General features: G+C 33.9%; 2 protein-coding genes and 1 pseudogene across 2 annotated transcripts; all 3 read right to left on the reverse strand.

Moving 5' to 3' along the window:
- Positions 1 to 12,633: 12,633 nt before the first annotated feature.
- On the reverse strand, positions 12,634 to 15,835 carry LOC100521774 (olfactory receptor 2L5-like; annotated as a pseudogene).
- Positions 15,836 to 21,480: 5,645 nt separating this feature from the next.
- LOC100521607 (olfactory receptor 2L3-like) lies at positions 21,481 to 22,419 on the reverse strand. The gene has a single exon (XM_003123586.1). It carries the CDS (start codon positions 22,417 to 22,419, stop codon positions 21,481 to 21,483), a length of 939 nt encoding a protein of 312 aa, XP_003123634.1.
- A 30,819-nt stretch (positions 22,420 to 53,238) lies between these two features.
- LOC100521433 (olfactory receptor 2L3-like) lies at positions 53,239 to 54,177 on the reverse strand. Its single transcript, XM_003123585.1, has one exon. It carries the CDS (start codon positions 54,175 to 54,177, stop codon positions 53,239 to 53,241), a length of 939 nt encoding a protein of 312 aa, XP_003123633.1.
- Positions 54,178 to 72,089: the final 17,912 nt, after the last annotated feature.

The raw sequence follows: 72,089 nt of genomic DNA on the forward strand, positions 1-72,089 counted from the left end.
CCACTGCGCCACGACCGGAACTCCTTGGCTACTGTTAATAAGGCCTAGTCCATTAATAATACACTGAGTGGCCTATAAATGAAATCTCTACCAGACCTGGGAATAAACTTTCCTAGCACTGTAGGACCCAATGGACATATGAGGCCCCCCAAATTATGGTCAAATTTATTACTATGAAGGGCCTCTGCCAGCTGGAAATTGGCACTTGTCATCTTCCACTAAAATGAATAAATCATTGGACTGACTTTCAATACTCACTGAAATGATTTCGGAGTAGAGATCAGAAATGAGGCACTCTGTATTCTGGGAAAAAGCAGCAGAACAGACCTCCAGAGAGTTATATATTTTCAGGTAAGGATTTTTTTTTATTATTACTCAATGAATTTATTACATATATAGTTGTACAATGATTATCACAATCCAATTTTATACGATTTCCATCCCAACCCACAGCACATCCCCCCACTCCCCAAACTGTCTCCTTTGGAAACCATAAGTTTTTCAAAGTCTGTGAGTCAGTATCTGTTCTACAAAGAAGTTCTTTCTCTCCTTTTTTCAGATTCCACATGTCAGTGAAAGCATTTGATGTTGGTGTCTCATTGTATGGCTGACTTCACTTAACATGATAATTTCTAGGTCCATCCATGTTGCTAAAAATGCTGGTATTTTGTTCCTTTTAATGGATGAGTAATATTCCCTTGTCTATATGTACCATGTCTTCTTGATCCAATCCTCTGTCAATGGACATTTACGTTGTTTCCATGTCTTGGCTATAGCAAATAGTGCTGCAATGAACATTACAGTACCTGTATCTTTTCAAGTCATGGTTTTTCTCTGGATAGATGCCCAGGAGTGGGATTGCTGGATCAAATGATAGTTCAATTTTTAGTTTTCTGAAGCATCTCCATAATGTTTTCCACAGCGGTTGCACCAATTTACAGTCCCACCAACAGTGTAATAGGGTTCTTTTGTCTTCACACCCTCTCCAGCACTTATCGTGTGTAGACTTTTTGATGATGGCCATTCTGGCTGGTGTAAGATGGTACCTCAAAGTGGTTTTGATTTGCATGTCTCTAATAGTGAATGATGAACATATTTTCCTGTGTTTTTTGGCCATCCATATGTCTTCTTTGGAGAACTGTCTGTTTAGATCTACTGCCCATTTTTTGATGGGGTTGTTTTTTTGTTTTTGAGCTATATGAGGTGTTTATAAATTTTGGAGATTAACCCCTTGTCATGCAATTCATTTGCAAATATTTTCTCCCTTTCATGTGTTGTCTTTTTGTTTTATTTAGGGTTTCCTTTGCTGTGCAGAAACTTTTAAGTTTACTTAAGTCCCATATATTTTTGTCTATATTGTCATTAGTCTAGGAGGGGGATCTGAGAAGATACTGCTATGGTTTATGTCAGAGGGTGTATGGCCTGTTTTGCTCAAAGAGTTTTATAGTATCCAGTCTTATATTTAGGTCTTTTATCCATTTTGAGTTTGTTTTTGTGTATGGTGTTCGGGAGTGTTCTAATTTCATTCTTTTCCATGTGGCTGTCCAGTTTTCCCAGCGCCACTTACTTATTGAAGGGACTGTCTTTTCTCCATTGTATATTCTTCTTCCTTTGTCATAGATTAGTTGACTGTAGGTCTGTGGGTTTAATTCTGGACTTTCTATCCTGTTTCACTGATCTATATTTCTGTCTTTGTGCCAGTACCAAATAGCTTCGATGACTGTTGCTTTGTAGTATAGTCTGAAGTCCCAGAGACTGATTCCTCCAGCTCCATCTGTTTTTTTTTTCAGGATGCCTTTAGCTATTCTGGGTCTTCTGTGCTTCCAAACAAACTTTAAAATATTTTGTTTGAGTTCTGTGAAAAATGTCCTTGGTAATTTGATAGGGATTGCATTGAATCTGTAGATTGCCTTGGGTAGTATAGTCATTTTGATAATACTGACTCTCCTGATCCAAGAGCATGGTATGTCTTTCCATCTATTTGTGTCATCTTCTATTTCTTTCATCAGCAGCTTATAGTTTTCAGAGTACAGGTTTTTTGTTTCTTGTGGTAGGTTTACTCCTAGGTATTTTATTCTTTTGGATGCAATGGTAAATGGGATTGCTTCCCTAATATCTGTTTTTGATCTTCCATTGGTAATATATAGAAATGTGGTCTATTTATGTGTATTAATTTAGTATCCTATGACTTTGCCGAATTCATTGATGAGCTCTAAGAGTTTGCTGGTAGAGTCTTTAGGATTCTCAGGTATAGTATCATGTCTTCTGCAATTAGTGATAGTTTTACTACTTCCTTTCCAATTTGGATTCCTTTTATCTATTTTACTTCTCTGATTGCTATGGCTAGGACTTCCAAAATTATGTTGAATAGTAGTGGTGAAAGCAGACATCCTTGTCTTGTTCCTGATCTCAGTGGGAATTCTTTCAGCTTTTCACCATTCAGAATGATGTTAGCTGTGGGTTTGTCATATATGGCCTTGATTATGTTGAGGCAAGTTCTGTGCCTACTTTCTGAAGGGTATTTATCAGAAATGGGTGTTGGATTTTGTCAAAGGCGTTTTCTGTGTCTATTGAGACGATCACATGGTTTTTATTCTTCAGTTTGTTAATGTGATGTATCATGCTTCCTGATTTGTGGATATTGAAGAACCCTTGCATCCCTGGGATAAATCCCACTTGATCATGATGTGCAATCCTTTTAATGTATTGCTGGTTTCAGTGTGCTAGTATTTTATTGAGGATTTTTGCATCTATGTTCATCAGTGAAATTGGCCTGTGATTTTCTTTTTTTGTTGTATCTTTGTCTGGTTTTGGTATCAGGGTGATGGTGGCCTCATCAAATAAGTTTAGCAATGTCCCCTCCTCTGCAATTTTTTGGAATAGTTTCAGAAAGATAGGTATTAGCTCTTCTCTAAACGTTTGATAGAATTCACCTGTGAAGCCATCTGGTCCTGGACTTTTGTTTGTTGGAAGTTTTTTAATCACAGTTTCAATTTCAGTGCTTGTGATTGGTCCATTTGTCTTTTCTATTTCATTTTGGTTTAGTCTTGGAAGACTGTACTTTTCTAAGAATTTGTCCATTTCTTCCAGGTTTTCCATTTTATTGGCTTATAGTTGCATATAGTAGTCTCTTATGATCCTTTGTATTTCTGTGATGTCCGTTGTTACTCCTCATTTTTCATTTCTAATTTTATTGATTTGAGTCCTCTCTCTTTTTTGCTTGATAAATCTGGCTAATGGTTTATCAATTTTGTTGATCTTTCCAAAGAACCAGCTTTTCATTTCATTGATCTTTTCTATGGTTTTCTTCATTTCTGTTTCATTGATTTCTACTCTGATCTTTGTGATTTCTTTCCTTCTACTGACTTTAGGTCTCATCTGTTCTTGTCTCTTGAGCTGCTTTAGATGTAAAGTTAGCTTGTTCCTTTGAGTTTTTTCTTGTTTCCTGAGGTGTGCTTGTATTGTCATAAACTTTCCTCTTAGAATGGCTTTTGCTGCATACCATAAGTTTTAGAGTATCATATCTTTGTTGTCATTTGCTGCTAGGTATTTTTTAATTTCCTCCTTGATTTCTTCAGTGATCCATTGGTTGTTTAGTAGCATGTTGTTGAGTGTCCACGTGTTCGTGTTTTTTGCAGTTATTTTCCTGTTGTTGATTTCTAGTCATATAGTGTTGTGGTCGGAAAAGATACTCGATATGATTTCAATTTTCCTAGAGTTACTGAAGTTTGATTTGTAGCCCAGGATGTGATCAATCTTAGAGAATATTCCATGTGCACTTGAGAAGAATGTGTATTCTGTTGCTTTTGGATAGAATGTCCTAAAAATATCTATTAAGTCCATCTGGTTTAATGCATCATTCAGGTCCTGTGTTTCCTTATTGATTTTCTGTCTGGATGATCTGTCCATGGCTGTGAGTGGGGTGTTAAAGTCCCCCACTATGATTGTGTTATTGTCAATTTGTCCTTTTAAGGTTGTTAGCAGTTGCCTTATATATTGTGGTGAACCTATGTTGGGTGCATAGACATTTAAAATTTTTATATCTTCTTCTTGGGTTGATCCTTTGATCATTATATAGTGATCTTCCTTGTCCCTTAAAATATTCTTCATGTCGCTAGAAGTGAAACGGTTCTCTTGAAGTCAGCATATATATGGGTCTTAATTTTGTGTCCATTCAGCCAGTCCATATCTTTTGATTGGGGCGATTAGTCCATTAACATTTAAGGTAATTATTGATAAGTATATTCTTATTGCTGTTTTATTAATTGCTTTGGATTTGTTTTTGTTGCTTTTTTTCTTCCCTTCTTTTCTTGTTCTCTCCTCTTTTGGTTTGATGACTATATTTAGTATAGTATTTGAGTTGATTTTTCTTATTTGTTTGTGTGTCAATTATAGATTTTTGATTTGCAGTTATCCTGAAGTTTTGATATGAGTCTCTATATATATGACATTGTTTTAAATTGTTGGTCTCCAGTGTGCTGCATTTGTACCCTCATCTTCTCATGATTTCTGATTTTGGTGGCATAGTTGTGCATGGATGATTTTGTATGTTTACTCTATATATACTTTTACTGGTGAGCCTTGTTATTTGTTGTATTTTTGTTTCTGGTTGCAGCCTTTTCTTTTCTGCCTAGAGAAGTTCCTTTAGTGTTTGTTGTAAAGCTGGTTTCATGTTGCTGAATTCTCTTAGCTTTTGCTTATCTGTGAAGCTTTTGATTTCTTCTTCAAATCTGAATGACAGCCTTGCTGGGTAAAGTAATCTTGGTTGGAGGTTTTTTTCTTTCATCACGTTGAGTATATCATGCCACTCCCTTCTGGTCTACAGAGTTTCTGCTGAAAAATATGCCAATAACCTTATCAGGGTTCCCTTGTATGTTATTTGTTTCTTTTCCATAGCTGCTTTCAATATTTTCTCTTTGTATTTAATTGTTCAATTTGATTAATATGTGTCTCAGGGTATCCTTCCTTGGGTTTATTTTATCTGTTACTCGTTGTGCTTCTTGGCTTTGAGTGAGTGGTTCCTTTCCCACGTTAGGGAAGTTTTTAGCTATTATCTCTTCAAATATTTTCTTCTGTCCCTTTCTCTTCCTTTTCTCCTTCTGGTACCCCTATAATACAGATGTTGGGGTGTTTAACATTGTCCCAGATTTCTCTGAGACTCTCTTCATTTGTTTTCAATCTTTTTTTCTCTTTTCTATTCCTCCTCCATAATTCTCTAATCTGTCCTACACCTTGCTTATTTGTTCTTCTGCCTCCTCCATTCTGCTGTTGGCTGCTTCTAATGAATTTTTTATTTCAGTTATTGTATTTTGCATCTCTTCTTGCTTAAGTTTTATATCTTGTATCTCTTTGGTCAGTGTTTCCTGTAAGTTATCCATCTTTGCTTCCAATTTATTTCCAATGTCTTGCATCATCTTCAGCATCAGCATTCTAAAGTCTTTTCCCTGGGGGCTGAGAATCTCCTAATCACTTAGCTGTTTTTCTGTTTTTTTTTTTTTTTTTTTTTCTCCCTTATCTGAGTTATAATTCTCTGTCTTTTCATTTTTATATGTTTTTTGTGTGGTGATCTTTTTGCAGACAATAGAGTTGGTGCTGCCAATATAAGTGAAAGTAAAAGTGGAGTCTGAGTATCTGAAATCTGCAAACAGACAGTCCTTCTCGGCTCTGGACTTCTGGATCACGATGCCAATATCCTTCTGAATTTGCTCTTGCCTTGAACACATTCCCATTAAATAAATCCCTGGAAAAGAAGAAGCCACTATTTCCACCCCACCCCACTCCCTTCACAAGCTTCTAGATTTGTAAATATTCAGTTAAAAATGAAACCTCTGGCTGAGGCAGGGGCTGAAGGCAAAATGGTTTCATAAGTCGGTAAGGATTTTTATAAAAGAAAATTCTTACATCATCTCATCAAAAAATAAAATAAAATAAAATCGTTAATGTGATATCTTCTTGGCCATTGAGAAGATAAATACCTTTCGAAGTAAAAATAGAGTAGCCATGTCAGACTCAGATGCCACCAGTCATCCTCTGGGGGGTTGGGTCAGGATGTTCCCCATAGGCTAAAAAAAGTTATTTTAGTTTAACTTGGGGTCAAGTTTCCCGGAGATAGCTCATTAAGTATTATCTAAGCTATAGGCAATATTTCTTGAGTGATTAAATTGTGGCAAAAGCAATAGAATACAGAAGTAAAAGCAAAAGTTACAAATCTATTATGGAATCAGATTTGTTATTCCTTATTACAATGCTAATTTTGCTGAGGTGGCATAGTTAATAGACATTTCCAGCACTGTGAAAGTTATCTCTTTAGGGATGGCTTGGGAGATAGAGGCAATGATATTGTCATTCTTGCTAATTTCTGAGGTGGGGGTGAAGGAAGGGCTTTATGTTTAGTTTAAGCAGGAAGTCTTGATATAGTGACTTGAGCACAGGCAGTTATGTCAGCTAGTTATCTTCCTTATCTTTTTTATTTGGATTTCTCCAGTTGGTGTGCAGTTTCTAGAGTCTGAAGAAGACTTTTAAATGGGGATTATAGGCTCAAGGTTTAGTCCTAAATTTGTCGTCTGATTAGTAATAAAAACCTGACATAATCCCAACCAACGAGATTCAAGAGCAGACTTTTTTCTTAAAGATTACAAATCAGAAGGGTAGGAGAAATTTGGAAATGTTAGTTCAGAGAGTTGCAGTCAGGTATTTGTGGAAACTAGCATTCAGGATCTAGTCTGGTTACAGTTATATAACAAACATTAAGAGATTTAACGGGACTAGAATCTAATGTCTACAAATACACTAATGATCATTTTTCCCTTTACTTTTACTCCCACTTTTTTTTACAAATATAAATATAGTAAAACTTTTTTTCGCATTAAACTTATTTATATAAGTGCATCAAGGATGATGATTGTCCATATGAAGTCTTTTCAAAATTGCTTTTTTGGAATCTTTTATTAAAAGTAGTAGTTTGATTATTCCAAAGACGTTTTTTGGCTACATAAAGTCAATATTAGTTACTCAAGTTGTCTGATCATATCTGAGTCTACATAAATGGCATTCCAGTCAAAATCTTGATTATATAGACAACTGTTCCAATTGTGTACCATTAAAATAACAGATTCATATTGAACTTATGCAAATAACTAATCATATTTACATGCAAAAAATACTCAAGAATTTCTAGTTCCTGAGGGATTAGGTTGGAAGAAAAATTATCTTTGTTTTCAAAGATATACTTTGTAAATCACAGATGGCATAGGAGAAAAAGATTTATTAAATTTCAAAAACAAGTTTTCAAGGAATTATCAATGCTTCAAATAAAACATTTTTAAAAAATTGCAAACCTCCTTCTAGTTTTTTCAGTTCCAGATAATTAATATTTTGTCTGCTTGACTCCAGTTTTATCATTAGTTTTTCATGAATATCCTTGAAGATAGAGCAGTTTTGCAAGGACACTTTTCCAAAGCCTCTGAGTAAAAAAAATAAAATAAAATAACTCTTTCTTAATGACAAATAAAATTTCTATTGCTAAAGATCTGATTAGTATTTATTTGATAAGAAAATGTATTTCTATGATATGTAACATTTTAAGATTATAATTGCAGTTATAACTGAAAACATCATACCACACATACTTATAAAAATTTCATTTAATTTCTGTAAGATGTAAATTACATCTATAAAAACACAGCAATGAAGGTTTAGTATTGCAGAACGATGTAGATGGTCCCCTGGGATGAAAATAGCTGGAACTTACCTAGCTGAGTAATTAGAGCTTGTTTCATTTGATACATTAAGGAGGAAATTAACAGCAGGAGCTGAGCTCTGCTGGAGTAAATCTGTCACTCCTGGGGTCAAGAAGACTTACCTGATTACTCATGTGCAGGATGGCTCCTCAAGTATCAAATGGGAGGGGACACCAGATCACATTATGTTTTATTAGCCTCCCATAAACACCCAAGTTGAAATCCATCTTTGCTGAATATATGCACATGCGTGTCAGGGAAGGCCCTAGGTCCAATCGGGTGTGAAAAACAATAAAATAAAATAAAGGAACATAATTGGCTAAAGGAGAGCAAAAATCTGGAAGAACTGACCCTATATAAATAATTTAAATCACCACTTTGACATGTTCCCCACTAGCAGGCTAGTCCACACCCCTTTCTGTGTGTGCTGTTTTGCTTTTAAGCTGCTCCTCTGTGTGCTCTCCCACAAGTTCTGACCTTATAATGAACTCTCTGACTCTTTTATAGGTCTGTCTATTTGTAAATTTCTTTTTACAGTATAGACAAGATCTAAGAGTTTTGTTTCCAGCCACTATCCCTGAAGGGTCTAGCAAATAGGATTCCTGGTTTTCACTCAGGCTTCTCAGGATCAAATCTTTAGCCTAGAATTAAGATCTTGCTTTAAGCCACCTTCCTGAGATCAATAATACTTATGTGGAAGTTACAAGGCCAGCAATCCAACCCACACCACAGCAGTGATGCCAAGCTGCTTTTTGGTATCAATGCTGGATCCTTACCCACTATATCACAAGATAAATCCAAATCATATATGTATGTGTATAAATTTTTTAGGGCTGCACACAGGCATATGGAGGTTCCTAAGCTAGGGGTCAAATCAGCTATAGCCACTGGCCTAGGCCACAGCCACAGCAACACTGAATCCAAGCTGTGTCTGTGACCTACACCACAGCTCAAGGCAATGTTGGGTTCTTAACACACTGAGCAAGTCCAGGGACTGAACCCCTAGGTCCTTGATACTATTTGGGTTCATTAACTGCTGAGCCATGATGGGAATTCGCCAATAGTACTTCTTATTCAAAAACTTTTCCAATGTAATTTAATATATCAAATAAGCATAATTAAAGTTTAACATATCTATTTTTATAAGGTGAGAGAAAAATATTTTGAGATTTTTTTTGAGGATTTTGAGGATCTTATGGAAAACTCTAAATTTATTTAAGGTCAAAAATATTTATTTAGATTTGATATTGGGAATTTTGGAAAAAATAACATTTTTTAAAACACTTGGTCAAAAAGAATTATAGGTCACTAGATATATAAAAAAAAGAACATCTATCAGACCATTAAGACAAAGATTTTTCAGGCAAATAGAGAATGCTAAATATTTGTTTTTTTTTTTTAAACAACTTCTATATTTTATACAGAAGACTCTGTTGTCTTAAATAATCAAAAACTTCATGAATATAATAGAGGAAATTAATTTCATGTAACTTCTTTGTTTTTTAGGCAGATTACTTAAAAAGCAAAGAAAAAAAATTGGAATTTCTTAATTAAGGAAAGATCATAAAATGTTATATTGGGACCAACAATAAATCAATGTCTCCTGATTCTCTCTGTTAGTCACTACTTGAAATGGGTAGAGTATGGAATGAGCATCCTTCCTCAATGTCCTCTAGGCAGCAGGAACAAGCATCAATTATTCTGACCTACCCATGTGTACACATTTATTAGTGTTCAGGGCATGGTAAGACACTATAAGGAATGATAAAATGGTTCCCAGGAGAGAGAAGGAACTGTGTCTGGCAGGAGGAATGACACATGTTTGAATCGGGATATGACTTACCTTTCCATCCATAGCCCTCCCTACGTCATCTACAAAATTATTAAATATTATACCTGAGTGTCAGATCAGGCAATGTTAGAAAGCTTGTGTAGTGAGCTTTTTCAGTAAATTATTAGACCATAAGAGTGCACAAATGACTATTACAAAAAAATATTTCAGGGAATTATCATTTATCAAAAGCAAACATTTTATAAATATAAGAATCGTTTCAACATTGCAAAGCAAATATCTAAAGGCTTATAAAGAGAAATAATACTCGAAGATTGTTAAAATTTTAAATTAGCAAAAAAAAGCCACTAATGGAAAAGACATTCTTCATGCAAAGTTTTAGAAAACAAATATTATTTAAACAATATTTTGCATTGTAATTGAATCTATGGTGATAGAATAGAGGAGTAGGCATTTGAAACATAAAGTCTCTTCTGTTTTTTTTTTTTGTTTGTTGTTTTTTTGTCTTTTTAAGGCCTCACCATGGCATGTGGAAGTTTCCAGACTAGGGATCCAATTGGAGCTATAGCTGACTGGCTACACCAGAGCCACAGCCGCACAGGATCCAAGCTGCACATGCAACATACACCACAGCTCATGACAATGCCGGATCCTCGGCCCACTGAGCGAGGCCAGGGATCAAACCTGCATCCTCATGGATGCTAGTTGGGTTCATTAACCACTGAGCCATGATGGGAAGTTCTGTTTTCTTATATAAAGTTCAAAAATTACCACACATTTCAGAGGAATCCTTAAAATGCCAGTGATTAAATTTATATTTAAATTGAAACTTATCAGAAATGGATTTGTATGAATTGAGGGTTTGAAATGAACTCCCAAGATAAATCTTTTTTAGAAAAATTTCTCCTTGAGAATCATCAGATCTACATGTACTAAAAATTATATTTTGATATAATTTATCAGAAATTCAGCCTAAGCTTTTCACACCTATAAACCCTCTTAGGAACTTCAGTAACATAAGCAGAATAATATTTTTATTGAAGTATAGTTGATTTACAATGTTGTATTAGTTTCAAGTGTACTGCAAGATGATTCAGTTATATATAAATATATATAAACTTTTTCAGATTATTTTATCATATAGGTTATTACAAAATATTGAGCAAGTTTCTGAATTCTATACAATAGTTCCTTGTTATTTACCTATCTTATATATAGTAATGCATATATATAATGCTATAAAATTTAAAAAATCAAAAATTAATTTCTGGTGTTTATCAGAAGTGACTGAAAATATTTTTACCTCATTAATATAAAATCTCCAAAGTATAAATTTTGATACAAAGCAATTTGGAGAAAATTGAGCCCTATAGATCATATAATCAATAAAGATATCACATAATGAAGTACAGTTTTTATTATGTACAACTTTCTGACACAAAATACTTTTTGTAATTTGTATTGCCTTTCATAACTAATGAATTAATTTTCAGGAAAAAAACTATATTGGAGCACCAAAAAAGGAAATTTTATCTGCTTTTAAAGAAAAAAACCTTTTATTTTCAATTTTTGCTGTACTCTACAAATAATGTAGAATATAAACCTTTTCTTCACTGCCATGCTTGAGAAGTAAAGAGCATTTCTGCACTTATCATTGATAGGTAGTGATAATAATTTACCCATCCGTTGAACTGATGGATTTTTATTAAATGTAGTAGTGAGACTTGCTTAGGAAAATGACTAAGCCATAATGATAAATGGATATACCTGGTTCATACAAGTTAATTTTCCCCAAATTAGTTCAGCAGAAATATGGAATGCAGTGAGTGGAGAATAAAATCTCATTTGAGAGACATTATCCAATACAAGAGTTTTTTTGGCTACTTAGAAGGTCAACTGTATATATTCTGAGTATGGGCAATGCTTGCAAGAATGTCCTTAGAATTCCTACTGTAGTGCAGGGGGTTAATGATCTGGGTTGTCTCTGTGGAGCACCAGTCGGGTATGGTGGGTCGAAGTTCCATATGCCATGGGGTGGCTGAGGAAAAAAATGTCCTTGATATTTCTAATTTCCACTAGTTAGACTAAACATTGACAAAGTAGTCCTATAATTAACTTCACAAATTTCTTGATCTGTGTAGACAGCTCATGTCCTAAGTGTTAATTCCCAGGTATATCTGATATTGAATTACTTCCAGAGGATGCACCATCCTAAAAAGAAATATAAACCTATCATTTCCTTTCACGGTGGTATAAAAATTCAAAATCCTTGATGAAGCCTAGATAAATCTCTGAAATGAAATTTCCCTATATAGAAAGCACAAATAACTGTTATTAGTAATTATTGTTCTACTATGAGAATAACAGAATTCTTCTGGTTTTTAATTTGATCTCAATATTCAGAAAACATGTTTAGACCTATTGGAAAATATATTGAAAACAGTAGAAAAGTTAGGCTGAATGGAAACATTAGATAGTTTCCATTTCATTACTATGTTATATAGGAACTTTTTCCTTGACAACTTTTTAGCAAGAAATAAAAGCATTTTATATTGATGGGGAAAAAGAACACTACAAAGAAAAATAACAATAGAGTTCCCATCATGGCTCAGTGGTTAATGAACCCAAGTAGTATCCATGAGGACGTGGGTTTGATCTCTGACCTTGCTCAGTGCATTAAGGATCCAGCATTGCTGTGACCTGTGGTGTGCATTAACAGATGTGGCTTAGATCCCACATTACTGTGGCTCTGGCATAGGATGGCAGCTACAACTCTGATTCCACACCTAGCCTGGGAACCTCCATATGCCACAGATGCAGGTGTAAAAATACTAAAGACAAAAAAAAAAAAAAAAGAAAAGAAAAGTAACAATGTTATGCATTATTATTCATTTACATCTAGATAGATAGAGAGATAGGAAGAGATATAGAAGTTATATCATATATATTTAAGAATGATAATTTCATCCAGATAAAATGAATTATTTTCTTCTCCTTTGTATTAATTGTAGTCCTTGCATTTAAAGATAAGATAATATTTCAATTACTGAATGACAATGAATGCATTTATATCCAATTCTGGTACTCATACAAAAACTTTGTCTACATTTGAACAGAGTATATTCTCTGTATTACTCTTCTCAAGGACCCTGTTACCTCCTTATTTCTCAGCCCTTATTGACAATCTGGTTGAGCATTGGGGTCAAGATGGTATAGAATACAGCCAGAGCCTTATCTTCTGTTGGAAATCATAGGGATCTTGGACATAGACAAGTGTAAACAAAGGGTGCATAGTAGAAAGTCACCACAGTGAGATGGGTGCTGCAGGTGGAGTAGGCCTTCTTCCTCTCTTCTTGCTGAGTTTGTGTGATAGCAAGGAGAATATGAAAATAGGAACAAGAAATAGTACTGAAAGGTAACAAGAGGAAGATATATCCAGGTGTCCTTGCAGACCAGAGTCAACATGGCTGGGGGACATCACAGAAGAATGATTGATGGCCCTGGATCAGCAAAAAGGGATATGGAGGGCATATGTGGTCTGGGAACAGGAGTTGATAGAGCCCATTATCCAAGATCCCATTATCATAGATATACACACTCTTCTGATTATTCTAATGGGGTTGTGAAGAGGAAAGCAAATGGCCATGTAATGATCATAAGACAGAAGCCAAGAGCAATACTTCTGTACCTCTATAGTCATTAAGAAGAAACTCTGAGCCCCACACACAATGAAAGAGATAGACTTGTTTCCAAACAGAAAGTTGGAGGCCATTTTTGGGACAACAGTGCAAATGTAGGTCAGGTCCATGAGGGATAGCTGACTAAGCAAAAAATACATGGTTGTGTGAAGATGGATGTCCAGAAGGATGAGAAGAATCACAGGGAGTTTGCCAAATAGAGTCATTAGGAAAATGAGAAAAATGAGAATAAAAAGAAAAGCCAATTCTTAAAGGAGGGAATTACACCAATAAGATAAAATCAGTTGATATTTGAATCTATATTTCCATGTGGCATTCATATGAATATTCCTAAAGGCAGACAAAAGAATAAGTCAGTTAGGTTTAAAATAATAAGCTAGTTTAAAGTATTATTTTTATTAGACTTGGTATGATTTTAAGCCTTTCAACTCTTAAATGCAGAACTGGTTTATTGTTTTTAGAAAAAAATGAAATTTAGTTTTTGAGCCAAGATTTAAAACCTTGAGTTTTTTCCCAAGAAATTTTACAGTTATAATAATATTTTAAGATAAATATTTTATAGGATAAATATGTATTTATTTAAGATATATGTATTTTTAAGATAATATTTTATAGGATAAATATACATTGCTGTACAACAAAAACTCACATAATATCAAAATCAAATACCACATTCAAAATATTTCATAGGACATCAATTTAAATGCACACATTAAAGAATTCTATTATGTGTACATGTTTATTACACAAAATAAGCTTCTTTATTAATGAATAACTTCTTTCATTTTTAAGCCCTGTTTGATACTAAAATGATTGCAACCTATCAGGTCAGGTTGAGAATCTATTTTTCTTTCTTAGCTTTCTTTGCTCAGAAATGTCAAAACAAGCTTCCTTAGAATTAGGTATTAATCTGGTTCACCTTTTGTGAAATCTAAAACAAATCCTGGAGTTCCTGCTGTGGCACTGTGGGTTAAAAATCCAAGGGCAGTGGCTCAGGTGGTTGTGGAGGTGCAGGCTAAATTCCCAGCCCAGTGCAGTGGGTTAAAATATCTGGCATTGCTGCAGCTATGGTGTAGGTAGCAGCTGTGGCTCAGGTTCAACCCTAGCCCAGGAACTTCCATATGCTACTGGTGCAGCCATAAGTATATACATAATAAAAATAATGATTTATGGCCACCGGTGCAGCCATAAATATATACATAATAAAAATAATAATTTATGGCTACCAGTACAGCCATAAATATATACACAACACAAAATTTATTCATAATAAAATAAATGAATCTTTATTGTCAAATATCATTTACAAGACTTTACTCTCTTCTGCCTCTACATGAGTTTCTGAAAATGTAGTTAAAATAGAGCCTTTGCCTGTATATCTAAACACTGAGCTTCTCACAGCTTTGATAATTCTATACAGCTTTCCCAAATAGCACAAGTTTTATGTCTTTGCTTCTCTAACACTTACATAATATACATTGGTTTCTGGTGTTTTGTTTTAAACATTTAATTTTTACACTTTAGTCTCTTTTCCAATCCTTGAATAGGGTGTAAATCTAAATACATATATTTATAATCTCTCTCTGCTAAAGCCCAACTATCATGATGATACAAAAATATATAAGTAGTAAATTAAAACAGAGCAGAAAGCATAAGATATAGTAAGAGATGAAATAGTTTAAGAGCCTTTGAAGGAAGAAATTTGGAAAGAGGAATGATCAGTGATTTAAATAGAAAAGAGAAAATGGCACCCAGGAATTTTTTCATGGATGTGGGAAGAGAAATTCTCCAGAGACAGTTAAGTGAATAATCTCTGCAAAATATGTAGCGTTTTAGTTTTAAATATATATATATATGTATATATATATACACACACACACACATATATATAATATATATATATGTGTATATATATATATAGTATATATATATACACACATTTCTTTTTGCTTTGTATCACCACATCCTCAGCATGTGGAATTTCCCAGGCTAGGAGTCAAATCAGAGCTGCAGCTGTTGGCCTACATCACCACTGCATCAACCTGGTATATGAGCCACATAGGCAACCTATACCACAGCTCAAAGCAATGCCAGATCCTTAACACTCTGTGCATGGACAGGGATTGAACCTGTGTCCTCATGGATACTTGTCAGATTAGTTTCCATGGACCCATGATGGGAGCTCCCCTTTCTCCTTCTTAATTGACAGTCTCATATTGGATGTATGTAAAAAGTGGTGGTAAAGGGAAGATGTGGATTTCTTCTGCCATGTAACTTCATTGAAATACACCATGTCTATAGTCATATAGGCTCAAAAACACGCTCTAAAGAAATAGAGTGAGGTTCAGGGGGCTACCACCTTCACTAGGCAACAGCAACCCTCTGCGCCAACTCATGGTTTTTATTTACTATTTTCTACTTTAAACAGATTAGAAACAAGATAAGCTAAGACAGTCATTTGTAAGCACATAAAATAATGATAAATGTTTTAGCCCTCCCATGCCAAAATTTGTTGTTTGCTTCAAGCCATCTATGGCCTCTTCCAAAAATCCCCCAAGGCTCCAGTCCTGAGAATGTCAGAGCTGATAGTTTTCCATCAGCATCATCAATACTTCAGCAATCTTGTTTTCAAGATGCCATTCTTTGAAGTTGTTCTCATTTGTTTTGCCTCAAGGGCCATGAGAGATTCACAAGACTTTGTAAAGTATAGACTGATCTTCTACAGCCACTCTATGGCACCAGTCTTTTCTTTCCATTCTTTGTCATGTCACACATTCATGCCTCCAACAGTCCATGTTGCTGCAAATGGCATCATTCTTTTTTATGGCTGAGTAGTATTCCATTGTGTATATATACCACCTCTTCCTAATCCAATCATCTGTCGATGGACATTTGGGTTGTTTCTATGTCTTGGCTATTGTGAATAGTGCTGCAATGAACATGAGGGTGAATGTGTCTTTTTTAAGGAAACTTTTGTTCAGATATATGCCCAAGAGTGGGATTGCTGGGTCATATGGTAGTTCTATGCATAGATTTCTAAGATACCTCCATACTGTTCCCCATAGTGGCTGTACCAACTTACTTCCCACCAACAGTGCAGGAGATTCCCTTTTTCCATACTCCGTCCAGCACTTAATTAAAGGTTGGAACATGGGACTCAAGGTCTCAGGGACCAAGAGTTCTGCTTCAAGAAACCACACTGGTTTTATTGTGTTCTTTAGGATTATGTCAAGTGAGGAAGGGGCTGTAGGTACAGCATATAGGTTTTTTTTAAATTATTTTAAAAGTTCTTTTATTATTTTAAAGTTACATAGCTGGTAGATGGTTAAGCTTTTATTCTGACCTTTAGGCATTTAACAATCATTAGCACTGAGGAAGCTTGGTGTCACCTATCTCTGCATAGCATCTGGAGAATCATCATTGTGTTTCTGAAAATGGCATGTCTATCTGTGGCAGCCCAGTGTGCCTAGGTTTGCACCTAGGTTCTCCTTGCTGATGCATATTCTGCTAACGACCACTCATAAACCCCTTGGGGCCATGAGGTTCCTCTTTTTTATTTTAACAGGACATATCATGCTGTGCAAATGGCATGCCTAGATCAATGTATTATATCCTCATTCAGCTGACCACATGAATAACTTATGCCTTTTGGTCTTTGTTCTTAAGCTTAAGTCATTTACCAGCCCTGCAGCTGTTTTTCATGCAGGAATATGGGGTAAAGTAAAGCAGGACAAGATAGAGTTTTCAGCATAGAAAATAGGAACAAAGAGGCTAAGAAAATATTGTAGAAACATGTCTCCCAACACCAAACTGCCAAAGCATTAATAGAATCAGTAACTATGTGATTATATAGTGTGGTTGCTTGAAATCATCTCTACTCCTAAGGAATAAAATTATGTTACTGCTACTGTTTTCAAAGCATTCTCTACTTTTTGCAATCTTTCCTATTTCCAGAGGACACATCACAAGTTGTGGATACAATGAATCTCCCCTTCTTTAATAAACACTATTTATCTAACTTCTTATTTTTTTATAAATGTCTTGATGCAATCAGTGCCAAATAAATTATTCTCATAATTAAAGTATCATGTAAATTCATATAAATATTTATTATAAGATTTATCATAAAATATTACAGGTATCTTAAAATATATCTCAGAATATGGTATAGTCAATGGAAGAAACCAAAGTAGCAGTTGCCAGGAGGAGAGAAAAGGGGGAATAATAAAATATTAGAGAAGTAAGAAGTACAAACTATTAGATGTACAAAACCTATTTCAGACAAACCTGAAACATATAAATATTAATAGTACAGAAACTAGAATTTAAAAATTATAACATTATACAATAACACATCAGATTTCTAAAAAGTTTCATATAATTTCTGAAATACATACCATATATATGTATATATACACAAACACAACATAGAATATGTTCATTATTAACTATTGGCAATTATTAGCATGAAATTAAGCACTTCAAATTAGCCTAATTAGTTTATCATCTCTCCTTTTTAAAAGTGAGAGTAAAAAATCTTTTGAAATATTACAGGGTCCTTGTGTGAAATAATAAAATTTAATTTAGGCAAAATATCATATTTAGCATTGATTTTGGGAAGTTTATACAAAATATTAATATATTTTATAACAATCAAATAAAATTATAGGTCACTGAAAAAATACTTAGCTGTCAATGTACTCATAATGACAAATACTTTGCAGGCAAGTACTGGCTGTTAAATATTTATTTAAAAAACCAAAATATTAAAATATGCTACTTAAGCCTTTTAATACATAATTCATTTTTCTTAGGTAATCATAGACATGATGAAAACAACACAGGAAAGTAATTTATCATAACACAAAATCCTAGTTTTTTTAGACAGTTTACTTAAAAAGGAAGAAAAAAACTAATTTCTTGTTAAAAACAGACTGATAATCTAATAAAATATGATATGTTAGAGACAATAATGATTTCTGTCTCCTGATTTTCTCTATTTTCACTGTATGAATTGGATAAGGAGTCTGGAATGGACATGCCTCCTCAATTCCACATTTCCCTAGGTTACCAATGATAACACCTGACTAAAACAGCAGATATTACCGTCATTTTCCTGGCTTTGTACCATGCGCTTCCCTTTGCATTATTTCATTTTACCCTTTTCAGAGCATTTTACCTTTATTGGATGTATATGCTTACATAGGCTTTTACATTCAGAACAAATCCTTGCTGGGTTCAATGCACTGTTGTTGCCTTCTTGAAATTCTTAATAATTGTGTCTCTGAATACACATGTGAGCACAGAAGTTATACTGGGTGGCAGCATTACCATGTGGTTTTGGTCCAAGAGCAGGACTTGTACATGATGGCTCAGTTAGCATGCAAGTAGAGCAGTTTGCCTGGCTACCCCATGTTCACACACACTTTAGAGTTCAGGACACTGGACCCAAATGGAGTGTCCACACTGGGAACTGTGCCCAGACTGGTGGTGGCGATGACCAGGGTAGCGGTAGTTTCAATCATGGTGGAGTGGCCATTGCCTAGGAGAGAGGAGCTTTGCCTGGCAGGAGAAATGGCTCCTGGTAGAGGTGGCAGTTGACTTACATTTTCAACCCAAATCTGCAACTAGGTCACCTACAAATCTATTAAATATCTCACTTGAGTGTCAGAACGGGAGATGTTATAATGCTTAGGCAAGTGAGCATTTCAGTAAATCATTACATTTTTTTTGTAATATTATAAGAAATATTATTTTTAATACTGCTAAACAAACATTTGTTGCTGTAAAGCATATCAGAGTACCATTAACATTCACCAAATTGTACTCAAAAAATGGTTTTAAAAACATTTGAAGTTTTGAATAGCAAACATCTACAAGCTCAGAAATAAAATAATATTTAAAATTAATTTGAAGGAGTTCCCGTTATGGCACAGTGGTTAACGAATCCAACTAGGAACCATGAGGTTGCGGGTTTGATCCCTGGCCTTTCTCACTGGGTTAAGGATCTGGCGTTGCCATGAGCTATGGTGTAGGTCACGGACGTGATTCGAATCACCCGTTGCTGCGGCTCTGGCCTAGGTCGGCGGCTACAGCTCCAATTCAACCCCTAGCCTGGGAACCCCCATATGGCGCGGGTGCGGCCCTAGAAAAGGCAAAAAAAGACAAAAAAAAATTAATTTGAAAGACTAGTGATGAAAATTAATATTCTTTTCATGTAAAGTTTCAAAAATATTTATTTATTTATTCATTGTCTTTTGTCTTTTTAGGGCTGCAACTGTAGCATATGGAGTTTCCCAGGCTAGGGGTCCAATCAGAGCTTATGCCACAGTCACAGGAATGCCAGATCCAACCCACATCTGCAACCTACACCACAGCTCACAGCAATGCTGGATCCTTAACCCACTGAGCAAGGCCAGGGATTGAACCTGCAACCTCATGGTTCCCAGTCAGATTTGCTTCCACTGTGCCACGATGGGAATTTCTCAAAAATATTTTTCAAAATAAAATTTAATATCAACCCACCTTATAATTGAAAATTTAGTGATCAAATTGTAGACAGGTATTTGGAATGTAAAGCCACCTCTGGTCCTTTTACAAAGTTCAAAAATCACCAAAAATTTGAGAAGAATCATTAAAATGCCATTAACTAAATTTATATTTAAGATTAAATTCATATTTATATGAAATGGACTTGGATGGATCTATGTTTTGAAGTTAAGTTATAAGATAAATCTTTTAAGAAAACCATTCTCCTTGATAATTACCAGTTCACCATGTACTAAAATTTATATTTTGATATAATTAATCAGAAAATCTGCCTAACGTTTTTACAACCCATAAACACTCCTAATCACTATAGTAACATAAGCAGAAAGTTCCTTCTAAAGTTAAAAAAATTAAAAACTGTCTAATATTAATTTCAACCTAACATTTATTGCCAGTGGCTGCACTGATAGAGAATAAAACTCTTCAAACTATAAATTTTCATGAAAATAAATTTGGAGAAAAGTGGGCCCACAAACCTCATACTCAATGAAGAAATCACATAATAAAATATAACTAAGTATACATATAACTATGAAACAAAGTATTATTTATAATATTTATTGCATTTTATAACCAATAATTTTGAAAAAAAAGAATGGCATATATTTCTGATTTCTCAAGATAGGGCTTTATATTTTCATTTATGCTGTGCCCTGCAAATTATGTGCAATATGATCCTTCTCCTCCATGCCACAACTAGAAGTAAAGATAATTCTACACTGATCACTGATGGACAGTGATAACACTTCAACCAAGAAGTTCACTTGACCTGATGGTTTAATGGAAATTTTGAAGGGACTTGTTCAGATAAGTGATGAAACCATCATATGAATAGCTGAAATTTGTTCATAAAAGTTAACTTTCCTCAGGCAGTTTCACTAGAAATAAAATATGTAGTGACTGGGGAATATAATCTCATTTCAGAGCATTATGTAATACAAGAGTTTAGTGATTACTTAGGAGGTAAAATGATATATGCTGAGTGCTGAAGATGACTGCAAGAATGTTGGGAGTAGATCCATTTGTTGTATTATTAACCACACAATTCCCCTCATCTGTGTTGGCATCTCCAAGTCCTTTATATTGATCCTTTGGTATAGCTAATATTAAAAGACTTCCCTAAATATACCACACTAAAAGAAAACCTAAATTTGTCACATTCCATACAGAGCAGAATAAGAAATACAAAATCCCTGGTGAAGTCTCAGTTAAACTTCTGAAATAAAATCTCCCTATATGGGAAAAAAAAAGAAGACTGTTACTGCTCGTAATAGGTTGATTATGAAAGAACAAATGTTTGTTGACATTTAAATTGATTCAGACATTGAAAAAACATGTTTTAGACATATTGGAAAATAGGTAGAAAATAGTAGGATTGTGATGCTGAATGGCAAATTCATTTAAAGAGTTTCCATTGTGTTACATGACAAAGAATCATTTTTGTTGACAATATATCAGCAATGAGAGAAAGAACTTGAAATTGATGGAGAAAATCACCAATAAAAATAATATGTTATTAAAAATTTATGTATGTTATATATATATGTATACATGCATATATATTATAAGAAAATTTTGTCAAAATATTATTTTCTTCAATTCTAGATTAATTTTACTTCTTGCATTTAATGATATATTTTTAATTACTATACTCTGATGAAGGATTTATATATGACTGTTTCTACTCATGAAAAACCTTTGTCTACATTTTCACAGAGCAGATTCTTTGAGTTACTCTTCTCAGGGCCCCCATCACTTCCTTGTTTCTCAGGCTATAGATAAGAGGATTGAGAATTGGTGTCAGAATAGTATAGAAAACAGCCAGAGCCTTGTCCTCTGTTGGAGCACGAAGAAATTTTGGGCGTAGATAAGTATAAGCAAAGGGTGCATAGTAGAAAGTCACCACAGTGAGGTGGGTGCTGCAGGTGGAGTAGGCCTTCTTCTTCCCTTCATCTGATCGCATGTGATAGACAGCAAGGAGAACACGGCCATAGGAACATGCAATACCAATGAAAGGCAACAAAAGAAAGAGGATGGTGCTCACAAACACTGTGTACTCATGGATCCAGGTGTCCATGCAGGCCAAAGTCAACATGGCTGGGACATCACAGAAGAAATGATTGATGGCCCTGGATCGGCAATAAGGGATGTGGAGGATATATATAGTGTGGGCACAGGAGTTGATAGAGCCCATTATCCAAGATCCCATTATCATCAACACACACACTCTTCTGCTGATTCTGATGGGATAATGAAGAGGAAAGCAAATGGCCACATAACGATCATAAGCCATTGCAGCCAAGATCAGTGCTTCTGCACCTCCTAAAGTCAAGAAGAAGAAGCTCTGAACCCCACACCCAATGAAGGAGATAGACTTGTTTCCAATAAGATAGTTGTAGGCCATTTTGGGAACAATAGTGGAGATGTAATTCAGGTCCATGAAGGAGAGTTGACTGAGTAGAAAATACATGGGTGTGTGGAGTTGGGTGTCAAGGATGATAAGAAGAATCATGGAGAGGTTGCCAAACAGAGTCATTAGGAAAATGAGAACAATGAGAATAAAAAGAAAGAAACCAATTCTTTCAGGGGGTAACAACCCTAATAAGATGAAATCAGTTGATGTTTGATTATATTTTTCCATGTGGAATTCATATAAGTTTCCTAAATGCAAACACATGAATAAGTAATTCAAGTTTAAAACAATAAGTTGTTTTTAAGTTTCATTTTAGTATGACTGCATATTACTTAAAATTTTCCAGTTCTTAAATGAAGATTTACACTTACCAATGTTAGATAATTTGAAAAAGACATCGCTTTTTGATCCAGAGATTAAAATTTGAAAATGCAAACATTTTGTCCAAAGTGTTTTCCAAGAAATCTTTAAAGTTACAGAAAAAAATCTGACAGCATTATGATAAGTATGTTTTACTACCCTACACAAACACAAATAACCTCACAGATAGATTTGATACTTACATATAATTCATAGGAAATCATGCAAATGCCTACATTATAGAATTCTACTGTGAAAAAAATGTGTATTGCCATTAATTTATGATTTTTCTTTCATATTCAAGGCCTAAGGATTATCTCAAAGTCTGCAGTAGCCTTTCAGCTCATGTTGTGAACTTATTTTACTTCCTTGAGGTTTATTTGCTCAGAAATGTCAAAATAAGCATCTTTGAATTCAGATAATGTTATTTGTTCTATCTGTTGTGAAATAGAGGCTGAATTCTATTGTCAAGTACCACTTACATAAATGTATTTTCTTCTGCATCCGCATTGGGCTAAGCTGACCTTTGTCTGACTATCTATAAACCACATCCTTGTTTCTTTGATAAATCCATGCACGCTCTCTTAAATAGCATATGTTTTATGTTTCTATGCTTTTCTAACACTTACATGATATATTTTGCTTTATGGCACTTTGTCTACTCATTAATTTTACCTTTTTTTGTATTTAAAACACTTCAATTCTAGGTTATTGGTTAAATTTAAACACATTCATTTAAAATATCTCCCTGTTAAAACCTACTGTCATAATGGTATTAATAAATATATAATTAATTAATACATTTCAGATGATCCTAAAGCATAATGAGAGATACAATATTCCTTTGAATAAAGGAATTTGGAAAAAGGAATGGTCAGTTATTAAGTAGGAAAAAATGACATTCTAGGAGTCTTCTTCATGGAGGTGGGAGGGGGAAATCTCCATAGAAACTATAAACAAACAAGCTTTACAAAGTATTTAGTGTTTTAGCGGTAAATATTATTTTTTTAGTCAAGATAATTTTCCCCAAAATTCTCTCAAGCCCCTTTGTTTTTTCTTTTTTATATTTTACTTTTTATTGTGCTTGATTTATGTTTTGTCAGTCTCTGCTGTACAGCAAAGAGTCCAGTGATATATGTATATATATCTTCTTTTTCTCATATTATCCTCCATAATATTCCATCACAAGTGACTAGATATAGTTCCCTGTGCTATATAGTAGGATCTCATTGCTTATCCATAAGTCAAATATTACCAGACATTTAAGATGGTCTGCAGCATGAAAGAGGAAGATGCTCACATGTGTGCACGCATGGACACACACAAACAAAATACATATTCATATACACATTCAGAAACAAATATATAGTGAGGTGGAATGATTGAAAAAGGTAGAAAATGGTATATTTTTTAAGATTGTATTTATATCTTCAAATATGTTTGAGCTATCATCATTCCATTATATAAACATTGTTAGATATATAAAAGTCAGGTAACTGCCTCTTAAAAACTAAAAAATAATAATTGATGAAAGATTAAGTAAAAATTTCAAAGGCAATGTGAAAAAATATCTACCAGAAATAAAAATTAAAAAAACATAAACAAAAACAGAGAAGGATTGCCACTTTGAATGGATAGGAGAAGTAGAGAATTAATATAAGGGAAGCAATGTATGCTTTTTGTCATTTCTATAAATGCATATAGAAAAATAATGGAGTTAAAAATTAAAAAAAATAGAATTGATATATTTGAACCACCATATTCAAAGTGCATGGTTAGAGCACAGAAAAATAAATAAGGAATATTTTATTGATGACATTTTCTTGAAAATTCTAAATGTCTTCTTGAGACAATTTGTGAATATCCTAAGTATTGCTCATAAATATGTGGTCATAAAAGTGTCTTGATCAAGAAAATAATAAGGAGAATTATTTATATGAAATTCTAATTAAAGTATTATTAGATTTAAGAACAATTTATGTTTTCATATTTTAGCAATATATACCAGACAATAACAAAATTCTATTATCCTTGCCACCCCAGACACAAAGTGATGCATGACTATGTTGAAAGGATGGTGAAAGAGAAAATTAGGAGGAGGTGATGGTATGTGGGGTTAGGGGAAAATTTCATCCATAGCGGCTGGAGTAAGAGTCAAGAGAAAGTATTTGATATGTAGTATTTAAGTGTTAGAAGATAAGCATATTTGTAAAAAAATATATGACTGGGGAAAAAACATGTTAAAATATTAAAAATATTTGCCTTGTGAATCAGGAGTAGTGAGATGTGAAATAGTTGTTTTTGCCTGTGGGCTACTGAGAGCAAGTTCTCACTTTACTTGAATAAAATATTAAAGACATGGAAAACTGATATCACAATTAAAAATTGAACTTGATAACTCAATTAACATTATACTCAATGGGAGTTCCCATTGTGGCTCAGTGGAAATCAACCTGACTATTATCGATGATGATGCGGGCTCGATCCCTGGCCCCACTCAGTGGTTTAAGGATACAGCATTGCTGTGAGCTGCAGTGTAGGTCAGAGACACAGCTCAGATCTGGTGTTGCTGTGGCTGTGGTTTAGGCTGCAAGATTCAGCTCAAATTTCACCCCTAGCTGCAGAACTTAACATATGCCAAGGGTGCGGCCCTAAATTAATAATAATAATAATAATTATTATTATTATTATTATTATTATTATACTTAATGGTGAAAGACTGAAAGCTTTCTTTTAGGGGGAGAAAAAGCAAAGATGTTCATTTTGACATGTCCAATTTACAAGGTATTGGAAATAAAATTGAATTAGTTCACAAATAACATAATCTTATACATATAAAATTCCAAGATTTACCAAAATCCTGTTGGAACTAATAAACAAATTGAAAAAAGTTGAAGAATATAAAATTAGTTGTATTTCTACACACTAATAACATATCATACTATGAAGTATTTAAGAAATTATTATAACTACCAAATGATGAAAAATAATAAAATCCCTAGGAATAAGCATAAAAAAGGAGGTGAAAAACTTGTTCACTAAAAATCCCCAAACACTGATGAAAGAAATTGAAAAGACAAATAAATCAAAAAGCATTCTGTGCTCAAGGATTGGAAAACTAAACACTATTAAGATGTCAGTACTACAATAAGAAGCCTACAGATGTAATACAATGTCTAAAGACAAATAAATCAAAAAGCATTCTGTGCTCAAGGATTGGAAAACTAAACACTATTAAGATGTCAGTACTACAATAAGAAACCTACAGATGTAATACAATGTCTATCATAGTCCCAAATAATTTTTGTATAGGAATATTAAAGAATATCCTAACATTCTTATAAAATCTCAAAATACTTAGGATAATGGAAAGAATCTTATAGTTGAAGAATTCAATCTTTCTGATTCAAAACTTTTTTGCAAAGCTAAAATACTAAGAACAGTGTAGTACTGACCTAAAGATACACATAAACCAACCAAATAAAATAGAGATGACAGAAAATATAAATCTTCACATACATGATCAAATGATTTTTATAAAGAGCTCAGAATCATTCAGTGGAGATGCCATTTCAACAAATGTTGCTCAGAATGCTGGATATCCATATGCAATTAATAAAATTGGGCTATAACATTATACCATGCATAAGAATTAAGTGGGTCAAAGAACTAGATATAAAGTTAAAAGTATAAACTCTTAGATAAAACCATAGCAGAAAAGGTTGATATTGTTTGAATTTAGTTGTGTTTTTTGGATTTAACACCAAAAGTATATGCAACAAACAAAAGTACTGAGACACTGGACTTTATTAAAATTAAAAACTTCTCTGCATCAAATTTTTTTTTCAGTAGAGTGAATAAGCAAGCCACAGAATGAAAAAATTAGCAGAAAACATATCAGATGATGCATATTTACAGGGAATACATAAAAACTACACAACTCACCAAACCACAATTAACATGAAAATAGGGGAAGTACCTGAATAAACATTTCTCCAAAGAAGATATACAAATGACCAATAAACACAAGAAAAGATGATCCACATCACTAATTATTAGAAATTTTCAACTCAAAATTACAATGTGATAGCCCATCTCACCTTTGGTTAGCAGTTTTTATTTTTAAAAAAGTGAAAATAACAATATCTAAGGAAAATGAATGACTATCCAGGAACTGCACCTAGGTATACACTAAAATGAGTAAAAGCAGAGTCTTGAACAGATATTTGTACACCCATATTCCTAGAAGTTATTTTCTCAATAACTAAACATGGAAATAACACAAATGTCCACTGAAGCTTAATGCTTAATACACATGTACACATTACCCAGTTCTGAAAAAGAAGGAAATTCTGCTACGACAAGGATAAAGTTTGCAAATATGAGGTTAAGTAAAATAAACCAGTCATGAGAAGCCATGTGCTTGATTCCACCTAAATGGGTTAGTCAAATTCATAGAGATGAAAGTGGAATATTATGCTTGCACAATACTGTGAGTGTACTAATGGCACTAACCTGCACACTTAAAAAATTGGTAAAATGGTAAATATTATAGTATGTATGCTTATCAAAACAAATAATTAAAAAATAGGATTTAAAAGTAACAAAAATTATGTCATATTTGGAATTTCAAATATATTATTCAAAACTTACTGAAGGGCCTTAAACATGCACAGAGGAATTAATATTCCAATAATATATAGCCTATGAAATTCATCTATGAAAAAATAACATCCATTTTTTATAAATGTCATTTGGCTTCAACACAATACAGCATATTAGACTATCCTATAGTGTACACTTTACACTGGAAATTTAATTATAAATTAAAAATATATTTGAAATTATTAAGGAAATTATGATCATTCAGATCAAATTCATTTTGTATAGGGATATCTCTGAAAATTTTTCCATGGGGTGATTAATATTATTATACACTAACAGTGAAAAAAATTAAGCTCTGAACAGAAACAATCAATGACACACCATATCTGATTTTTTATTCCATATATCATGACTGTATGTGGAGCGTTTTGATGACTTGTTATTCATGCACTGTTCTAGTATGCTCTCCTACGATAGTATATAAAAGCCCCTTGTATCTGACAGAGAAGCAATCTCAATGGTGAATATCAGCATACTTCAAGGTTTAAAGTGAAGATGACATTTTTTTCTTGGGTAAAATAAATCCAAATTGATTATTTTTGTCTTCTAGTTTTATACACTGGAATAACCTATTTCAATTTATAAGACATTTTCAATCTTTGATTTTTAAAATTTCTTTTAAAAATGTTCCACACTGGAGTTCCCATCGTGGCTCAGTTGTTAACAAAACCAACTTGTCGCAAGACATGTTTCCTTGAAAACTCCATCTTGTCCTTCTTTACTTTATCCCATCTTCTTGTCTTACTTTATCCCATCTTCCTGCTTTGAAAAACAGTCACAGTGCTGGTAAATGACTTAAGCTTAAGAGCAAAGACCTAAAGGCATAAGTGACTTAAGCTTAAGTACTCATGTGCCTAGAGGTCAGAGTAAGAGCTTAACCTTTTACCACCTAAGTGGCTTTTTAAATAGTAAAAGAACTTATATAATAGTAAACAAACCCTGTATCATCCACCCATAGCCACTTCTCACTTGATCTCATCTAAAGAGCACAATAAAAGCAGTGTGGATTCTTGAGAGGCGGGGCTCTTTGTCCCTGAGACCTTGAGTCCCCGGTTCCCACCTCTACTTAAGATAAATGTCTCTGTGTCTTGTTTTATGTTAACTATTTTTCCTTAAGTTCCACAGCACCCAGTTCTTCAGCCCCATCCTGCTGAGCTGTCCCCGGCACCAACTAGTATCCATGAGGACTCAGGTTTGATCCCTGGCCTTGCTCAGTGGGTTAAGTATCCGGCATTGCTGTGAGCTGTGGTGTAGGTCACAGACATGGCTAAGATCCTGCATTGCTGTGGCTGTAGCATAGGCTTGCAGCTACAGCTCCGATTTAACCCCTAGCCTGGGAACCTCCATGTGCCGTGCATGCTGCCCTAAGACAAAAAGACAAAAAATATGCTGCAAACTATTTGTCAGCTAATGACATGCTACATAAGAGGAAGGAGCTCCCAGCAGAATATTTTTATGATATTTTTATGAAAGGGAAAAAAATCCTTAAATCTCGACTCTGACTTATACCCAGAAGAGAAAATAAAAGATGTAAGCCTTTGATGAAGATCTCCACAGACTGGCACCTAGAATATGTCACAATATGTACCAGGATTAATTTGAATTTAATCTTAACCACTAAGTCTTTGAAATCACAGCTGACATTTTATAGATGATTGAAATGAGATTCAGAGATTTAAACTGAGTTTACCTTAAATATATATATATATACATATATATATATACACACAGAGAGAGAGAGAGAGAGAGAATATATATGTATTTGGAGAACTAGACTTCCAGATTTATTTAAATGAATCTCTTATCACTCTTAACTTATCTATAAAATATTAAATATTTTGAAGTAATGAATATGAAACAAGAGTGGGTGGATTTTTTTCATCAAAACAAAAATGAAAGAAATGAAAAGCAAGAAAAAATATGTAGAAAATTCCTTTGTGAGTCAGTGGGTTAAGGATCCAGCATTACCACAAATATGGTACAAGCCAGAACTGTGGTGCAGGTCCAATCTCTGGCCTGGGAACTTCCACGTGCTGTGGGTGTGATCAAAAAAAAAAAAAAGAAGGAAAGAAAAAACTGTACTTGAAGTCATTAAAACAGGAATTTTACATAGTTGGTAGAAAATAAAAAATGCATGCTAAAAGCTTCTTAAAACACAAAGTTATTTCACTAATTATCATATAAATATGGTCTCTCAAAGCCTCTAAATGAATTCCAATTCATGTAAAGCCCCCAATAGAAATTTGTCTCTATCCAGAATTCAATTGTAAAGAAAGATCCATATTATTTACTAACACAGATTGCAAATATACATATTCATTATTATGAATAAAACCATCCAAATGCTGCAAAAGTTACAAAATGAATTACATATGGGCATCTCTTGAAATTAATGTGCATCAATTTCATTGCAGACCTTTTTTGCTATGTTTACAGTTGAAAATTAAATTCTGAAAAAACCTCATTTTAGTGACTCATATTTTATAGAACATGTGGTTTTAAAACTAGGGTTTCATTATTAAAAAGTTTTAAAAGTCAAAGTATATGAAGCGAGTTATTCAAGACTGTATAGTGACTTGGTGATGAAGTTGGGAAACCTGGAAGTGTCGTCTGAATTCCAGATAATGCAAAATTTTTCCACTGAGAATTTTTTTTTTTTTTCTTTTTAGGGCCACTAAAAGTTCCTAGGGTTCAAATCAGAGCTTCAGCACTGCAAAATAGTTTTTATAGAATCAAAATTAGATTACCCAGAAGAGCAGCCTCTGGATTCTAGACAGGCATAATTCTCCACAGTATCCTTACATGGAGATCTACATGAGAGTCCACATTCATTAAGCATTTCCACAACTGGTTGTACTAAAGAAGGGACAAAGATTGTGAAATTCCTTCTATTAATTTACCAAATTAGGATTTTTACTAATAATATTTAATAGTCAATTAATGTGTATTTTCAATACTTGAAGCTATACAGTTTGAGAACAATTTATTTGACAGTAAAGAGATATAGAATACATGGTGAATGTTTTTGTGTATATGTTTCCATGCTCCTAATTCATATAAATCCAGAAAGTTTTACAGTGGTGAATCAGCATTATTAAGTAGGTAATTAGGTAGACAGATTTCAAAGACAGAAACTGATTATATGTACTTCAAATATTGTTTTACAGTGAGAAAGTGTTTATTCTGCTTCATTGCAGAAGTACACCAGAGGTAGCTTAGGTTTAAAACTAGATACAATTCCAGCTCACCTACTTATAAGAAACATAAGATTAAACAATTTACCTGAACCTATCTTTTATATAGAATAGATTGAAAGAAATACAGACTATTACAAACAATCTATTAAAGAAAACATTGAAACAGCACATACCTTGGTATAAAATATCGCTAAAGGGTAGCTGTAAAATTTGGCATCTTTATTAATATCATTATCATCACCATCATTTACATTTACCTTACTTGTCATCCACCACAATTGCATAATAATATAGTTTCTATTTTCCCTGTGTGCTATGCCCACATTCTCACATCTCTGCCATATTGTTTATTCAGATATTGTTATCTGTCAGTAGAAATTTATTTATGTGAATAGGAAGTAAAAAAAAAAGTAAATAAAATAAACTTAAAACTTAACTTTTAAAAAACTTAACTTTTAAAAAACTTAAAAGCATAAGACACCTAATTCCCATAATTTGTGTTAAAAAAAATGGAGTATTCAACTAAACTTATGGTTAGTTACCTGCATTGTTTCTAAAAGTTATCCTTCATTGTGTGTGTGTGTGTGTGTGTGTGTGTATGAAAAAAAGGAAGAACAAGAATGAGAAGCAATATTAGCCATTATTTTTTTAACTTCACTGTATATTCCATTTTATATTTTGATATATCTAGACTTGTAATTTCTAAGTTTTGATTAGAAAGAGTGGAGTTATATAGGTTAAAGCAACAAACAGGAAGCAACATTAACATTTACCATGGATGTAGCATAACCACTCTTCATCTGTGAAAAAAAAAATTATAAAGACAAGAAATAAATACTGACTTCCATATTCCTTTTTGAGCATAGGAATCCTTAGTTGTTAGGCTTTTTTTAGAGTATCAGTTGAGCTCATCCAAAGCAGCTTTTAAGACTTTCATCTCACTTCCCATTCAAAAAGCACATTTTTGTGTCGGCCCCAAAACTTTCTGCTGTCCATTTAATCTACCATTTTCAAAGAACAATATAGGAAAAGTGCAGCCACTCACTCAAAAGCAATCATCACTTAAAATTGTCTGTTTCTTACCTTAACCATAGAAATCATCACTCATTTTCTAAATTATTTACCATAACTCCTGAGTTATTTTAATTTAAACAGTAACCAACATTGCCAAAAGAGTTAATATAGTAGAATCAGCAGATATGTGATTACATGATGTGCTTACATGAAAACACCTCTATTCCTAAAGATTATAATTGGTGTTATATATGCTGTTTTATTTTATTTTATTTTTGTCCTTTTGCTATTTCTTGGGCCGCTCCTGCGGCATATGGAGGTTCCCAGGCTAGGGGTCGAATCAGAGCTGTAGCAACCGGCCTACGCCAGAGCCACAGCAACGCAGGATCCAAGCCGCGTCTGCAACCTACACCACAGCTCACGGCAACGTTAACCCACTGAGCAAGGCCAGGGACAGAACTTGCAACCTCATGGTTCCTAGTTGGATTCGTTAACCACTGCGCCACGACGGGAACTCCATATGTGCTGTTTTAAAGCACTCTCTACATGGTTGCACTTTTTTTCCTATTTCCAAGGATCCATCACAGGCTGTGTGACAATGAATCCTACCTTCTATAATGGATATTGAGTTTTGATTAGGACCAAATAAATTATTATCATAATTGGAGTACCATTTTAATTTATATAACTGTTGTTGTATATTTTGTCATGGAATATCCTAATTATTTTCAATCATGCTTTAGATGATGGTATATTGAATGAAAGGCCCAAATAGTCATCATAATAAAGCCAGAATAGTAGTTCATGGCAAAAAAATTAACATTTGCATTTATTGTAAGTTTTGCTAGGTTTTGCTATCATTTCACAATTAAATCAATTCTAACAATTGTATAATAACATGTTTAGGTTAATAGAGCTTCATACCTTAAAAAATGTGAATTGGTATTCAAGCTGCCCATCTAGTTGTATTTCTGAGTATATGTATTTTAGTACAAATCATTTATATATCTTATTTAAAATAACTTCAGTCAAATAAAATTTTGTTTGGAATCATCTGACTAATACCATGCTTGGATGTCTTCATTTCTTATTGTAAACAAAAGTTCTTAATTCTGAATAAATTTCTCTTAAGCACTTGCTGAAGAGTCCCTCATATTCTGTGGTAAATAAAAATACAAATAAGATTAGTACCTTTTATTATCTCTGCACTTTCAAAAAATCACTGGCTTGACAATGTCCAACCATCATCCAGTAAAGTCGTCTTCTGAGTAAACTTCAAAATTTTTCTAATAAATATACATATGAATTTTGGACTATGATACTAACATTTTAAATACCTCCTTGGACACTTAGGAACAAAACTGATTCTACTTCTTAATTACCTGGAGATTTATTCTAACCCATATATATATTTTTCCTTCCTGGTATTCTCTTAGGAATGACCACTGAGATTTAGACCAAGTAGGTTAAATCACTAATAGGACAGGATGGCCAGAAGCCAATGTTGCAGAAGGAATTCTGGTAACTTCTATAGATATTTTCACAGGTGTGTTCAGGACCAATTCAGTGGGGAAAAAAAATAAGTATTTTTGAATTTCTTTCAATACGACTATGTCTCTAAACTTTATGGATAATATATTTTATGTACTATTGTTCAGTCAGTGCACAGTAATTATATGTATTTATATTAATTTATTTCCTAGTTACTCATATCAATTTATTTCCCAAATTTGATTATATTTGCTAAAAGGTTAATTAAGTTAAATGGAATAGGGTTAGTTTAATAAAAACATGCAAGGCAAAATTATTAAAATATCAAAAATTTGGGAGTTTTAATTAATATATTTTAGGTACTATACATTTTCAATTCTTTTCATTCTGATAGAAATAACCATTAAAATCTAAAACAATTTTAAGTTATTAAACTAAATAATTAAAATTCAAATTTCATGCAAATTTAGAGCATATTCAAGAGTGTGATTTTATTACAGGTAATATCTTAAGTAATTTTATATTTCTCATACTTTCCACTAACTGAATTAATTATAATTTTACTTAGGAGGGAGTAATATTGGTGCAATTTAAATTTTTAAAACATTAAATTATTTGAATTTTTTATTTTAAAGAATCTCAGTGAAGACTTTCTGTTTACTTTATTTTGATTTCTTTGGGCTTCATAGATCTGGATGTTCATTGCCCTCACAAGATTTGGGAAGGTTTCTCATTATTCCTTTAAGTAAACCTTCTACACCCTTTCTCTTTGCCTGCTCCTTCTGGAATTTCCATATGCATATATTAATACTTAGGAACTCCCATAAATTCTGTGGCTATTTCCCTCCCACTCTTTTTAATTCTATTTTCTTTTGTTTCTGCTGACTAGTTAATGTTAAATACTCTGCATTTGAGTTCTTTGAATATTCCCTTAGCTTGAACAAATCTTCTATTCAGGCTTTACAGATTTTTTTCAGTTCATTCACTGTTTTTTTCTGTATTTTTTATTTTTTTTTAATTTTTATTGAGGTATGGTTGATTTATAATTTTTTGATAATTTCTGCTGTATAACAAAGTGATTCAGTTATACACATACACACATCCATTCTCTTTCAGATCCTTTCCCACATAAATACGTGGTACTCTCTGTGCTGTAACAGCAGGTACCATTTGGCCAGTCATTCCATATATTTCTGTGTGCTTATGACTATCCCAAACCTGGTATATGCTTATGTCCATCCCACTCCCCACCACCTGTCCCCTTTGATAGCCATAATTTTATTTTCTAAGTCTGTGAGTCAGTTTCTGTTCTGCAAATGACTTCATTGGTTCTTTTTAAGATTCCATATAGAAGTGATATCATATGATGTTTGTCTTTCTCTAACTTACTTAACATAGTATGATCCATTTGTTGTTCAGTTTGTTGTTCAGTAGCATTCTGTTGATTATCTGTGTGTTTTTTTTTTCCTATCATCAATTTTCTTGTTGGAAATACTGCTTGATATGATTTCAGTTTTCTTAAATTTGCCAAAGATTAATTTACGGCCCAAAATTTGGTCTGTCCCAGAGAATATTTCATGTGTGTTTAAGAAGAATGTGTACTCTGTTGCTTTTGGATGCAATATTCTACGAATATCTATTAAGTCTACCTGGTCTAATGCGTCATTTAAGACCTGTGTTTCCTTGTTGATTTTCTGTTTGGATGATCTTCTTATTGTTGTAAGTGGGATGTTAAAGTCCCCACTATTATTTTATTGTTGATTTCTCCTTTTAAGGCTGTTAGTTGCTGTCATAAATATTAAGGTGCTCCTATGGCAGGTGCATATTTATTCACAGTTGTTATACCTTCTTCTTAGATTGATCATTTTATCATTATGTAATGTCCATATTTGTCTCTCATAATATTCTTTATTTTAAACTCTATATTGACTGATGTGAGTACGCTACTTCAGTTTTCTTTTGATATCTGTTTGCATGGATTTTCTTCCATTCTCTAAATTTGAGTTTTTACATGTCACTGGATAGCATATATATGGGTCTTGTTTTTGCATCCATTCAGTCAGTCTATGTTTTGTGGTTGGGGCATTTAGTCCATTTAGACTTAAGTTAATTGTTGGTATGTATGTTCTTATTGCCATTTTGTTCTTTGCTTTGAATTGGTCTTTATTCTTCCTTTGTTCTCTTGTTCAATTCTCTTGTGGATTGATGACTATGTTTAATGTCATGTTTGGGTTTTTCTTATTTGTGTGTGTATCATAGGTGTTTGGTTTGTGGTTATATAAAATTTATATATATGCATAAGATTGTTTTAACTTGGCACTCTTTTAATTGCAAATGCATCTGAAGCATCCTGCATTTGTACCTTCCTCTTTTGATGACTTCTGGTTTTGATATATTTGTGTGTGGATGATTTCCTACCTTTACCTTATGTTTGCCTTTACAAGTGAGCCTTCTCATTTTTAATTTTTTCTTACTCCTAGGTGTGGTCTTATGCCGAGGTCCAGCCCCAGCAGCCAGGGAGTGCCGAAGGAGAGGATGGGCTACAAATGGCGCGGAAAGAATTGGAGCCAACTCCTCAGCTGCATGCTGCAGATGACCCAATTTATTAAATGAAAATCATCAGTTTTTATACCATTTCACAATCAGATTTCGTGTAAGATTTAACATTAACATTTGATTTAAAGCCCTTTTGTTCCCTCCACCCGAGATACAAAAAATAAGGTTAGTTAAAACATGTTCCTTTCAACTTCAGATTTTCCTACAAGATTACAAACTTAAAGTTTCACACTGTATTTTTCTTAAAAGGTCAACAACAGTAGCTATTCTATTCTATATTAAGAACAAAGCTTTAATAAGTAATAAACTATGATACCTAACATTCTTTAACTAAAGGTGTAAGTGGTTAACAAAACGCATGAAAGCTTTGGGCTCATGGCATTCTTAAAACCACGATTTATTTGGTGCCAGCAAGCTAAGCATTCAACCTATTGTACTGATTTACGTAAGTTCCAAACCACCAATTTCAATAGAAAGGAGTATTATACCCAAAAATTAACAAATGCCCCCACAAGGGATGAAAGTTACAAGTGACACTGTTAAAAAATATATCTATTATAGAAAATAGCAATTTATAGGCCAAACAACATTTTCCCAGTCTCAAACTTCTTTTTAAGTAAAGGGACTGAAATCATAAGTTTCCCCTGTATACTCTCACAAAATAGGTGCCATAAATTGTTACTCCAAAACAAAGGCTTTTTCCATTACATTGTTTAAACAACTTCATTCTTTTTTGGTTCAAGTGTTTTACGTACCCAGGGCAAATCTTTAGCAGTAAGAAAGCTGTGAATAGAGATAGAAAAGGAAAGATAAACACAGAGAAATAGATTAACATATTTTTAGGGGATATCATTTTTATTTTCCTGGAACCGATGTCTTTCAAGGGATTGCTCTGCAATCCTTCTTCTTTCTTCAGCTTGTCTGTAGCTCTGCTAACCAGACAAGCCTCATGCAGGTGCCGACTGTGGCTTTGCTTTCTTTACTGGAGCAGCCCTATGGCTCCCGACAGTCTTACCTTTTCCACCTCCAGAAATTCCTTTAGTATTTGCTATAAAGCTAGTTTAGTGGTGCTGAATTCTCTTGGCTTTTGGTTGTCTGTAAAGCTGATTTCTCCTTCAAGTCTGAAAGAGAGCCTTGCTGCATAGAATATTCAGGATTGTAGTTCTTTTCCTTTAATCACTTTTAAGTAATTCATACCACTGCCTTCTGGCCTGCAGAGTTTGTCCTGAAAAATCAGCTGAAAACCTTATTGGGTTCAGAGGTATTGTTTGTTGCTCATCTCCTAGCTGCTTTCAGTATTTTTACTTTGTCTTTACCTTTGGTCAGTTTGATTAATGACCCTCAGGGTGTTCCTCCTTGAGTTTATTCTATATGGTATTCATTCTGCTTCCTGGATTTGAGTGAGTGATTCCTTTCCCATGTTAGGAAAGTTTTCAAGTATTATCTCTTCAAATATTTTCTCCAGGCCTTTCTCTCTCTCTTCTTCTATGGCTCCTATAATGGCAATGTTGATGTATCTGAAGTTGTCCTAGGTTTCTCTAAGAATGTGCCCATTTATTTTTATTCTTTTTCCTTTATTCTGTTCAGCATAAGTATTTTTCACCAGTGTGTCTTCCACCTTGCTAATTCATTCTTCTGCTTCTGTATTCTATAATTATTTCCTTCTAGTATTGTTTTTTATTTTGGTTATTGTATTTTGCATCTTTGCTTGTTTAAATTTTACCTTCTATTTCTTTGTTAGACATTTCTTCTAGTTTGTCAATTGTTGGCTCTGCTCTTTTTTTTTTTTTCCTCTGATATCTTCCATCACCTCTACTATCCTTACTCTAAAATACTTTTCATGGAAGTTGCTTATCTCCAATAAATTTAGCTGTTTCATCTGGGGATTTTTCATATTCCTTCATTCCTTCATATTACTCTGCCTTTTCATTTTCTTTGGCTGACTGTGTGATCCCCTGTTTTACAGGCTATAGGGGTATATCTTCTCTTGCTTCTGGTGTCTGTTCCCTTGTGTGTGAAGTTGATACAGGGGCTACAGCAGGCTTTATGCTGAGAGTGACTGTGCCTGCCCACTGGTAGGCTTGTCCTTCTGGTGTGTGGAGATTTGTCTCTGGGTGTTATTAGAGCTGGCTGTGAGCCTAGGAGGACTTTAGGCAGCCTATTTGCTGAAAGGTGGCTGTGTTCCCACTTGTTTTGTTGTTTGGCCTGGGGATCTCAACCCAGATATGTGGGGCTAGATTTTTTGAAAGTAACAGGCTGAAGTGGAGCTCCTGTTGATGATTATTCCCTGGAACATCCCCCTAATATCCTTCCCTGTAGGGCAAGCCATAGATGTCCCCTGATTACAAGGACACCCTCCAAAATCTGCTGGTAGGTCAGACCAACTCCTATGTTGTCTCCACTTTGCCCTGTGACCTGGTACACATGAAAACTTGTATGTGCCCACAAAGAGTGGAGTCTCTGTTTATCTAAGTCTTTTGGAGCTCCTGTGCAAAAGCCCCCATGACCTTCAGTGCCAAATGCTATGGAGTCTCCTCTTTCCAATGCCAGACACCCAGGCTGGGGAACCTGATGTCAGAGTAAGAAAGTCTCCTTCCTTTGGGAGACCCTCTGTGGTATAGTCATTTTCCAGTCTGTTGTTTCCCACCCAGTGGGTATGGGATTGCTTATATTGTGAAGCTGCCATTCTTAATGTCTTGATGTTTCTTCTTTGTCTTTGCATGTAGAATTCCTTTTTTTTTGGTAATTTTCAGTTTATTTGTTGATAGTTGTTTTCAAAGTTAGATGTAATTTTGGTGCTTTCATGGGAGAAGGTGAGCTTAAGACCTATTCCAGCATCTTGTCTCTCTCTCCGCAGGTTTTTTTTTCCCCTAACTTAAAGTACCAAACTTTGTGTTAAACATTTCATTTTTTTCAAAATTTCTTTTTCTGATTTTTTTATGTTGTCTATGTTCTCTTTAGCTCACTAAGACTTAAGGCAAGTATTCTGATTTTTTTTGTGAAGTAGTTTTTATGTATTATTTTATTTTATCTTTATTTTTTATTTTTTAATTTTATTAAAGTATAGTTGATTTATAGTGTTCTATAAATTTTCAAGGTACAGCAAAGTGATCAAATAATACATATATACATAAAATATTTCATTTTCATATATACATTCATTTTCTCATATCTTCCATCATGTTCTCTCCAAGAGATTGGATATAGTTCCCTGTACTATGCAATAGGACCTCATTACTTATCCATTCTAAGTAGTAATAGTTTCATCTAAAATCCCAAACTCCCAGTCCATGCCATTCCTTTCCCCACCCACTGCCTTGGCAATCTTAATTCTATTCTGTATACTGGTGAGTCTCTTTCTGTTCTGTAGATGGGTTCATTTGTACTTCATTTTATATTCCACATATAAGTGATGTAATATGGTACTTGTCTTTCTCTTTCTGACTTAATTTGCTTAGTATGAGACTTTTTAGTTCCATCCATGTTGCTGCAAATGACATTATTTTGTTCTTTTTTTAAGGCAGAGTAGTATTCCAGGTCTTTTCTCTTGTGGATAGTGCTGTTATAAACAATAAGGTTGCATGTATATTTTTGAGTTATTGTATTGTCTGTATATATGCCCAGGAATGGGATTGCAAGATCATATGATAATTCTATATTTAATGTTCTGAGGAACCCCCATGCTGTTTCCCATAGTAGTGGTACCAATTTACAGTCTATAAGGGTTCCATTTTCTGAAAACACTTTCTAGCATTTGTTATTTGTAGAAATATTAATGATGGCCAATCTACTCAGTGTGACATGACACCTCCTTTTAATTTGATTTTGATTTCTCTGATGTTTAGTGATGTTGAGCTTCTTTTCATTGCCTATTGGCCATCTGACATATTCTTTGGAGAAAGGTCTATTTCGATATTCTGACCATTTTTTGATTAGGCTGTTTTGTTGTTGGTGATTTGTATGTTTTGCTTTCCTATATTTTGGCGATTAAGCCCTTGTTAGTTGCATTGTTTACAAAGATTTTCGCATATAATGTAGGTTATCTTTTCTGCATTTTATTGTTATTATTATTGCCCTTTGCCGTGCAAAAGCTTTTGAGTTTAATAAGTTCCCATTGGTTTATTTTTATTTTATTGTCTTTAGTCTAGGAGATGGATCAAACCAGGTAGTTCTGTGATTTTTGCCAAAGAGCTTTCTGCCTATGTTTTCTGCTAGGAGTTTTATGGTATCCCATCTAACATTTAGGTCTTTAATCCATTTTGGTTGTATTTTCATGTATGATGTTAGAGAATGTTCTAATTTTACTTTTTTAAATGTAGCTGTCCAGTTTTCCAAGCACCATTTAAGGAAAAATCCCTCTTGCCTCAACTGTATGTTCTTGCTGCCTTTGTCATCGATTAGTTGGCAATATGTGCTTAAGGTTTTTTCTGGGCTTTCTGTCTTGTTCCACTGATCTATATTTCTGTTTTTGTGTCACTACCATATAGTTTTGATGAGTATAGCTTTGTAGTATGTTCTAAATTAAAGAAACCTGATTCCTCCTGTTTTATTTTCCAATATTACTTTTTGTATATGGCATCTTTTGTATTTTCTTCCGCAGAAATTTTTAAATATTTTGTTCTAGTTCTATGAAGAATATTATTGGTAATTTCTTAGGGATTGCATTGAATCTATAGGTGGCTTTGGGTAGCAAAGGCATTATCACAATATTGATTCTTCCCATCCATGAGCATGGTCTATCTTTTCATTTCTTTTTGTCATCTTTCATTTCTTTCAACAGCAACTTATACTTTTCAAAGTACATGCTTTTGCCTTTTTACATAGGTTTATTTCTAGGTATTTTATTCTTATAGATATGATAGTAAATGGGATTTTTATTTTAATTTTTCTTTCAAAGCTTTCATTTTTACTGTATATAAATGTGAGAGATTTCTGTGTTTTTTTTTTGTTTTTTATCCAACAACTTTACTGTATGCATTTTTGAGGTCTAACAGTTTTCTGGTAAATTTTAATGGATTTTCTTTGTATTGTATCATCTCATTTGCAAATAGCAACAGCTTTAGTTCTTCTTTTCCAATTTGGATTCCTTGTATTTATCCATCTTCTCTGATTGCCATGGCTAAGGCTTCAAACCTATGTTGAATAAAAGTGGTGAGAGTAGATATCCTTGCCTTCTTCCTGATCAAATCAGAAATTACTTCAGCTTTTCATTTTAAGAATTATGTTAGCTGTATATTTGTCATATATGGCTCTTATTACATTAAGATAGGTTCCTTTTATGCTCACTATCCAGAGCATTTTAATCATAATGATTTTTGGCTCTCGAGAAAGATTTCTCTGAATCTATTTATAGTATGATGGTTTTAATTCTTCAATTTGTTAATGTGGTTTATCACTGATATTTTTGTGGACATTGAAAAATCCTTGCATCACTGGGAAAAATACAACTTGATCATTGTGCAGGATTCTTTTATGGTTTGGTTTGCTAGTATATTGTTGAGGATTTCTGAGTCAAAGTTTATCTGCTATATTTGCCTGTAATTTTCTTTCTTTATTCTTATTTTTCTTCATCTTTTTTTTTTTTGTAATATCTTTGGTTTTGATATCAGGTTGTTGGTGGCCTTGTAGAATGAGTTTGGGGAATTCTTTCCTCAGAAATTTTTTGGAGTAGTTTCAGCTGCATATTTGTTAACTCCTTTCTAAACTGTTCATAAATACTCCTGTGAAGCCATCCAGTCCTGGACTTTTATTGTTTGGAAGTTTTAAAATCAGAGTTTCAATTTCAGTACATGTAATTGGTCTGTTTATATTTTCTATTTCTTCCTTGACCAGTCTTAGAAAACGGTACCTTTATAAAAATTTTTCCATTTCTTCTAGTATGTCCATTTTATTGGCATATATTTGCTTATAGTAATCGCTTATGATCCTTTGTATTTCTGTAAAGTCAGCTGTAATTTCTCTTTTTTCATTTCTATTTTATTTATTTGAGCCTTCTCCACTTGTCTTCGGTGAGTTTGGCTAAATGTTTATTGCTTTTGTTGATCTTTCCAAAAAAAATCTTTTAGTTTAATTGTTCATTTCTATTGTTTTATTCTTCTCTATTTTATTTTTTTCTGATCTTTAAGGTTTTTTTTTTTTCCTTCTACTAAATTTGCAAAGGTTTGTTGTTCTTTTTCTAGTTGCTTTAGGTATAAGGTCAGGTTGTATATTTGAGATTTTTCTTGTTTCCTGAGATGAGTTTATATTTTTCTTATGCAATGATTTTTATTTTTTTCTTTATAGCATGCTTACAATGTTCTGTCAATTTTTTACTATACAGCATGGTGATCCAGTTACACATACATGTACACATTCTTTTTGCTCACATTATCTTACTCCATCATAAGTGACTAGATATAGTTCCCAGTGTTATACAGCAGGACCTCATTGCTTATCCATTCCAAAGGCAATAATCGGCATCTATTAATCCCAAATTCCCAATCCATCCTCCTCCCTCCCCCTTGATAAACAAACACCCACTCTCGAAGTCCATGATTTTCTTTTCTGTGCAAATGTATATTTGTGCCAAATGCAAGATTCCAGATGTAAGCAATATCATGTGGTATTTGTTTTTCATTTTCTGACTGACTTCACTCAGTATTAGAGTCTCTAGTTCCATCCATGTTGCTGCAAATGGCATTATTTTGTTCATTTTTGTGGCTGAGTAGTATTATACTGTGTATATATACCACCTCCTCTTAATCCAATCACCAGTCAATGGACATTTAGCTTGCTTCCATGTCTTGGGTATTGTGAATAGTGCTGCAATGACCATGTGGGTGGATGTGTCTTTTTCAAGGAGAGTTTTAACTGGATATATGTCCAAGAGTGGGATTGCTGGGTCATATGGGATTCTATGTATAGTTTTCTAAGGTACCTCCACAGTGGTTTCCATAGTGGTTGTACCAACTTACATTCCCACCAACAGTGCAGGAAGGTTCCCTTCTCTCCACACCCCCTCCAGCATTTGTTATTTGTGTACTTATTAATGATGGCCATTCTGACTGTGTAAAGTGGTATCTCATGATAATTTTGATTTGCATTTCTCTAATAATCAGGAATGTTGAGCATATTTTCATGTGCTTCTTGGCCATCTGTATATCTTTCTTGGAGAAATGTCTATTCAGGTCTTTTGCCCATTTTTCCATTGGGTTGTGGCTTTTTTTTACTGTTGAGTTGTATAAGTTGTTTGTATATTTTGGACATTAAGTCCTTGTCAGTTGTCATTTAATTGTGTTGAACTCTCTTAGCTTTTCTTTGTCTGTAAAGCTATGGGTTTCTCCAGAGAATATGAATGAGAGCCTTACTGGGTGGAATATTAATGTTCTCTGGATTGGGGGTCACCCACCCAGCAGGTGTAGAATTTGCTTCTATCATTGAAGAACCCCTCAACTATCTAATTGTGGCCTATCCTTTGTCTTTGGGTGTAGGATTTTTTTTTTTTTATGGTTCCCAGTCTGTTTTTTCAATGATAATCAGTTAGGTGTTCTTTTGGTGTTTTCATGAGAGGGGGTGAACTCAAGTCTTTTTACTCCCCTATCTTTTCTGTAATCATACATGGGTTCTAAAATCTTTTTGCCCTCCAGTTGCCTGAAAATATATTTCTTTTACATTGATGTAATAAAGAAATACTAAGAAAGAAATATATACCTCAGAATATGCATTTATTATATACAATGTAACTATTTAATAGTCTATATTAATTTCAGTTTATTCCATTTAGGCATGAAATAGTTTCTTCATAACAATACACAGCTGAATTGATATATATCTAAGTCTCATGGAATAAGGCAGAGAGTTTTTTCCATTCTTCTAGAACAGTTTTTATGAATCACTTTTCTCGGGCCACCATCAACTCCTTTTTTCTCAGGATCTAGTTGATGGTGTCAAATTTTGGAGTCGGGATGGTGTAAAGGAGGATAAGAAATGGGCACATAGGTTACAGAAGGATTACCAATGGGAACATAGTGAAAGTCACAACAAAAGCTGCATGTTACAGGTTGAATAGGCCTTCTTTTTCCCTTCAGCTGAGTGCATGCAATAAATAAAAGGATCATATGTTACTTTGATGTAGTTTTCTAAGGTATCTCCATACTGTTCTCCATAGTGGTTGTACCAGCTTACATTCCCACCAACAGTGTGGGAGGGTTCCCTTTTCTTCACACCCCCTCCAGCATTTGTTATTTGTGTACTTATTAATGATGGCCATTCTGACTGGTGTGAGGTGGTATCTCATGGTAGTTTTGATTTGCATATCTCTTATAATCAGAGATGTTGAGCATTGTTTCCAGTGGTTGTTGGTCATCTGTATAACTTCATTGGAGAGATGTTTATTTAGGTCTTTTGCCCATTCTTCCATTGAGTTGTTGGCTTTTTTTACTGTTGAATTGTATAAGTTGTTTGTATATTAAGAGATTAAGCCCTTGTCAGTTGCATCATTTGAAACTATTTTCTCCCATTCTGTAAGTTGTCTTTTTTGTTTCCTTTTGGTTTCCTTTGCTGTGCAAAAGCCTGTCAGTTTGATTGGGTCCCATTGGTTGATTTTTTCTCTTATTTCTGTTGCTTTGGGAGAATGACCTGAGAAAACATGTGTAAGGTTGATATCAGAGAGTGTTTTTCCCATGTTCTCTTCCAGGAGTTTGATGGTGTCTTGTCTTATATTTAAGTCTTTCAGCCATTTTGAGTTTATTTTTGTGCATGGTGTGAGGGTGTGTTCTCGTTTCATTGCTTTGCATGCACCTGTCCAGGTTTCTCAGCAATGCTTGCTGAAAAGATTGTCATTTTCCCATTTTATGATGATTGTGGCTTTGTAATATTGCCTGAAGTCTGGGAGAGTTATGCCTCCTGCTTGGTTTTTGTTCCGCAGAATTGCTTTGGCAATTCTGGGTCTTTTGTTATTCCATATAAATTTTTGGATTGTTTGTTGTATTTCTGTGAAAAATGTCTTGGGTAATATGACAGGGATTGCATTGAATCTGTAGATTGCTTTGGGTAGTATGGCCATTTTTACAATATTAATTTTTCCAACCCAGGAGTATGGAATATCTTTCCATTTCTTTACATTTTCTTTAATTTCCTTGATGAATATTTTATAGTTCTTGACATATAAGTTTTTTTTTTGTCTCATTGGTCAGGTGTATTCCCAGGAATTTGATTTTTTGGGTTGATATTTTAAAAGGTATAATCCCACTCTTGGGCACATATCCAGACAAAACTCTCATTGAAAAGGACACATGCACCGCATGTTTTTTGCATCACTATTCACAATAGCCAAGACATGGAAACATCCCAAATGTTCATTGACAATGATTGGATTATGAAGATGTGGTATATATACACAATGGAATACAACTCAGCCATAAAGAAGAACAAAATAGTGCCATTTGCAGCAACATGGATGGAATTAGAAACTCTCACACTGAGTGAAGTCAGTCAGAAAGAGAAAGACAAATACCATCTGATGTCACTTATATCTGGAATCTAGTATTTGGCACAAACGAACCTTTCCACAGAAAAGAAAATAATGGACTTGGATAATAGACTTGTGGTTGCAAAGGAGGAGTGGGAGGGAGTGGGATGAATTGGGACCCTGGGGTTAATAGATGCAAACTATTGTTTTTGGAATGGATTAGCAATGAGATCTTGCTGTGTAGCACTGAGAACTATGTCTAATCACTAATGGTGGAGCAAGACAATGGGAGAAAAAAGACTGTATACATGTATGTGTAACTGGGTCACTGTGCTGTACAGTAGAAAAAAAATTGTATTGGGGAAATAACAATAAAAAATAAAATAAAATAAAGGAAAATACAGCTATAGGAATATGTAACACCAACAAAATATATCACAGGGAAGAATGTGGTGCTCATAAGTTGTATAGTCATTGATCCAGGTGTCTATGTAGGCCGGAATCAACATGGCTAGTACATCGCATAAGAAATGGTTGATAGCTCTGAAATAGCATTAGGGATGTGGAGGGCTTATACATTTTGGGCACAGAAGTTGATAGAGGGCATTAATCAAGATTCCATCCTCATAAGAACACACATTTTACTCATAAGAATGTGATAATATAGAAGAAAACAAATTTTTACTCAAAAGTTAAGGAACCGGAATTACCACAGCAATCTTGAGGAGAAAGAACAAAGCTTCAGACGTAACCCTCCCTGACTTCAGACATGATACACAGCTATAGTAATCAAAACTGCATGTTACTGACATATAATCAATGGAACAGAAGAGAATGCTGAGAAATAAACTTACATGCCTATGAACAATTAATCTTCAATAGAGGAAGTAAAAACATACAATAGAGAAAAATGATCTTTTAGCAATCAATGTTGCAAAAGCTGGACAGCCTTATGAAAATCAATGAAGTTAGCACACTCCTCACACCATAACCAAAAATTAACTCAAAATGCTTTAAAGACTTAAATATAAAATTTTATGTCAAAAAACTGCTAGAATTGAACATGGGCAAAGCATTCTCTGATAGAAATTCTATTAATTTTTTCTTAGATCAGTCTCCCAAGGCAAAACAAATTTAAAAATAAATAAATAAAATAATAGGACCCAAGCTTTTGCACAGCAAAGAAACCATGAACTACTTAGCCATAAAAAAGAACAACATAATGCCATTTGTGGCAACATGGATGGAAGTAGAGACTCTCATAGTGAGTGAAAGAGAAAGACAAATACCATATGATATCACTTATATCTGGAATCTAATATATGGCACAAATGAACCTTTCCACAGAAAAGAAAATCTTTGACTTGGAGAATAGACTTGTGGTTGTCAAGGGGGAGGGGTAAAGAGTAGGGTGGATTGGGAGCTTGGGGTTAATTGATTCAAACTATTGCCTTTGGAATGGATTAGCAATGAGATCTTGCTGTGTAGCACTGGGAACTATGTCACTTATGATAGAGCATGATGATGTGAGAAAATAGAATGTATACATGTATGTGTAACTGGGTCATCATGTTATACAGTAGAAACAAAGTTTGGGGGGGAAATAACTATTAAAAAATAATAATTTTACTGAGAAAAACAATTAAAAAATAAAAATAAGTCAACTAAAAAAAAAGAAACCATGAACAATACAAAAAGACAACCTATGAAATGGGAGAAAATATTTGCAAATGATGCACACAATACAGGCTTTATTTCCAAATTATTCAAAGAGGTCGCACAGCTCAATATAAAAAAGAAATAAAGAAAGAAAGAATTTTCAGAAGATTTAAACATATATTTCTACAAGGATGATATACAGATGCCAATAGGAAAACATGCTCGACATTGCTAGTTATTAAAGAAATGCATGTCAAAACAACAATGAGGTATCACCTCATCCAGTTCAGAATGAACATTATTGAAAATTCTACAAATAACCAATGCCAGAGAGGGTGTGGCAAAAAGGAAAACTTCCTACACTGTTTGTGGGAATGTAAATTGGTACAGCCACTATGGAAAACAGTATCGTGATTCCTTAAATATCTAAAAATAGAGTTATCATACGATCCAGCAGTCTCACTCCTGGGATATATCTGGAAAAGGGACAACTCTAACTTTAAAAGTTGCGTGAACCCAAATGTTCATAGCAATACATTACAATAATCAAGACACAAAAGCAAATTATCCCTCAACAGATAAGAGGATAAAGATGTTGCATACATGCACAATGATTTTGCTTTTTACCTGAAAGTAACACAATATTTTAAATCAATTCTACATCAATAAAAAACACAAATCAGCCATCACTTTTTGTAAGCGTAAATACATTTTTTTCTTTTTTTTTTATTTTCCCACTGTACAGCAAGGGGGTCAGGTTATCCTTACATGTATACATTGCAATTACAGTTTTTCCCCCACTCTTTCTTCTGTTGCAACATAAATACATTTCTTAATCTAGTCATATGTGGCTTAGGCTTTTTCCTGTGAGCTAAAGCAAAGAATTGAATTTTATTCTAGAGAGTTAAAAGTCTCCAGTGGGGAAAAGAAAGGTTCATACATCCACCCTGGAAGCAAGGGTTGAAATAGGCTTCTGAGACCAACAGTTTTCTTCCAATAAAAATTATCTTTTATGTAAATAAAATTCTGAGTTGTTTGTGAATCACAATGGTCTGCCAAAGTATGTGACAATATAAATGATATGTTTGTACACTTCTTCCTGTCCATTAAGTTACACTCACTTACTTGCAACTAAGGTTCTACTGTCATGAGTCATTGCTTTTTTAAAAATGCACACAATCCCTGACTAATCTGTAGGCATCTCCTTCAGAGGCAGGTGTGGTTTCCTGCTCTTGCAGTGAATCGTGGTCTTTGGGACAAAACTTATAATTCAATATTGTTCCTGGTACATTACTGTACCCTCACAAACATTTTACCTTGTCTGCTACCATCTGTGTCCCACTTAAACTGTACATTCGATTCTCTACAACACTGGCTCTTGGTAACTTATGCTGCCTACTTCTTAAAGAGTACATACTTTACCATCATAAGCCTTACATACAGAATAGTAATTTATTTATTTTATACTACAACCTTTCCAATGTGTTTGTCTCTGGTGAGTTTTTAACAACCAGCCACGTATCCAATTTCTTCCTAGACCAAATTCTTAAACCTGTCTTTCTTCAATACTTCCTCAAAATTATGCATTTTGCCATAAGATCACTTGATCTGATAGTCCTGTGTTCAAAGATAATACCACTTATCTTCCTTCTGTTCTGATGGTGTCTTCACAAAACTTACAGTTAGGACCACTTTGGGTATTTGGTTCATGTTATGCAGACCTTAAATCTAATTCTTCCATGTCTCTGGAAATTTTGTGGACCACTCAATCTCTTTAAATATATTTACTTTTCATTTCAATGGGAATATATTTTTGTCTGTTGATTTCAAATCAGAATTCCAGCTGTAAGAATCAGATTGCACATGCCAGTTCAGACTGTGAAAAAAAATTTAACTGAGTAAATTAGAAGATCTAATTGGATTTACTCAACACTTTATGAATTGGACAGAATCCTATCTGTAAAGTAGTAAGAGCTTCAAGAAGCTGTACAAAATGGAAGAATTTTATAGACAAAGAAGTCTGGACAAGAAAGGTGTTCCAGCAGAGTGGATTGTTTCAACAAGATCAACTTCCTTTGGGGAAATCTGGGGGTATATGAAGCAGATGATCTGATTAGTGCTGACTAGCAAATTCTAAACTGACAAGTTAAAAATACAGCTATTTGGAGAGATTGGTACTGCAATTCAATTAGTATTAAGTCTCATTTTGCTGACATGGATTTAACACAAGGACTATATTTGGGGTCCCTTGTCTTCTTTTTAATACTTTCCCCACTGTTTCATGAGATGTAATCAGCTAACTTAAAGGTGTAATCAAAATTATAAGATATCCATGCCATTTCCAGCTAATACTCTATGGTTCTTGCAACTTTGATTGATCCTCTTTTTGATATGAATATATCGTGATGGTTTCTCCTGTGTGTGTTTTGTTTTTGTTTGTCTGCTTTTGCTGAATCTCCAAAGTATTCTCAGATCACAACTTCAGTATCACATTTTTTTTACTTAGTTTTCTTCCTCATTCCATTTTGACATTCTACTCTTAAGGAGATCAGTTGCTTGATGGTGAGGAGCTGTGAAAAGAGAGTTAAATCTCTTGAGAGAATGCAGCACACCATGAGTTCTACTATGATTTTTATAAGTGGCATAATTTCCAATGTCAGAATTGCATTTTGGAATCATAACTAGATTTACTTATTTCCCTGGATCTATCTCATGTATACAGGGGGTATACATGTTATTATTATTTTTCTTTTTTTCCAATTAAACTGACTTTTGTTACAGGGGATATCTCAGATAAAACCTAGGTGTGCAGATAAAAAAAATGTTTTTCACTTCCTACAGTATTTACTGATATTTGGGGTAAAGTGTTCCCTTCTTGCTTTTAAGCAAACTAAATCCAGAGATACAGTTTGGTCACCTTATGCCATGGTGTGTCAGGGTTAGCTGTATATATATATCTATATCTCCTGATTCCCTCTATTATTCACTACCTGAATTGGATATGGGGTCTAGAATGGGTATCCCTACTCAATTCCACACTTCCTTAGATTACTTCTAATGATAACTGACAAAAAACATAGATATTATCATCATTTATCTGGTTTGCACAATGCCATTCCCTTTCTATTAACTCTTTCTACCTTTTTCAGGGCATAGAGCATGTGTACTTGCACAGGCTCTAACCTTCAGAAAGGATCTGTGCTTGTCTTACTCTATTTTTTTCCATTGAAAATATACGCCATAGATTTAACAGAAGCTGGTGCCTTAACACAATACTTGAGTGCGTCTTATAAAATAGCCGTTAAGGATACAGCTTGCTAACAATGCCTCTGCATGTAACCTGCCTCTACTAATTATATCTGCTTTAGCTGCTAATTCTTATCTTTAATTGCATACTCTCTCTGTTTCACATAGCCAATATAATGTAACTTCATTACCACCATTGTAGATAATGCCTCTGCTCTGTTCAAGCCAGCCAAACTAGGTTAGGACCACTGACCCTAAACTTGAGTCAGGCTTCTCATCTGATGAAGGACTTTTGACATAAGAAAATGGAAAAATTCCACCCACAGAATAGTGCACGTCTAAGCACTTTCATTTTTGACTATGTTTCCATGAAGAATCATGTAACCAAGGTAAACATGCTCAGAACTCCAATAACATACATTTTCCCTAAATTCAATATCCTTTCTCCAAGTCTAGAACCACCCTATTTCTTTATACTATAAATATATCTATTCCCCTTGCCTTTGGGAAGGTAGAGCTGAAACTTTTTCAACATTTCCTCACTTGTCTGCCTTGTGAATGAATAATTTATCTTCTACAAACTTCTGGGTCTCATCATTTGCTTGCTGAGAGTCATTCAAATAGGTCTGTATTGGTATCAATATCTTGAAATTGTTAATTTTTTATCTTTGAGTATGCCTTTGAGCAAGGAGCTATATGGGGTGGCAGAATTATCATGCAGTTTTGAGCAAGAAGCAAAAATTGCTCATGTGGATCTCAGGCAGCATGCATTTGGAGCAACAGTTCTGGTATCCCCATGATAACACACATATCTGTGTTCAGGGCACCACAGGACCCCAAGGAACTGTCTGGGTTGGAATTAAGCACAGATTGGTGGTGGTGATGAAAATAGCAGTTGCAGATGCATCAACAATGGTAGAAATAGTCACTGCCTCGGACAGAGAAGAATCTTTGCCTGGAAGAAGAAATGACCTATGGCTGGGTTTGGAATAAAATACCCTTCAACCCATAACCCAATATTGTGTAATCTATAAAGTTATTAACTATTTCACCAGCATGCAAGGACGGGAAATATTAGGGAGTTTGGCAGTAAATTTTTTTCAGTAAATTATTACAAAATAAGAGTAAAAAATGGTAATTTCAACAAAGCATACTAGGGAATGATTAGCATTCATCAGAGACTCCAAAATCTATGGTTTTAAAAACAATTTCAGCATTGTACAGCAAATTTTCATAGTCTTATAAAAATAAATTAAGATTTTATAAAGACAAAATTATTTTGAAAATCACTGATGGACAAGAAAAATTATTTCAAGTAAATTTATAATTTTTAACAAAAAATTTAACATCAATTTACCACATAATTGATGATATAGTGATAAATGAGTGAACAGATATTTGAAACAAAGTTCACAAATTATCAGAAATTTGAGGGGAATAGAGTGCCATTGATTAAATTTGTATTTAAAATTAATTCAGATTTACATGAAATGGATTTGTATGAATCAATGGGATGAAACAGACTTATATGATAAACATTTTCATAAAAATAATTCTTGAACGGAGTTCCCGTCGTGGCGCAGTGGTTAACGAATCCAACTAGGAACCATAAGGTTGCGGGTTTGATCCCTGCCCTTGCTCAGTGGGTTAACAATCCGGCACTGCCCTGAGCTGTGGTGTAGGTCGCAGACGCGGCTCGGATCCTGCGTTGCTGTGGCTCTGGCGTAGGTTGGCAGCTACAGCTCCGATTAGACCCCTAGTCTGGGAACCTCCATATGCTGTGGGAGCGGCCCAAGAAATGGCAAAAAGACAAAAAAAAAAAAAAAATCTTGAACATCACCAGCTCTATCTGCACTAAAATTCATATTTTGATATAATTGGCAAAAATTCAGTCCAATGTTTTCACAATCTATAAACATTCCTAATAGTTCCAGGAACATAAGCAGCATAAGCAGGAAAATTCCTTTCAAAATTAAAAATGATAGACCCCTAGCCTGGGAACCTCCATATGCCGCAGGAAGTGGCTCCAGAAAAGGCAAAAAAAGACCAAAAAAAATTAAAAATGATCAAAAATTAATTGCAACTGAGCATTTAGCTCCTGTTTCTGAAATTATTCTTCAATTACATTGATAGAAATATAATTTCTAAAAGTACAAATTTTGATGCAAATAAATCTGGTGAAATCTCAAGCTTCATAATAAATAAATGTATAATAACGTATACTTATATATATATATATAAAATTGACACAAAATGGTATTTGTAAATTATAATGCATTTCATAACTAAGAAACTAATTTTGAAGAAAAGGACTATATTTGAGCACCAAATATCACACTGAACAAGAGGACTGAGGTTTTTATTTTTGCTATACCATGCAATTTGAGTGGGACATGACCTTGCTCTGTCCCCGCCACACCTGAGAAGTACATTTCTGCACTGATCATTCATTGACAGTATAATACTTCACCCAGGAAATTCACTTGAGCTGATAGATATTTATTGAATATAGTGATGGACTGTTTATGAAAATGACTAAGCCATAAAATGAACACTAAAATTGGTTCATAAAAGTTGACTTTCCCAACACATTGCAGCAGAACGATGAAATATAGTGAGTGAGAATAAAATCTCATCTGAGATGCATTATCTAATACTAGAGCTGTAGTGACTGCTTGGAAATAAACTGAGTATTTTCTAAGAATGGGGAGTGTTTGCATCAGTGTTTTGATATTTCTAATCCTCAATAATTAGATTAAATTTTGACCTACTCATCTTATAAATCACTTCACAAATGACTTGATCTCTGTTGTTACTTCTGAGTTCTTATTGCTCCTCAGATATAGCTGATATTAAATCACATGTCTAGGATTCAGCACTCTAAAATAAATATAGTATAAGGACTTCAGAATCACAGATGAAGTTGCAGCTAAAGATCTCAAACATAAGTTCCCAAAATTAAAAAGAGTAATTTTTTCCAACAAATTATGAGTCTACTATGAGAAGAATGTGGGGTCTTCTTACTTTTAATTTGATCTAGATGTTCAGAAAACATCACTTTTTTGTTTAAAACATATAAGAAAATAAATTGAAAATAATGGAACTCATACTGAATGAAAACTTCATTTAGACAGATCCCAGTTTCATTACTACACGACAAAGAAGCATGTTCCTTGACAACATATCAGCAAAAGAGAAATGCATTTGAAATTAATGGGTGAAAATACACTACAGAAAAAGAATGAAGCTTTAAACATATATATTTAAAAGAAAATATTTTCTAGACATGGATGATTTTCTTCTACAGATTAATTTTTACTTCTTAAATTTAATAATAAAGTAATGTTTTAAATTACTGTACACTGATGACAGGATTTATACTCAAGAACTAATTCTTACCAAAAAGTTTGCCTACATTTTCACTGAGCCAATTCTCTGAATTAATCTTCTCAGGGCCCCCATTACTTCCTTGTTTCTCAGGCTATAGATAACAGGGTTCAGCATTGGGGTCAGCATGGTGTAGAACACAGCCAGAACCTTGTCTTCTACTGGAGATCGAAGGGATCTTGGGCGTAGATAAGTGTAAGCAAATGGCACATAGTAGAAGGTCACCACAGTGAGGTGGGTGCTGCAGGTTGCATAAGCTTTCTTCCTTCCTTCCACTGACTGCATGCGATGGACAGCAAGGAGAACATGGCCATAGGAACATAAGATAACAATGAAAGGTAACAAAAGGAATAGAGTGGTGCTCACAAACACTGTGTACTCATAAACCCAGGTGTCCATGCACGCCAGAGTCAACATGGCTGGGACATCACAGAAGAAATGATTGATGGCCCTGGATCGGCAATAAGGGATGTGGAGAGCATATATGGTATGGGCACAGGAATTGATAGAGCCCATTATCCAAGATCCTATTATCATCAACACACACAGTCTTCTGCTGATTCTGATGGGATAGTGAAGAGGAAAGCAAATGGCTACATAACGATCATAAGACATTGATGTCAAGAGCAATGTTTCTGCGCCTCCTAAAGTCAAGAAGAAGAAGCTCTGAACCCCACATCCAATGAAGGAAATGGACCTGTTTCCAAAAAGGAAATTGTAGGCCATTTTGGGGACAATAGTGGAGATGTAGTTTAGGTCAATGAAAGAGAGCTGACTAAGTAGATAATACATGGGTGTATGAAGATGGATGTCTAGAAAGATGAGAAGGATCATGAAAAGGTTTCCAAATAGAGCCACTAGAAAAATGAGAACAATGAGAATAAAAAGAAACAGGCCAATTCTTGAAGGGGGAAACAACCCCAATAAGATGAAATCAGTTGATGTTTCATTATAATTTTCCATGAGTCATTCATATTATTCTTCCTAAGAGCAGATAGAAAAGCAAGTGAGTTAAGTATAAAACTATAAATTATATTTTTATTTAAGTAATGTGTATTTTTTAAAAGTGTTATAGCTCTTAAAAGATGAACTTATCAATTTAAAAAGTTACCTTGCTTTTTAAGCCAGAGATTAAAATTTGAAAATGCAAATATTTGAAGGCTAAGTATTATCCAAGAAATCTTTTAAAGTTTTTTTTTTTTTTTTTTTTGTCTTTTTTGTCTTTTTTGTCAATTCTTGGGTCGCTTCCTGTAGCATATGGAGGTTCCCAGGCTAGGGGTCCAATCGGAGCTGTAGCCCTGGCCTATGCCGGAGCCACAGCAACGCAGGGATCCGAGCCGCATCTGCAACCTACACCACAGCTCACGACAACACCCACTGAGGATTCTTAACCCACTGAGCAAGGCCAGGGATCGAACCCGCAACCTCATGGTTCCTAGTTGGATTCGTTAACCACTGCGCCACGACGGGGAACTCACACATTATTTGACTCATTCTTCATGAAATCTAAAATGAAACCTTTATGGTCAATTGTTATTTAAACCAAGTTATAATAGTCTGCATCCTCAGTGAATTTCTGAATGGTTCACTTAATGTGGAACCTATGCCTGAATATCTATAAACCTCACTGCTTGTAGATTTCATGAATCTGCTCAAGGTTTCTCAAATAGTATAAGTGGTCCCATGATGTAATGGGTGCAGCCTCAAAAAGACAAAATAAATAAATAAAAGAATGGGTCACATACATGCACACGCATACAAAATTAAGCCATTAAAATTGGGATTCTATATATGTGGTAGGAGGTCAAGAATGTATGTTTTAAGAATGTTTCTTAATTGTAGCTCTGATTAGACCCCTAGCCTGGGAACCTCCATATGCCACTGGTACAGCCCTAAAAAGACAAAAAGACAAAAAATAAAAGAATGATTCTTAAAACACATATAAAGTTATTTTGGTGTTTATAGCTTACTCATTTTTAATATTCTGTTACATGTAAAATGATTTTAATACATTTTCACTTGACTTCACAATAAGCACACATACTATATTATAAAATGGTCTCCCAAAGTCTCCAAATGTAATGCAATTTATGTTTCACTCTCAATACAAAATTGTTCCTACCTAAGAGAATTCACTTGCAAGGACCAACCATATTATCTGCTGTTCGATTTAGACTGCAGCTACATATATTCTATATGATGAATAAAACCATACAAATGCTGCCAAAATTTCAAAATGAGTTACATATAACCATCTCTTGAAGTCAATATTCGTCAACTTTATTTCAGACTTCTTTTTTCCTATGTTTATATTTTGAGTTGAAAATAAAATACTGAAAAAAGCTTAATTTTACTGATTCATACATTTTATAGAACATAGAGTTTTAAAAACTATAGTTTTATTGTTAAAAAAGATAAAAAATGAATCATAATGACATGAGTTGAATTATTCAGGGTTGCACAGTGGCTTGGTGCTAAAGTTGAAAAAACATGGAAGAGTGTGCTCTAGAACCTAGACAATGCAGATTATTACACTGAATCACAGATTTTTGTACTTTAAAATCTACTTACTTCTGATCAAACTACTCTCAAAAGTCATTCTTGATTACAAAATAAAGCTGGTGTGATTATTTTCAGAGGTGCAGTGATAGAGTAGATTCACCCAAGAAGCCTTTTCAATTAGCTTTGCTGAAAGCGTTATAGGAAGGAAATATATTTACTCTCTAAAGTCTCTAAAGCACAATATGCTCTCTACTAGTTTTCACAGAAATATGTATCACCTCCTTTCTTCTTAAGTTTCCTGAAATGTCCTAAAATTCTTGGTCTTCCCCATCCTGACATCCCTTTTGTGTATGGGATGGGTTACTGTGTTACTGGGTAAGTTTTACTATTAGGACTTTTGAATGCATTAGCTCTATGAAGTCAATCGTGGTTCCTAAAAATTGACCGATCATGCATAAATTTAAGATAGTATTAAAAAAGGAATGTACGTATATGTATGACTGTCTCACTTTGCTGTACAAGGGAAATTGAAGAAACGTAAATCAATTATAACAATTTTTTAAAAATTAAAATAAAAATAAAATTAAGAAATACATTTTTATATTAAGAATTTTTTTATTTTGCTTTCTCACTATCTAAAATGACAACATTGTAACATAACTGTGAATAAGTGCTTGAGCAGCCCATCTACTTTTTTTATTCTTAAGGACAAATATTTTAATATAAAGTATTTATATCTCTTATTTAAGCCAATCTCAGTCTAATAAGTTTTTCATTTTGGAGTTCCTGGGCTAATGAGGTGCCTGGATATATTCATTCCTTATAATACACAGAAATACTTAAATCTATATAAACTACTCTTTAAGCACTTGTTGATGAGCTCCTTCTCTGCTGTATTTAAACATAAAATTACAATTAGTGTTAGTACCTTTTATTATCTCTGAATTTTCACACACTTCCTGGCTTCATTAGCAGACAGCAGTCCAACCATCAACACATAAACAAAGTTGTTTTCTGAATGAATGTCTTTGAAACTTATCCAAACAAGATTACATATTAATATTTCATCTCTGCAATTGATATCTTAAATACATCATAGAAACACAGGAACAACAATGAATCTAGGCCCTTTTTATCTGGCTATTCAGCCTAAATTTTTTTTTTTTTTCTATTAACTTAGAAATTTCCACCGAGACTTGGAATGTAGGTTAACAAGACTAGGATGGCCATATGCCAAATTTGGGGAAGGAGCTCTTATAACTTAATTAGATGTTTCCACAAGTGACTTAAAGATCAAACAAATGGGGAAATAAACAAATATATCTACTCCTATTCTTCCAATATTATTATGTCTCTAAGTTTTTTAGATTGCATATGTTTTATATTGTAGTTCAGTAATTGCACAGTGATGATCTATCTACAGATATTTAGCTCCCCGTTTTGAATATATTGACCAAAAATTTAATAAATTAAGTGTAAAGTGGTCAATTTAGTAAAAATATATATGCATAAATTATTAAGTATTACACATATGGGAGTTATCTTTCAATGACTTTAGATACTACATATTTTAATTGTTTTCATTCTGTTTTGAAAAATATAAAATTATAGAACAAATTTCACTTGTTAAACTAATAATAAAATGATAATAATACTTTGGTGCAATTACATTTAGAAAATATTCAACAAAGTATTTTTATTGCAAATAATACCATAAATGTTCTTATATTTTTCATAGTTTAAAGTAAGTGAACTATCTACAATTTTTACTTGGAAAGGATAATAATGAGTTTACATTTAAAAAAAGGATTTTTGAATATATGTGATTTTTTAATTATAATGTGTCTCAGTGAAGACTTCTTTAAGTTAATTTAGTTTGAGTTCTTGGGCTTCACATATATAAATGTTCATTTCTCTCCCCAGATATGGGAAGCTTTTTCATTATTACTTTAATATGCTTTCTGTCTCCTTTCTCTTTCTCTGCTCCTTCTGGGAGTCCCATAATTCATACATTGGTTGCTTATGAAATGCTATAATTTCTGTAGGCTTTTTAAACCCATTTTTATTCTATATTATTTTTGTTCTTATCTGACTTGAAAATTTAAAATAATCTGTCTTTAATTCTTTCTTTGGGTTATGTCTCTTGTCAGTCTTTATTGATTTTTTTTTTCAATTTAGTCACTATTTTCTTCAGTTCTAGAATTTCTTTGTTTCACATGGTTTAAAATTTTTTTGGGGGGGAGGGGTTGCACCTGCAGCATATAGAAATTCCCAAGATGGTGTAAAATTGGAGCTGCAGCAGCCAGCCTATGCCACAACTGCAGCAGTGCAGGATCCGAGCTGCATCTATGACCTACACCACAGCTCACATCAATGCCAGATTCTTAACCATTGAGTGAAGCCAGGGATCAAACCTCCGTTCCTGCTGAGCTATGATGGGAACTCCTTAAAACTATTTTTGAACTTCTCATTTTGTTCAAATACTGTTCTTCTTATTTTGTTTAATTGCCTGTGTTCTTTTTTAGCTCATTAAGCTTCTTCAAGATTAAATATTATGAATTGTCTGTAAGTCAGATTTAGATCTCCATTTCTTTAGGGTTGAATGTTTTTGATTTTTGACTGCTCAAGCATTGATATTACATTATTTTTTATTATACCTCATTTACAGTTCTATGTTAATTTTTGATTTACAGCATTATGATCCAGTCACACACACACATACCATCTTCCATCATATTCTACCTAAGAGAAGATACATTCACCTCTATTCTCACTGAAGCACTATTCACAATAGCCAAGACATGGAAACAGCACAAATATCCATCAAAAGATGAATGGATTAAGAAGATGTGGTACATGCATACAATGGAATACTACTCAGCCATAAAAAGGAAAGAATAATGCGATCTGCAGCAAAACACAGATGCAACTAGAGATTCTCATACTGAGTGAAGTTAAGTCAGAAAGAGAAAGATAAATACCAAATGATATTACTTACATGTGGAATCTAATACATGGCAGAAACAATCCTATCAACAAGACAGAAACAGATCATGGACAGGGAGATCAGAATTGTGTTTGCTGGGGGTAAGAGGGAGAAAGTGGGATGGATGGGAGTTTGGGGTTGGTAGATGTGAACTATGTCCAATCTTCTGCTTTATTTTTGGTTTAGTAATGTCATGTCCTTCTGACCTCCATAAAACTGGTAGTCTTGATTTGGTACTTAAAAAATTGAAGGAGTAGTCACTATTTTCAGTTTTTATAGACTAGATTTGACAGGGAAAGCTTTTCAACAATAAGTCCAGCAAGAGATTTTGAGCAAGCAAGAATGCAGGTATCAAGGGAAGATTTTCTCATAGGTTCCATGAATGAGTGGGCTTAATGTTTTTGTCTATATTAAAATCAGATGCTCACTTGACTTTCTTTTCTCCCTGAGAGAACATTAACGAAGATAAAATTTCTCTCTTCCATGTGCTTGATGGTATTGGGGAAGGAGTGATCAGGTAGTATAAAATTGCCCTTCCTACCTACTTCAATGTATGTATCTTTTCCCATTTCTGTGTTCCACTTGGGTTCAATAATGACTCATCAGGAATCCAGAGCTTTTGTGAAGATCTCTTTGTGCACGCATGGTTATTTATATCAATTTTCTGTGATGGGATACAGTCTTTAATCTGCTATTCCACCATCTTCCTGACACAGTAACTATGTGTGAACAGGCCAATACAATTATTTTTTGAGTCAGAGCAGAACAGAGCAAGTTCCTCACAGACCACCAGACTTCAGCAATCCCAGAGAATGAATTGATTCTGAAATACCTCTGTACTCCCCAAGAATACATTGCACAGAGTTGTGTATTGAGTGCCACATACCTCCCCAGAAGACACTACAAAATCAAGTATGGCATGGAGTGATAGCATTTGGATTGTTTTAAAAGAAGAAAAAAAGATATGGAATTTAAACAAAATCATGAAGTTTTTATTATATTTTTAAAATTTATTTGAAATTTCTATGTTGAATCACATTGAAGTATTCATAAAATCACACAACTCAATGGATAGTCACATTTAATTTTCTTGAAAATGAAGTCCTATTCAGTGTCCTCCAAATCAAAAATTCAGGTGACAAAGAGTTTCATAAAATTTCTTGAAAATATCCATGAAATTGTAAAACAAAAACATTACCATACTGATTTAATAGAGGATTAACGAGTTTCTAATTTTTCTAAAACATATATAGAGTGATATATGTTTCAATAATAAAAGTCAAAATAAAAAAATATTATGGCCTGAATGGTCATCATCAAAAAGTCTACAAACAATAAATGCTGGAGAGGGTGAGGAGAAAAAGGAACCCCATTACACTGTTGGTGGGAATGTAAATCGGTGTAACCACTGTGGAAAACAGTATGGAGATTTCTCAGAAAACTAAAAATAAAATTACCATTTGATCCAGCAATCCCACTCCTGGGCATCTATCCAGAGAAACCCATGACTTGAAAAGATACATGTACTCCAGTGCTCATTGCAGCACTATATACAATAGCCAAGACATGGAAACAACCTAAATGTCCATTGATAGATGAGTAGATAAAGAAGAAGTGGTACATATATGGAATATTACTCAGTCATTAAAAGGAAAGAAATAACAGCATTTGCAGCAACATGGACAGACATAAAAATTATCATGTTATGTGAAGTTAACCAGACTGTGAGACACCAATGTCATATGCTATCATTTACAAGTGGAATCTATAAAAAGACACAGTGGACTTTGTTGCAGAACAGATACTTAATCACAGACTGAAAAATTTATGGTTTCTAAAGGAGATAAGTTGGGAATGGAGGGATGCACTGGGGGTTTGGGATGGAAATGCAATAAAATTGGTTGTCATTGTACAATTATAAATGAAATAAAATTCATTGAGAAAAAAATAAGTAAAAAACATTTTCTTCCTCCATGAATTATCATGCAAATAGTAAGCAATCATACTCAATACCCTACATTTTTGTTTGGAAAATTTGCAAGCTTATTCCAACAATTACATGGAATTAAAATGAGTTTTGGATACTTAGGACATGATTTGAGAAGCAAATATTTTAAAGACAGAACAAAATAGTAAACAAGTTCTGGTTATATGAAAGAAAAAAGAAAAATCCACTGATGGCTAACATTTAAAGGTGTATATCAAATGTATATCAAACCAACATTTTGTGCATCTTGTACATGTGCATATGTGTATATGTATACATTACATATGTGTTATATATATGTGCACATTACCTAATACCAGGAAAAAAAGAAAATGTATGCCCAATGACTTAGAACTTCTATTCTCTGTTACTTCTAGAGACATTTTTCCATAAAGTCAAGAAAATACATCTTTAAAAACATTCATAGCTGTGGCATTTGCAATCATTAAACACTAAAGTATTCACATATTCCCATTAACAAAAATAATGGCTACGAAATGGAGTATCCTGAAACAATGTCAATTAATAATCTGAAGATGCACAGAAATATTAATAGACATAATGTTAAAGAAAAGAAGCCGAACACACAAAAAGGCACATGATCTAACAAAATAATTTTTTGTTTGTGTTTATTTATTTAGTTATTTGGTTCTTTTCTAGGGCTACGTCCAAGGCATATGGAGGTACCCAAGTCTAATCAGGGCTGTAGCCGCCAGCCCACGCCACAGCCACAGCAATGCAGGATCTGAGCTTAATCTGTGACCTATATCACAGCTCATGGGAATGCCAGATCCTTAACCCTCTGAGTGAGGCCAGGGATCGAACCCACAACCTCATGGTTCCTAGTCAGATTTGTTAACCTCTGAGCAACGACGGGAAATCCTAACAAAACAATTTGAATGGCATAATGAATATATGCTATCAGAAAATCTAAAAAGGGTTCTTTGCAGGTGATAGAGAATGAAAGGGAGCACAGGGGTGACTTCTAAAGTACTGATCATGTCTATTGACCAATTAAGTTGCCAGTAGCAATGGTCTTAATTTGTGAAGTTCTATCAAATCTTCCCTAGTAGCTCAATGGTTTAAGGATCTGGCATTTCCAATGCTGTGGCATGGGTTTGATCCCTCCACTGTGAACTAGATATTCCACATGCCTCAGGCACAGCTGGAAAAAAAAAAGGCTTAAAAATAAATTTAAGCTTATGAGCAGGAGGAAACTGTGGGACAAAATGGTATGCTGTATGCCAATAATTTTTTTTAAGGAAAACCAGTTAAATGATCCATTGAGTGATAGTAAAAAATAATTGACTACAATATGGTGATGACAGGTATAACTAGTAGAAATAATGGGATCTATGGGAGCAGAAATGAAGGATATATCTTCCTTATATAAATGACACCTGATTTCAAACTTAGGAATAGTGAGAAATGTGAAATATCTAGTTAACTATGTTCATGTAAGGAGAGTGGATTATTTATTGAAGATACAGGCAATTGTATATCTGATACAAATATGACTTGTCATAATGTATTCAAAGAACTGCCTTCAATATAGCATGAAGGAAACATAAAATTCTAGGTAGAAATTTATATGATTCTGCAGATGCAGGGAAGCATCAGTTAAAAGGAGAAGAATATTTACTACTCTGTGGAAAATGATATTGTCAATATATATTCTATTTAGATAATTCCAATAGGAATTCTCAACTAGTTGGTATTTAATGATAGAGAGAAGGGCAAAGAGAGACTTGTGCTGAGATATAGTAACACAAGTCATAGTAACACAACCATCTCCAGATTTTCTTAGATTGTGAGAATAAATGATAATTGCAGTTGAGAGTCTCCCCAGAAAGGCACCATTCCAGAAAATTTGGAATATATAGACCTTGGAGATGTCAGAGAGTGAGAGATTTTCCTGTATTGTTACTACTACTTTATGCTAATTACAAATTGTAGAGATTGCCTATCTACATAGCTCTGGGTCACATTAAATCCAGGTCCTAGAGACACCAGTACTTATCCTCTCATTTCACAAACTCTTGATAGTCTCTCTCTCTTTCTCTTCTTATCTATCTATCATCTGATACCTTACATTGTATCTATCCAAACAGGGCCATAGAAATGTTTTGTGGCCTGATCAAATAAAAAGGGCCAATTATTTTTACTTTTTTCAGCTCTCATGTATATTTCCTCAGACATTGTACCTAAAACAATTTCTCATGTATCCCTATGTATCACAAATAATGACCCAAGTACGTAGGTAAATGAGGGCCCACAAGAACCTGATTAAACAGAAAGACTAGAACTCATAATTATTTTTTATCTGAACTTTCTTTTGGCATGCCTTAGAGAGCAAACATTTCAATATCTATGATAGAATCCAAATATTCACTTCCCTGCCTGAATTATTGCTATTGCCAGGATATATACCAACATAATGAATTCAATTCTTTTTTTTTGGTTTTTGGTTTTTGGTTTTCTTTAGGGCCACACCTGCAGCATATGGAGGTTCCCAGGCTAGGGGTCTTATCAGAGCTATAGCTGCTGGCCTACACCAGAGATATAGCAATGCCAGATCTGAGCCTCATCTGAGACTATACCACAGCTCAGGGCAAAGCCAGATTCCCAAACCTCCAAGCAAGGCCAGGGATTGGGCCCACAACCTCATGGTTCCTAGTTGGATTCATTGATTCATTTCTGCTGTGCACAATGGGAACTCCCTGAATTCAATTCTTTATTTACAAGATTTAACTTGGGATTGAGTCACTTGAAGAATGGGTGTAGAGGGATAACCTCTAAAGGAACATGGATACAGTTGTAAATATATTTATGATTTTTCTGGAGAAGTTTATAATATGGTTATGAGGCTATAAATGTCACCCAGAAGGGGCCATAGAGATATTGTCACAAGATTCATCCTCAGGCATACATTGGACATTTCTCTCAATTGTAATTTCTCAAGATTTTGTAAGTCTTTCCATCATATTAGTATTATATTATCATTTTTAAATGGAATGAATTTATTAATCTTTTTCTATTTAAGAACCCTACCTGATCCTGTTAGATGGCAAATTCCATTCTGATTCAGTGGGAAAAATCTATCTAGAAAGTAACTTTAGTAAAGAGAAGGTGATAACCAGGAGTAAGCCAGTAATTATAGTGACTGAAGAAGAGAGCTTATTTTTAAATACAAGTAAAAATAATTGAATTTATATGATACATTTGTACATTGCAATGAAAGAACAAAATTTTCATGTTTATTTTAATTGTCTTATTGGCTTACCATTTTTTGTGCGTGTGTGTGTGTGAAATGTGTCTTCATTTACGTCACAATATATGATATGCTCGGTAAGTGTTTGGAAATTGGTTTCAAGCAGCAATTATCGTTTTTGTATTTTTAAATTTCTTCAAATTTTAGTCATGTAGTGAGTTGAGAGGAGGTAAATCTTCAAGCAGGAAGAAGCTATTATATTTTTACACATGATTATGTCATTATCATTGTCTCCTTAGGATGAAAAAAATTCCAATTATTTTACATTTGTAGGGGAATGAGTTATAACCATTTGCCATTCTGAGTCAAGTTTTTAACAAATTAGCACTATAATAAACACTGAATGCTTGATTTATTTAGATGTTAGATGGATATATAGAAATTTGCATATTAAGTTATTAAAACCATATATTCTGTCTTATCCCTCAAAATTTTTGAGGTAGCAATTCTGAAATAAGTATAGTTATCTTTTTGACTGCTCAAAACTAAACTAAACTAAGAAACATTAAAATACAAATTCACTATAGATGGAAGCAAGTTTAGATGTACCCAAGGTATTTATGTACTAAATAAATTGGTTTACTGTTTACATTTTATTGAAGATCCTCTTTTTCCCCTCTTTTATGCTGTCCTTTCCATATTCTCACTTGTTCCTTACAACATGCAACTTGAATGAACTGTGAAGAGAATGCATGTTTTATTCTCAGAGCCATTAAATTAATTCTAATGCATGTCTTGCCCCCAGTAGGAAAAAAAAACTTATCTATGAAATTTTGATTATGGATATACCCATACCATTCCCTTTGAAAACCAAGTTGTAAATGTGTATATTCAGCACATATAGTCAGTTAATTCCTATATCATAAAGAAGAAAATCATGTAAAAGCTAATCTTCTAATAACTTCCCAAAATTTCAAAATGAGCTGAAATTACCATCATATAAATCAATACATATTATTTTCTTGCATAGACATATTTTATTATATGCTTCTTTCAGTTGGAATTAAACAAGGAAAAATTTGCATGCAATAGTGAATGATATATTTGTAGAAGAAATAGATTTTTCACAGTCTCATTATTAAAAGGATGAAAAACACATTGCTGGGGGTTTCTGTTGTGGCTCAGTGAATATGAGCCCACCTAGCATTCATGAGGGCATGGGTTCAATCCCTGGCCCAGCTCAGTGGTTAAGTATCTAGCATTGTCCTGAGTTATGGTATATAGTTTGCTGACATGGCTCGGATGTGATGTTTCTATGGATGTGGCATAAGTTGGCAGCTGCAGCTCTGATTCAACCCCTAGTCTGGGAACTTCTAAATGCTGCACCTGAAGCCTTCCCCACCCAAAAAATCTCCACTAATTCCTATAGATTTGAAGTGAATTATTTAAGACTATAAAGTGATCAAGTGGTACATCTGATGGGGTGACTACTAGAAGACAATGGGATATTTTCCAGTGAAGCAGAGGGTTTTTTTTTTTTTTTTTAAACACAACTTCACTTTTGATCAAAATTAGTCTCAAAGAAAACTTTTGACTACTAAGTGATTCTGGTTACATTAGGTGGGATCATTTTCACAGGAGCAGTAAGAATGTGGGTGGATTTACCAGTGTAGCCTTAAGTTGGTTTTCCTAAAAGTTTTGTAAGGAATTTTATTTTGCTTTTTGTTTTTCCTTTTTATGGCAACATCTGTGGCATATGGAAGTTCCCAGTCTAGGTATCAAATTGGAGCTGCAACTGCACACCTATGCCACAACCATGGCTACACGGGCTCCAAGCCCTACCTGCAACTTACATGCAACTTGCAGCAATGCCAGATTCTTAGCCCACTGAGTGAGGCCAGGGATCAAATCCACATCCTCAGAGAGATATTGTTGGGTTCTCAACTCCCCAAGTCACAATGGGAACACCTTGTATAGTATTTTTTTAATCATCTAATTCTAAAAAAAAAAAAAAAAACAGGAGTTCCCTCAGTGGCACAGTGGAAATGATCTAACCAGGAACAATGAGATGGGGGTTTGATCTGTGGCCTCTCTCAGTGGATTGAGGATCTGCATTGCCGTGAGCTGAGGTGTATGTTGCAGATGCAGCTTGGATCTGGCATTGCTGTGGCATAGGCCAGCAGCTGTAGCTCTGATTAGAACCCTGACCTGGGAAACTCCATATGCTGCCAGTGTAGCCCTAAAAGGACAGAAGACAAAATAAATAAATAAATAACAAAACAAAATCTCCACTAGATATAAATGGGTCACATTGTCTCTTTTCAAGATCCCTAAAATAGTGCAAAGTGTTGTGTTTTTCCAAAGGAAAATTCTTTACTCCTTTGTGAGACAGAAATCCTGTTTAAAAAAAAGATATCAAATCAATTTCTAGAGAACATTGAACAATTGTTGCTATAAAGTCTACCTAACTTATTTGACATGTTTGTTCATACTTGTATCTGATTATCCATAGATAATAATTATTTGTATTGCCATAAGGTAGTTAAATTTTACAGCATTGTAGAATGCCTTGAAATGATTCTGAATCAGATGACCCAGAAGAATGTCTCTGGGGCCAAGATAAGCATAATTCTCCACAGTGTACATTAATGAAATCCTATATGAAATTCCACACCTCTTAAATGTTTTCCACAATAGATTCTACTAAAAATGGACAAAGTGTGTATAGTTGGTATTACTTTAGCAACTTAGGAACTAATAATACTATTAAATATTTAAGTAATTAGGTACTATGTACTTTTAATTGTATAGAAAGGGGTAAAGCATGAAAAGCATAAGCATAATATTTTAATATGTAGGACTTCTAGAATATACAAATTCACACATGCAGCTTGAAATATGTAGAACTTATAACAAAGGTAAAGCTGTAATGGCTAAATTATGAGACACAGCTGAGGCAATAATGTATTTTCTATATTTAAAGTACATCTTGTATAAATTCTTTAGGTTTTATTAGAAATAGTGGATTTGTTAGAGTTATCCAGATTTTGTGTGTGTGTGCTTCTAAGCAATATAGTTTGATGAAATTCCACAAAGTTGAATGAGTATTATTAGATAGGAAAATAAACAAACCAATATTTTGAGAAAAAATAAAAATGATTAATAGAGTATGTATTTTGAGCTTGGATTCAGTTTGAAGATATGTTTACTCTGCTTTATTGAGCAAGCCTACTGTAGATAAAATTAGATCTAATTCTAGTTCTTCTGCTTACTAGTAATACAAACTTAGATTAGTGAATTTAACTCTCTGAACCTGCATAGTATGATTTCGCAAATCAAAATCAAAATAAAATCTAATCTCACACCTGTTGGAATGGCTGTCATCAAAGAAAAAAGATAATAAGTAATGCTTAGCATGTGGAGAAAAGGGAACACTTCTTCTATTTGTGGGAATGTAAGTTGATACAGTTACTATGGAAAATAGTATGATGATTCCTCAAAAAATTAGAAATAGGATTACCATATAATCTGGTAATCTCACTTCTAGGTATATATTCAAAAGAAAAATATTAGTAACAGGAAGAGGCATCTGTCTTCTTAATTGCAATATTAATCATAATAACAAAGTATCAATGAATAAATGAATTTCTTTTGGCAACATCCAGTGGCATGTGAAAGTTCTCAGGCCAGGAATGGTAACTGCACCAGAGCAGTGACCCAACCTGGGGCAATGACAACAGTGGATTCTCAAACTACTATACCACAAGGGAATTTCTGGATAAATGGACTTTTAAAATGTAGGAATATATATATATACATATACGATTGAAATATTATACAACATTAAAAAAGAAATACTTCCATTTGCAAAAATATGGATGAAACTGTAAGACAGGTTAAGTAAAATGAGTCAGACACAGAAAGACAAATATTGCTTGATTTTATATTTATTTGGAATCTGAAATAGTCAAACTAATAGAAGCAGAGAGTAGTATTGCAGGTATCAGTGCCTAAAGGCAGTTAGAACTGGATAGATTGGGATCAAAGCCTGCAATATTTCCACTATGCAAGATGAATAATTTCTGGAGATTTAATGCAGAGCAATTGAATATAGTTAACAATATGCTATTGTATAATTTCAATGTGATAAGAAAGTTATTATTAAGTGATTTAATCAGAAATAAAATGATAAATATGTAGACTGAATTATATATTAATTAGCTTGATTTGAAATTATTTCAGAATGTATATACATCAAAATATCAACTTTTATACCTTAAATATGTACAATGTTTATCTGTCAATTATACCTCAATAAAGCAGGAAAAAAAAAACTAGAGTTACTATAAGATTTTATGGGATAATATATACTGGATACATAGCACATGATATGCACAAGTTATCACTGAACAGCAGCTGTGACATTGACCATCTTCATAATCTCCATTACCATCATCAATATAATCATAAAACTTTCATCTATACACTTGTCATCCTTATATTTCTCATCAGTGTAGTTCACAAATTGTTCTTATGTACCCATTTGATTTTGACAAAGCATCTAGATTCAAAATACAGATGCTATTATTATTTCACTGGAAGTTTAGTGATGTGTGTGGGAAGTAAGAAATAAAATGCAAAAGTTAAACACAGAAAGCAGTACAATTATCACAGTTTGTATTTGAAAAAAATGGATAACTGTAGCACATGTACTATTTCTAAGTATATATGAATAATCCCCACAAAATGTTCTATAAACTTTGAAAATAGATGATTTTCTTAGATATGTCTCAAATTTAGCCATTACTATTTTGGTTGCTATTTAAATTTATTATCTTATGTAGCTCTCTACAACCAGACTCTAAGAATAGGTACAATACCCCAAACCTGATTTCACCTGACATTGAGTGAGTAATAGACTGTGAGTCATCAAAACCCTGACTCCCTCCATTAGTGAGCCAGCAGTAGCCCAGGGCCCACCTAGGGCTCTGTAGCCAACTGCCTCATAATAAGCCCCCATGAAACAAGAGCCTGTAGCATACACACAAGGCAGCTTCTGGAAATTGACCAAGTTGGGGCCAACCAAACCAATGAGACTGCCCGCATTTTCAGGCTCTACAACAGAAAGACCCATGCAGCTCTCTTAGGGGGAACTACTAGAGCATATGGCATGCATTATGAGAGGAATGTATAATACTATGACACATAAAAAACCTCCTACAGAAAGCCCTTCTCCAAGGTTGAGAAATGTGACTAATTTACTACATACATAAAAATACAAATAACAATTTAGAAAAAATAAGATGTCTGAGAAACATGATTCAGACAAAGGAATGAGATAAAATTCCAGGAGAACAAGGTGAAATAGAGATAGGCAATCTACCCAAGAAAGAGTTTAGACAGACAATGGTGAAGATGATCAAACGACTTGGGGAAGAATTCATTCACAGAATAAGAAATTAGAGGTGTTTAACAAATAGATGGAAAATATAAACAAGAGATGAAGTATACAATAACTGAAATGAAAAAATTCACAACAAGGAATCAATAGTAGACAAAAATATACAAAAGAATGGATGCATGAACTGAAAGATAGACTAATGGAAATCACTGCTGATGAACAGAAAAGAAAATAAAGAAAAGAAAAAAGATTTAAAATAAGTGAGGACAGTGTGAGACCTCTGAGATACCATCAAGTGCACTAATATTTACATTTTTATGTATCCCAGAAGGAGAAGAGATAGAGAAACAAGATGAGAAAATATGTGAAATGGTAATAGCTGAAAACCTCCCTAACCTGAGAAAGGAAATATTCACCTAAATCCAAGAAACACAGAGAGTCCCATATGGGAGAAAATGCCAAGACACATTTTAATTAAAATGTCAAAAATTGGAGTTCCTGTCGTGGCTCAGTGGTTAATGAATCCAACTAGGAACCATGAGGTTGCGGGTTCAATCCCTGGCCTTGCTCAGTGGGTTAAGGATCTGGTGTTGCCGTGAGCTGTGATGTAGGTCACAGACATGGCTCGGATCCAGCATTGCTGTGGCTCTGGCATAGGACTGCAGCTACAGCTCCAATTGGACCCCTAGCCTGGGAACCTCCATATCCCACAGGAGCAGCCCAAGAAATGGCAAAAAGACAAAAAAAAAAAAAAAAAAAAAAGTCAAAAATTAAACATAAAGAGGTAATATTAAAAACAGCTAGGGAAAAGCAACAAATGACATAAAAGGGACTCCCATAAGGCTATTAACTGTTTTTTCATCAGAAACCACAAACCACTAAGGGGGACAATGATATGTTTAAAGTGATGAAAGGGAAAATCCTACAACCAAGCATTCTCTCCCCTGTGATGATCACGTTCAAATTTGATGGAGAAAAAAGAGATCAACAACATAAAACCTATATGTGTGTATTTATGTGTGTGTGTGTATGTATATACATATATATGTATATATATATATCTCAACTGTTATACAGAAACTGCATGGTATCTGCAAACAAAATGTCTGTAAATCTATAATAGCTCTACACATAAAAAAGAAAAATGACAATCAGATGACATTTAAGAGATAATCATCAGATGACAAGATAAGAGAACAAAGAAGCAAGGGGAAATAAACACCTACAAAACAAACCCAAAACAATTAACAAAATGACAATAAGAACATAGATATCAATAATAAATATAAATTGACTAACTGCTCTAACCAAAAGACATAGTGTGTCTGAATGGATACAAAAATAAGACCCACATGGAGTTCCTGCTGTGGCAAAATGAGATTTGAGTTCTCTCTTTAGCACCAGGATGCAGGTTTGATCCCTGACCTGCCACAACAGGTTGAAAAATCCAGTAATTCAGATGCTGTAGGGTAGGTCCTTCCTAACTGCTTTGATCTGATCACTGGTGACTCCATATGCTAGGGGGAAGCCAAAAAAGGAAAAAAAAATTAAGATGGACATAAATGGTGCCTACAAGAGACTCACTTCAGATCTAGAGATACATACAGACTGAAAGTGAGATATGAAAAAAGATATTCTATGCAAATGGAAATGAAAAGAAAGCTGAAGTAGAATTACTTATATCAGACAAAATATAAGCCAGAATAAAGATTTTTACAAGAGAAAAAGAAGGACAATACCTAATGATAAAGTCATCAATCCCAGAAGATAATGCCAATTGCAAATATATATGCTTTCAATATCTATACTTAGAACTTCAATATAAAAGTAAATATTTAAAAACATAAATATCTAAAATATAAAAACAACTTATACAAATCAACAGCAAAAAAAGCCAACAACCCAATGGAAAATGGGCAAAAGATCTGAATAGACATTTCTCCAAGGAAGATGTACAGAGGGCCAACAAGCACATGAAAAAATGCTCAAAATCCCAGATTATTAGAGAAAAGCTTATCAAACTACTATGAGGTACCACCTCACACCAGTCAGAATGGCCATCATTAATAAGTCCACAAATAATAAGAGCTGTAGGGGGTGTGAAGAAAAGGGAACCCTCCTGCACTGTTGGTGGGAATGTAACCTGGTACAACCACTATGGAGAACAGTATGGAGGTACTTTAGAAAACTATACATAGAACTCCCATATGACCCAGCAATCCCTCTCTTGGGCATATATCTGGACAAAACTTTCCTTAAAAAAGACACATGTACCTGCATGTTCATTGCAGCTATATTTATGATAGCCAAGACATGGAAACAACCTAAATGTCCATCCACAGATGATTGGATTAGGAAGAGGTGGTATATATACACAATGGAATACCATTTAGCCAAAAAAAGAATGAAATACTGCCATTTGCAGCAACATGGATGGAACTAGAGACTCTCATCCTGAGTGAAGTAAGTCAGAAAGAGAAAGAGAAATACCATATGATATCACTTATATATGGAATCTAATTATATGTCACAAATGAATCTTTCCACAGAAAAGAAAATCATGGACTTGGAGAATAGACTTATGGTTGCCCAGGGGTTTGGGGAGGGAGTGGAATGGATTGGGAGCTTGGGGTTAACTATTGCTTTTGGAAGGGATTAACAATGAGATCCTGCTGTAAAAAAAAAAAAAAAAAAAAAAGAAAAAGAATTTGTGGTACACTTAAAGGGGTACTATATGTAAGCAAGAATGACAGGTTGATTTCACACTTGCAATTAAATCAATGTAGTT

Source organism: Sus scrofa, chromosome 2 (genome assembly GCF_054392235.1).
Source record: "Sus scrofa isolate SSC_HxYL_T2T_F1_AM1 chromosome 2, Sscrofa_HxYL_maternal_Yorkshire_Landrace_v2.0, whole genome shotgun sequence".
Classification (NCBI taxonomy): domain Eukaryota; kingdom Metazoa; phylum Chordata; class Mammalia; order Artiodactyla; family Suidae; genus Sus; species Sus scrofa.

Coding starts and splice junctions, on each gene's coding strand:
- LOC100521607 (XM_003123586.1), bottom strand. CDS start 22,419: ATGGAAAAATATAATCAAACATCAACTGATTTCATCTTATTAGGGTTG.
- LOC100521433 (XM_003123585.1), bottom strand. CDS start 54,177: ATGGAAAATTATAATGAAACATCAACTGATTTCATCTTATTGGGGTTG.